The 71,441-nt window shown below is 39.1% G+C and overlaps 5 protein-coding genes and 3 pseudogenes across 8 annotated transcripts; 3 read left to right on the top strand and 5 right to left on the bottom strand.

Annotated features, from left to right (window-relative positions):
• Nucleotides 1-4,390, top strand: part of LOC121764425 — a 5,514-nt pseudogene extending 1,124 nt beyond the window's left edge.
• A 5,238-nt stretch (nt 4,391-9,628) lies between these two features.
• LOC121763653 (zinc finger protein CONSTANS-LIKE 16-like) lies at nt 9,629-11,097 on the top strand. The gene is made up of 2 exons (XM_042159719.1): nt 9,629-10,429; nt 10,532-11,097. Exons 1-2 carry the CDS (start codon nt 9,686-9,688, stop codon nt 10,763-10,765), a joined length of 978 nt encoding a protein of 325 aa, XP_042015653.1. The 5' UTR covers nt 9,629-9,685; the 3' UTR covers nt 10,766-11,097.
• A 3,714-nt stretch (nt 11,098-14,811) lies between these two features.
• LOC121763598 (NADH dehydrogenase [ubiquinone] 1 beta subcomplex subunit 10-B-like) lies at nt 14,812-16,530 on the bottom strand. Its single transcript, XM_042159651.1, has 3 exons — nt 16,173-16,530; nt 16,009-16,078; nt 14,812-15,068 (listed from the first exon to the last, which is right to left on the bottom strand). The coding sequence occupies exons 1-2, from the start codon at nt 16,459-16,461 to the stop codon at nt 16,050-16,052; spliced, it is 318 nt and encodes a 105-aa protein (XP_042015585.1). The 5' UTR covers nt 16,462-16,530; the 3' UTR covers nt 14,812-15,068; nt 16,009-16,049.
• Nucleotides 16,531-17,786: 1,256 nt separating this feature from the next.
• Nucleotides 17,787-19,472, top strand: LOC121763599 (annotated as a pseudogene).
• A 5,044-nt stretch (nt 19,473-24,516) lies between these two features.
• On the bottom strand, nt 24,517-27,460 carry LOC121765750. The gene is made up of 6 exons (XM_042161964.1): nt 27,233-27,460; nt 26,754-27,136; nt 26,267-26,593; nt 25,804-26,178; nt 25,375-25,592; nt 24,517-25,255 (listed from the first exon to the last, which is right to left on the bottom strand). The coding sequence occupies exons 1-6, from the start codon at nt 27,403-27,405 to the stop codon at nt 25,010-25,012; spliced, it is 1,722 nt and encodes a 573-aa protein (XP_042017898.1). The 5' UTR covers nt 27,406-27,460; the 3' UTR covers nt 24,517-25,009.
• A 5,006-nt stretch (nt 27,461-32,466) lies between these two features.
• LOC121766176 lies at nt 32,467-36,708 on the bottom strand (annotated as a pseudogene).
• Nucleotides 36,709-42,755: 6,047 nt separating this feature from the next.
• LOC121765621 (rhamnogalacturonan I rhamnosyltransferase 1-like) lies at nt 42,756-45,631 on the bottom strand. Of its 2 annotated transcripts, none has more exons than XM_042161823.1 (8): nt 45,002-45,631; nt 44,707-44,774; nt 44,520-44,608; nt 44,268-44,433; nt 43,883-44,172; nt 43,594-43,798; nt 43,342-43,499; nt 42,756-43,112 (listed from the first exon to the last, which is right to left on the bottom strand). In XM_042161823.1, exons 1-8 carry the CDS (start codon nt 45,249-45,251, stop codon nt 42,857-42,859), a joined length of 1,482 nt encoding a protein of 493 aa, XP_042017757.1. In that variant the 5' UTR covers nt 45,252-45,631; the 3' UTR covers nt 42,756-42,856. The 2 variants fall into 2 exon arrangements, with proteins under 2 accessions (XP_042017757.1, XP_042017758.1); XM_042161824.1 differs by having other exon boundaries at nt 44,707-44,831; nt 45,002-45,142.
• A 6,015-nt stretch (nt 45,632-51,646) lies between these two features.
• On the bottom strand, nt 51,647-56,238 carry LOC121764610. 3 transcript variants are annotated; one of them, XM_042160628.1, is made up of 6 exons: nt 55,849-56,238; nt 54,811-54,911; nt 54,063-54,160; nt 52,863-53,074; nt 52,232-52,283; nt 51,647-52,149 (listed from the first exon to the last, which is right to left on the bottom strand). In XM_042160628.1, exons 1-5 carry the CDS (start codon nt 56,180-56,182, stop codon nt 52,246-52,248), a joined length of 783 nt encoding a protein of 260 aa, XP_042016562.1. In that variant the 5' UTR covers nt 56,183-56,238; the 3' UTR covers nt 51,647-52,149; nt 52,232-52,245. The 3 variants fall into 3 exon arrangements, with proteins under 3 accessions (XP_042016562.1, XP_042016563.1, XP_042016561.1); XM_042160629.1 differs by having other exon boundaries at nt 51,647-51,958; XM_042160627.1 differs by having other exon boundaries at nt 51,647-51,921; nt 55,849-56,237.
• Between the last annotated feature and the right edge of the window lie 15,203 nt (nt 56,239-71,441).

The following is a 71,441-nucleotide window of genomic DNA, read 5'->3' as shown; positions in this document are numbered from 1 at the left end:
TTCATTTGGGACTTAACAAGAGAAAAGGTGAGAAGAGAATTGTGTTACGTATTAGAAGAAGGTGAGGTGTAGGAGAGAGAAAGAGTTAGAAATTGGGGAAAGAGGAGTATGAAATTGTAGAGAAGGGACGGCATTTTATGGATGGGAGTCTAAAATTGATTCTTTTATTAATTTTTTTTACTAATTGTTTACTGTCTCTTTTGGGAGTATATAATTTGGTGATGTGTATAAAATAGGATGTTGAGGTGTACGGGTATTTGGGAATGGAGTAAAGCATTCTTTAAATTGTTTTAGTTTGAGTCTTAGTCTTTTCTCTTTTTCTTTTATGGGATTTAGTTTTGGGCCTTGTCAAATAAAAAGGGGATATATATTAATTTGGGCTAATCCTTTTAGGCCCTACTAAATAAATGGGAGAAATAAGGAGGGCTTAGATAATAATTAACTTGGATCAAATTAATTAAAACCTTGGGCCGATAATTTAATTGTGGGGAATTATTTATTTAAGTCTCGGAATAATTCAAAGTACGAAATAAATATAATTGCGAAGGGAAATAGTTGTGATAATTTAGTTATGCGCTTGTACAATTTTTGGGAATTTATTCCGACATCATGGTGGAAATACGAGGAGCCAACGGAGGAACTTTGGGCGGCCACCGAATAATCAAAAACCGAGAAACGAGATAGACAATTTTAATTAGGGTGCATGCATCTTATTTATTTACTTGATTCATTGTGTTGATTTATGTGCTATTAAAATGCTAAAGGTGATTCCTTGCAAGCGAGACGTGATATCAAGGGAAGGGAAATAATTTCGAATTAAGGACTTAAGCGAACGGGGTGGGCTTTCTTTTTAAATATGGGCAATGCCCTAAGTATATTTTTATGTGAAAATGATATGAATATTTGTCATGCCGTGTTTTGTTTTATTCTATGGAACCTATCTGATGTGGCTTTTGCCATCAATGGATAATCGAATTCGGGTCTGTCTAGGGAGTGAGTCCCTATTCAGGCTAGTGTACACCTATGGAGATCGTGAGCCGTCTTTTGGGTCGGCCGGTCTAGTGACTTGGAATGTGGCCACATTCCTTGTCATCAATGGATCAGATATGGTAGACATCTATGGGAAAATGACTCAGTCGAATTTTACAATGGAAATGATTTTAGTGTCTCAGGCATTTTCAAAGTTAAACCCGAGGTCACTCAATGGTGGCATGATAAATACTTTTTATAAAATGATTTCGGCATGAGTCCACTGAGTGCATCAAGTACTCAGCCCTGCTTTTCTTTTAAAAATTGCAGGTTGAGCGTGACGGGTGCGGTGGGTGTTGAGCAAGACCGTTGAAGAAATTAAGTGTTTAGAATGTGTCATGTCTTCACACGTGGCATATTCCTTCTCTCAAATGCTTCCGCTAAGTAGTTGTCTTTCTTTTGAGTTCTTGTATCGTTGAGATAATATTCATTTTTTAGTTGTTGAATGTTGATTGTTGAGATACTCTGATTTTATTCGAGCTATTCCCATTTGTTTCGAGCTATGGTCGAGTTGCGTTGTTTTCCCCTTTCTTTCCCGCTTCTTTAATCCTCCCCTAGTCGCGATCAACCGTGTTTTCTATCCTTAGAAAATGCGGGCGTGACACCATGGGTTGCGGTATAGGGGCGGGCTGCGGGATGCGCGATCCCGACGCGACCGACGATAGGCGGGAGGAACTTCCAGCCACTCTAGCGCTTCGAATAGAGGCCTATTGTCCCGGAGGGTGTGGGCGCCTAGAGTGTGTAGCGGAGGGCTCTTCGGTTTGCTCGTCGTTGAGGTCGAATGATTGTGAGCCGCTGCTTTAGTCCCCGACTATGTTATGTCTAGTACGCTTTGCCCCAGGAGCTCCTACCCGCTCTTGCGCACAGATGGCCCGGAATTTCGGACAGTGCTCGAGAACAAGATACTCCTCCCACATGGTGAACTTCGGCCAACCTTCCGTGTTGAATTGGGCCATAGACAGCGCCTTCACGTCGGCTTCGCTTTGGCCACTCTCAGCACTGAGTAGGTTGTTCTCGTATATGGAGTTGAACCGCTTGGTGGCACGCAGAATCCTCGACCACTTTTTGCGGAGCTGTTCCCCGTCACGCGGTTTGGCGCCTCGAGGTTTGAACTCGTTGTATGCCAACAGGACGCGCCTCCAAAAGCTCCCCTCGGTCTGATCGGTGCCCACTATGGGGTCCGATGTGATGGCATCCCACGTCCGCGCCACAGCAATGGACTCCGCTTTGGTGTAGTGCGTGGCCCGTCCACCGCCGGCTGCCTTGCTGCCGCCGCCGCTGCGCTCACCGCCACCGCCGCTGCCGACGCTCTGCCCGAGCCGCGACTGCCACTACCGTAGCCGCTGCCACCGCGGCTGCCGCCTCTTCCGCCGCCACTGCTTCCACCCGCCCCACCGGACCCGCCGACTCTCGTCGGAACAGGCGTATCCACGCGTGCTGTCGGCGTTTCCGGTATGCCCGGACTGAGCAGACCCATAATCGTCTCCAGTGCGTCTCGATCTGCATCGGTGAAAGGAGATTGGCTGGATTGGAAAGGGGTCTCCGGCCGTGGATGGTTAACCGCGTCGAGGTTGGGTCTGTAATCTCCAAACGCCGACCGACACAAATTCCTCTGAAAAGGTTGGGGCGCGGGACTCGACCTCCGCGGCTGAGATGGAGGGGGAGTTGGACTCGATCCCCGCGGAGGGGGAGTTTGACTCCAACCCGACGACTGGGAAGGATAGCCGCCATATCCTGACGGCTGGGAAGGATAGCCGCCATATCCCGATTCGTTAGTACCGGGTGATTCATCGTCTCCACCGTGCATTTTTAGAGAGTGAAAGTGTAGAGAGTGAATGAATGAAGATTGTTTGAAAAGGGTGTAAAATGAGTGGTATTTATAGTAGAATTTTCAAAAATAATAAAAACAAATAATTAATGCGGGCGGCCGGCGCTCCTATAGGTGCGGCGATCGGGGACCGGCGCATCCTCGCACATAACTCGCTGGAGTGCCGTCCGCCCCAACAAAAATCGTCCGCCCTGGGGTGGACGCTCCCTCCACTATAGGCCGGCGGAGCGGTATTGGAATGGGCCGGCCGGCGCGCCGCCCCTATAGTGGACGGATTTGGATCCCCTGCGGTGTACAGCACTGCTGTGCACCTCACAAAACATTTTTTTAATAATAAAAAAAATATTTTTTTAATGTTTTGTGAGGTGCACAGTAGTGCTGTGCACCGCAGGGGATCCAAATCCATAGTGGACACCCTTAAGAGGAAGATAATAACAAGCCGTGTGAAGGCTTCGACCAAGAAAAGTTCAATATTTTTTTAAAAAAAAGATGAAAAATGAAGATTTTTGTTTTTCACTCCTATAAAAAGGATTACTTCTCATTCTAAGTTTTCATCACAGATAAAAGAAGATAAAATTAAAAACAAGTAATTGAGTAACGTATACTCATCACCTAAAATGAAGATAGCTTTTGGTTTATGCACCATATTTCTTGTCTTTTCGTGGGCTTCGGTTGCGTACGCATTGGACCCAAGCCAACTTCAGGATTTCTGCGTTGTTGTTCCCGATGCTAAAAATGCTGGTAACTATCTTCAATAAAACCTATGTCTTCAATAAAACTTACGTCTCATTATAGTTCAGTCATATTCCTTTTATATATGAATCATACTAATATATATAAATAAATATGACAAGAATCAACACATTTATTCTCTTATTTTTTTTACTTTATTTTCTTTCACTGACTAAATATTCGTTACTTAATCTCTGTGCCTAGTTCTTGTGAATGGGAGGTTTTGCAAGAACCCGAACATGGTGGTTGCGGATGATTTCCTTTTCCAGGGTCTAAACAAGGGCGGAAACACATCCAATCAGCTCGGATCAGCCGTGACTCCAGTCAACGTCAACCAGCTCGAAGGCCTCAACACTCTCGGCGTTTCCATGGCTCGCCTCGACTTTGCCCCTTATGGGATCAACCCACCCCACACCCACCCCCGTGCCACCGAAGCCTTCCTCTTGGTGGAAGGCACTCTCTACGTCGGGTTCGTCACTTCCAACCCGGCCGATCCCACCCAGAAGAACAAGCTCTTTACCAAATATTTGTACCCCGGAGATGTCTGTCATCCCACAAGGTCTCATCCACTTCCAATTGAACGTCGGAAAGACCAACGCCGTTGCATTTGCTAGCTTCGGCAGCCAGAACCCGGGTACTATAACCATTGCCAACGCGGTGTTCGGGTTGGACCCCAAGATCAACCCGGATGTGTTGGCTAAGGCTTTCCGGGTTGAGAAGAACATCATCGATTACCTTCAGGCTCAGTTTGGTCCAACAATAACTAAGATATATAGACACATTATTATCTTGTCTTTGTAATCCAATCAATTTTAGATTCTTTACTTATTACAGTTTACAACTATTGTAATTTTGTAATTCCGAATTACATTCATGTGATGGTGCGATAATAACCTTGTGAAGCTAGTGTTTTCTCTAATGAAAGTTTGATGTATTCTCTTTTTTTCCCCCAAAGTATTATGCCACATCTACTTTATCTACAAACGACCCTTTATCTTATAGCAGAACCACCAAATTATTACAAATAGAAAATTTCAGTAGCAGATATATTTCAGGAACTTGTAACCGTTGTAAGATGGAAATTTTTGGCACATATATTAAAAGATTGTGTTGGAAATTAGGAGAGAAATAAAATAGGTAAAGTAATGTGAGAGTGAGTAGGTGATGGAATAAAGTAAGAGTGATTTGGATGTTTTGTTTCTTTGTCAAAAAAGAAAATAACTTAACTTAGTTGGGACATCCCAAAAAGGAATACGACTCAACTTAGTCAGGACGAAGAGAATAACTAACAATACATAATACAAGTTAGAGTTGTCAACTAGACCGGGCTACAATACATAATAGTACAAGTTAGAGTTGTCAACTAGGTCGGGCCAGCCCGACCCTGCTTTGTCTAGGCCCGACCCACTAGTGAAACGAAGCGGGCCTAGGCTGGGCTCATTGGTTGAAATGAGCTCCAATTGGGCTATTTTGTAAACTCAGGCCCAACCCAGGCTCGAGACCAGCCCAGACCCAAGCCCATCAAAGGCCCACCTTATATAATTAGTATTTTTTTAATGTACTTAGACAATTAACCAATAATAATACTCCAAGTATACTTCTCTATTTATGCATGTAACATGTTAATCTTTTCTATATCGTTGCAATTTGTTGGATGTGTCTGAATGGACATAATCAGTAATATTCTGATATCTACATAAGTTTCCAACCAAATTATAAATGCAACATTCAATCTTGACTGCATCCAATTTCTTTTAGGCACGAGATTTAAAAGATTGATGTGTTAAAAGTTACTCCCTTTGTCCCGCAATAGGACTCCTATTTAGTTATGACACGAGTTTTAAGAAATGTAAAAAAAATGAGTTGAATAAGTTAGTGTAATATGGTCCCACTTATTTATATATTTTAGTTTTATAATAAAATGTGAGTGAAATAAGTTGGTGGAATTTGAAGCCTACTTACTATTTATGGTAAAAGTGAAATATAACTCTTATTGTGAGACATATCGGAATGACAAAACATGACTCTTGTTGTGAGATGGATGTAGTAAATCGGAGAGGGTAAAATAAGAGAATGAATAAAGTAAGAGAGATGAAGAAATAGTAAAATAAAAGAAGAAATAAAGTTTTTATAAAAAAATAAAATGACTTACTGTCACGCGACGATCTACAAAGGAATAGAACTCAATTAAGAAAGGAGAGAATATTAACAATTGACTTGTAGCTTGGATAGTCAGTACGTGTCGACTGACAATTGTACGTAATAAGAATATGCAACAAAATGTCAATTTTAAGGATCACAATATATTCGAAACTCACTTTTCCAAAATCGTACTATTAAAATTTATTGATTGCAAATATGATAATACGTCAAGACATTTAACCAAATTACCACTATTTATTCCGAAAACGCCCTCAAGTGTTTTATACTGTACCAATGTTTCAACACAGATTTTCTAGATATTTTGATGATTAAGTTGTATGAATCAAAATAATTAAGTTGTATGCACCAAAACTACATTAAAGAGGACCGATTAACAAATAACTCCAGTATATTATTACTATTATTTGTTGTAGTTGTTGATATTATTATTATTATTATTATTTGATTTATTGTACGGGTACTTTTATTTTAGAGTTGTTTACCCAACTATTTTTTATAAGGAGAAATATATTTAAATTTATACGTACTGTGGTTGCATATAGTTTTACTTACTTATACTTGTCTAGGATGGGCCGACCTAATTCCGGGCATGAAGCGAGCTCCAATTACACCGTTTTAATTATTTCTATTCCAATTTCAATTAATTTATTGATTTTTTTTTAAAGATAGTTACAATAAAATAAATGTAAATATACATATTTATTTAGTACAGTAGATAATATTAATATATTGTTTCGTGCAATTTTAAAATCATCCCCGGCACATCATGACCCTACCCAACCCACTTATCAAGTGGGCTTGAACCGAGTAAAAGAAATCCAGCCCAACCAACGTGCTTCAGTCTTGAATAGGGGTAAGGATACCTGATAGAGAGGTAAGAATACATATACCAAATATTGGGTTTATCCGTACCCAACCCCCGTCGAGTACTGGATACAAGATATTCAATCTAATGGGATTAGATGGTGAACTTTTAGAGCACCCGCAACGCTGTGTCGTTGCAGCCGCCGTGTCGTCGCCAAACCGTGCCCATGCCGTGCCGGGTGTCGTTGCCGCTGCCCGCGGCACGACACGTTCCGCTGCCCGCGGCACGACACGTTCCGCTGCCCGCGGCACGACACGTTCCGCCACGCGCCGAGGCGACGTGGCGGCCTCCCATTCGACGCGTGACGCCCACTCGCTGCTCGCGAGTGGGTTTCGTCACGTGACGCAATAATTCATTTTTTTTAAAAAAAATTCAAATTTAATTAAAAATTTTTTTTGCAACGGTATTGTTACTGTTTTTTAGCCGTTTTGTAATTTTTTTTATAATTTATTTACTCTATAAATACTCATATTTCATATTCATTTCACTCACAAACACACATCTATTCCTCTCAAATTCTCTCTATTTCCACCCTAATTTTCATCTCAAAGCAACTCTGTTTTTCTTCTCTCAAATTTAATCAAATTAATGGATCCTTTTGAACAAATGCGTCAAATATTGGAACAATCACTTGAAGAAGATCGACGACGGGAGGCAGAAGAAGCCGCGCCGCCCCAACGACGCTCCCGTACGTACATCCATCGTAACCGGGAGGAAGCCGCCGCAAGGTTAGTACGCGACTACTTCTGCGATAACCGGGAGGAAGCCGCAATTGTGTAATTTTATTTTTTTAGGATTTTAATTGTGTGCTTTTTATTTTTTTTAAGTTTAAGTTGTAACTTTGTTTTAATGTTGTGTGTTTTTTAATAAAGTGTGTTTGTTTTTTATTAAAGTGTGTTTTTTTAATTGAATTGAGTTGGAAATAAAAATAAAAAATGAAATTGAATGAATAGTAATTTAAGGAACGGTTAAGGAACGGAGGGTTGCAGGTTCCGTTCCTTAGTTAAGGAATGGAGTAAAAAAGTACAGTGGGGCTCGCAAATAGTAGTTTAAGGAACGGGTTAGGAACGGTATAGGAACAACGTTGTGGATGGCCTTAGATAAGTTGGGTATCGGGTAACCCGATAGAGCATTGGGTATTACCCGAATACACGATTTATTGTTTAGAGTTATATTTTAATTACGTTTGGCCTTTCAGGATTGGTGGGGCTGGCTAAGTTACTTACTTAATTAGAATAATTAGGTTTAACTTTCTCTAATCTCTATAAATACGCCAATCATCTGACTCTCCGGCAAAGTGACTCAACTCTCATTCCCACCCTTCACATACTCTCTCTCATCCCATCTTAGTAAGCTACTAGCCTCCCTCGGCAATACAGTCAGTATTATTTTTAAGTTCATAAAGAGGCATCGCATACAAAACAAAGAAAATATTGTATAATATTATATTCTTAATGAATAAGATAATTTTAGCTTTTGAGTATCCAATTTTTCAGGTTCGAATAACCGTGGCGGGTATTTGAGTACCCGAAAAACATATTGGGTCCGGTATTGGGTGTGTACTTTCGACATTTTCAGGTTTGGGTGCCCTGTTTTATCGTGTCGGGTAACTATGAGAACCCGAATTCCCACCCGTGAGCCTAGGCCAATGGGACCTGCTTAGCCCACTTGATAACACTAGATTTAGACACTCAACACGCTGCTGCTTGTCGACTTCTTCATGACATCGGGACTTAGCTTCTAAATAGCCCACTTGATAGTTTAATTTGTATAAATCACATATGTGACAGCTACATATAAGCAAGGAAAAAATTGAAATAATTTTATTCCATTCAGACGAAACATTAAAAGTGATATTTTAAGGGTCGTGCGATGGGACTTCATGGCCGAGTCACCACGCCAGAGAATGACTGTTTTGGCAACACTAGTTCAAATTTTCATCAATCACATCCACAAGTGAATCAAGTGGATGAAATCACACTTTAAAACCATACTAGGACAAAACCCCATATGAATGTTGGCCTTGAGAGAGAGTGTGTTGAGTATGACAAAACCTCAGTGATGACCATGAGACATAGAGGGAGAGAGACAAAGGACCACACATAGAAGCTTTAAGTAACAAATAATTGAACCACAAGTAGAAACCACCAAAATTTGTGAAATTCTGTGATTGAGAAAAGTGACAAAAACACATCTCAATCTGTACCCCTAACAAATGAAATATTGGGTTTTAATTCATTAAAGTTGGACTTTAATTAAGTAGTACAATTACTAGGAGAAATTGGAGAATTAATTAAGAAGAAATAACTCTTTTGTTAAGACGTAATAATCGTATGCTCAATTAGAAATTTATTAGCTCTCTTTAATTGAACTGTGTACAAAGAAATTGTTCATGCGTCGGATTGACAATATATATGAATATCGAACATAGTGAATTCGCAATTGCAGAAGTCGATCAATTGTGAAAATAAACTACACACACTGCAACAAATTTATCTTATTAGGATACAAAATTAGATACGCAATTACTTGTGTTGAAATTTTTTTAAAATATACAAAATTGAGAGCGTAAATATAATCGTCCTTTAAGTTAGGACACAATTGCCACTATACCATAATTTTTGCTTTCCAGTGGCACTTTAGTTTGTGCCTCTTAATTTTCATTGTAACATTAAGATTAATAACGTTTTTAAAGTGTAGAAGATGTATGCAAAACACAAATTAACAATTTTACTTAACTAAAAAATGTCCAATTAAGTAAGAATAATTGAACCATAAGTATAAACCACCAAACATAGTGAGATTATGTGATTGAGAAAAGTTGAAAAGTGACAAAACACATCTCAATCTGGACCCCATAGAAATCCCTAATTATTCCACTCATCCAATCACAATAATTCTATAAAGATCAACACTTAGTCCCATCCAATCACAGTGCAGATCCGAATTGTCAATGGGCCCGCCCTAATTCCACCTCATTCTCCATACTAAAACCCCAATCACTCCATAAATCCAATTCCAATTTGTAGCCCTAATTCACCCAAATTTCCCCCCAAAAAGGAAAAAAAATGAACCTCAATAGAAGCAAGGCCTCGAATGTGCTCGGCGCCAAGACGGCGAGGGCGTGCGACAGCTGCTTGCTGAAGCGAGCGCGGTGGTTCTGCGCCGCCGACGACGCCTTCCTCTGCCAGTCTTGCGACGGCGCGGTGCACTCCGCCAACCAGCTTGCCAGCCGCCACGAGCGCGTTCACCTCGAGACGTCCTCGTGCGCCGCGCCATCCTGGCACCAAGGCTTCACAAAAAAAGCCAGGACGCCGCGACATGGGAAGTCCCGTGCCGCGGAGCCGCCTGTCATCCACCAGCTGCCGGTGGTTCCGGAGATGAGCTCCGATGATCCGTTCCCGGAGGAGACGGAGGATCAGCTCTTCTGTAGGGTTCCGGTGTTCGACGAGGAGATACTGGTGAAGGGGGAGGAATTAGGGTTTTTCGACGACGATCACGAGTTGAATTTGGAGGAGCTGCTCAGCACGTGCGACGACGAGTTCGCGGCGGATGTGGAGAGCTTGCTGGGGAACGGAAACACCGTTGATGAGAAAAGCGTTAAAATGGAAGACCGCGGTTTCGAACCGGAGGTGAATTGGGAGTTGGATTTCACGGGCGGAGAGGAGGAGATGAGGGAAGTTAGAGCCATGGAAAATGAATCAAGGAAGCTGTTGAAGCTAGATTACGAAGCAATCATCGCTGCTTGGGCTAGTCAGGGCTCGCCGTGGACAGATGGAATCAGACCTCACTTCAACCTAGACATAATCATGGTACTTTTAAAAATTGTTGAATCATTTACTTTTCTAATAGATAAATATTATTTTTTTTACTTTATTCTCTCTTCATTTATATTTTATTTTATTTATGGGCAGAGTGATGAATGGGGAGGGGGGAAGGGGGGGAGAATATGGAGTGACGCGGGGAGGGAGGCGAGGGTGTCGAGGTACAGAGAGAAGAGGAGGACGAGGTTGTTCTCGAAGAAGATAAGGTACGAGGTTAGGAAGCTCAACGCAGAGAAGAGACCAAGAATGAAAGGTCGATTTGTGAAGAGGACTAGTTTTTTACCAGCTAATTCTATCCTTAATTACCATCTCATCACTAAATGACAATTAAATCAACCTATATATGATATATCAATCATTCAACAAGATGGCAACAAAATTGCACCTGCAATTTGCTTGCAATCATCTTCGTGGTGGTGGTGGTTTATACAAATAAACTACCTTGATTAGCCTCTTTTTTTGGAAGTTAATCACTATAATTTAGTATATAAATATCCTCCATTTTCTCTATTAAGTTTATTTGAATCGTTTAGTTTTTACTTTTTTAGCATATTTACAATGTATATAGGTTATGTTTTGTAAGTTGTAATATCTTATTTAATTAGATGGGCTTTTTAAATGTAATAAATGTATCTGTTTTTTCTTGAGGGATAAAATGGTAATGTTCTTTCATTAAGAATCGCAAAATTTAATGGAATAAAAACACTACTCCGATTAATTCCATCTATAGCTCATGAGTTTACTATTCCCACGGATACAATGTGATTTTATATGATTATGTGCAATAATGATGCTACTCGCACTTTTCATTTTATGTTTTAAATTTAGAATTGAGTCATTAGTGTAATTAAACTAGAATTTTAAGTGTAATAAAAGAACATTTAACAAAGGAACACATTATCTTAATAAATTACCCTAATACTTACTTAAAATAGAAATAATACAAATAGTTTGTGACGAGTCGAAACAGAAAAATGCGAATAGCATGGGACGGAAGTAGTATTTTTTTTAAAATATTAAAAATATCAAAATAAATATATACTTAATATTTTATTAAATAAATTATTTATTTATGGACATTTTTGAATAGTAGTTAAATTGAATCAGTTTGTTACATAAAAAACAAAAAAAAAAGAAATTAAAATTTTTATTTGACATTATTTAATAAGTATATTAAAAATAAAATATACTCCTATATAATATTTCAAATAATTTGTATTAAAAAAATTAAATTATTAACAATGTTCACATAATCACGATATAACAGAAAATTATAACTCGCTAAAATTTAAGAGGAAAAATCTCGAAATTGTTTCTTTATAATTTTCAAGCAAAAAATTTTGATACTATTTTTTATATATATAAATTTATTCCAAAGTTTGATATCTATTTTTAGTAGTATTAAATTTATAGTTTAGACAAGTAAAACAAAAATTTTATAGTATTTCATTAATAATATGAGTCGAGGCTTTTTATTTACAAAAATATGATGTGCGGAAAACATCACTCATAGACAAATATATTTTATAATATGAGTCGAGGCTTTTTATTTACAAAAATATAATGTGCGAAAAACATCACTCATAAGACAAATATATTTTATTCCATTTTGATATCATTCCATGAACATATCAAGTATATAAAATGATATTGAATCCTATAACCATTCCATTTTTATGTAATCCCATTCACTCACACCAATCAACTCCCAATATCTTATTCCCTGGCTTAAAAAAATTGATGCACTATTGATATTTAAATATAAACCAATATTTACATAAAGATCCTAATATATCTGAGGGAAACTAGCTCAGGTACCACATCAATATGGAGTGACATTTGAGCTGACCATAATTTCTCAAATAAAATCACATTACTTGTACCAATCTCCAATGCTACACTTAAATTCAAAATGATACTAGGCAATTAGCTCCAATGATATTCCAAAATTAATCTCATTTTGAATTTTGAGTAAAAATATACTCCTCCCACTCTAAGTAGAACATTTCTAATTCGACATGAAATATTATGTAGCATTGTTTTGTAAGTAAAGTAAAGAGAGAGAGAGAGTGATGTTTCTATATTTAAAAATGTGTCATTTAGATTGGGACATCCCAAAAATGAAAATATACCACTTAGAGTGGGACTAAGAGAGTATCTATCTTTAGGTTTACACAAAAACACATTCTCAAATTTTAAGTAAAAAGGTAATATAGAAAATATTCTTTTATGTTTGAGTTAGTGTAAACCTAAAAATAGGTATTTTTTACTCAAAAATAAAAAATGAGATTGATTTTGAAATACCATTGGAGCTAATTGTTTATATTCCATTTTAGGTTTTAGTGTACCACTGAAAATGGTCTAAAACACTATTGATGTCATATTTCCCCTAAAATGGGCATGAGTTTAGTATAAATGGTTGAAACTGCTTTAACGTCTCATTTGTTTGTTACTCTATATACAAACTTGGTTCATTTGTTTGTTACTCTATATACAAACATGGTTCCCAAATCATTAAAAAATTAATACGTGGGTGGAAAATAATTGTTTGGACCACCATGTTGATTGTTACACTCGAAAAGCAATATAGTAATTGACAAAAGAGTCACAATAGTAGTGATATAGAGCCCAACGTTTGAGGCAAATGGTCATCTAGCAGTGCTAATGCATAAAACAAATGTAAGAAGAATGTGATTTGATTAAGATGTAGGAGTATACAATATTTACATATCTAGTGAGACTTAGCCTTATTCATATCTAGATTCAATAACATATTTTTTCAGTTTAGTAGCTATCTAGAATAATGGAACACAGAAAGTAACATCTACAGTAGAATAGTTAGTAAATAATGCAATGAATTAAAAATGGTTTCTCAGCAGCAAAATTACAATGCTGTCAACACACACACACGCATCAAAACACAGTATTTTGGATAAATATGGTTGTCGAGAAAGGGAAAACAACAATAAATTAAGGGATATGCATAAAGAAAGTAACATCCAAATTGAGGATGAGAGGGAGCCTAAAGTCTACAAGAGTTTAGTTATAGAAAGATTCCTCCTTCAAAACCCAAACTTAATTATCGAATAATCCACCTGTCGACATCGACAAACATTTAACCAAGGTCTCTGTATTAAAAGGCAAGCCCTCTCCCATCCCCAAAACATGCATTCTCTTCCAAAAATACACATCCCAACATAAATAAGACACAGATACTGAGATACATATCCCAAAGGGACACTGTCAGGACCTATTGATCATCTCCAATTGAATATTTATTATTCACACAGGAGATCTTTCAGTTTCAGGACCTTACTTGTTTGTGGTCGCGTTACAAGTCTGAAGAGCTTCCTTCAGTCCAAGAACGACGGCTGAGAATCGAATCGAGCTGCCATATCATGCATTTGGCTAAACTTAGAAGTGTTCTGAGTTTAACCAGTGCATGAGGTGGGAGCGACTCCTTCAGTTTCCTTGGCCCACTGATTGGACTGAAGGGAGCTCCCAGAAGCTACAGCTTCTACAAACAAACAAGAACAAACACTGGGCTCGAGCACACATATACACCTGCAAACTTGAATAAGTATTATTCAGATTGCTCACTTTGTTTTAACCTGACTTTCTTTTTCTGTATTTTCATGTATTCCAGGGAACTCCAGTGATCGATTAAATGCTGAAGAGGGGATGATATAGCAGAGCACCGGATGAAGGTCAGAAGGAAAACATGGAGCTATATACTCCCATAGTCCCTCAAAAATATGAACTATTTCCTTTTTTAGTTCGCCCCTTAAAATTATGAACTTTCTAAATTAGTCCAACTATACACTACTAATAATGTGGACCCCACTATCCACTACCTTTTCTCTTCCTCTCTCTTACTTTACCAAATGTGCATTATAACACATGCCACACAAAAGTTCATATTTTTAAGGGACGGAGGGAGTATTAATTAATTTAATTACACACAAATAGTTGTGAATATGTTGGGATCATGTACTCGACTATCTGCTATTCTGTTAATGAAATTATTGTTGGGGATTTTGTACAAAATAGGTTCCTATGCCTGGCACAAACCCAGCAAGTAGAGTCACAAATGTTTCATATCTACAATCCACAGAGCTTAATATTAGAACAACTATAGTTAATAAATGATATCCAACCAGTATAAATTAGCCCATTAATTAAGCAAATATCATTCTTTATGACAATAAATTTTGACATGTCCTAGTCTGCAGAACTAGCTAAATGTATTAAAAGCAGTAAACTCTGTAAAGCTGAAGCTGAAAGATTATTTGTGTCTCAAGTCTTGAAACACAATCACATGTAGTAAATGAAAGTATGAAACACAATCACCATCTATTAAGACAATAGAGTAACCAAAACCAAAGAAAATAACTTATGACATTATTTTGCTATTGATCGTTGGTAAAATCTCTCATCACTTCCACGATACAGAAAGTTGTACGAGAAAAGAAGTTAGCCACCTGGCCTCAATGTTACGATTTAACAAAAGACATACAATTGACTGTAAAAGTCTAGCTGGAGAAAAAGGTCAATAGCCCAATGAACACACCTGATCGACATGCAAACATATCTCACATATACCATCTTGCTGGAAAAACATGATTACCTGCAGGGACGAAAATCAGAATAAGTGAACCAAATAACTTCATACTGATAAAGTAGATTACATTAAATAATCAGGATCGGTTCCATCTACATGTAGCTCTTTCTTGGTGACATCCTGTTTGTTCATGCTACTCCACATGTAATCCTTCAGCATCGGTGAGTGGATACATTATTTGTTTAGTCTTCTATTTCTTCTACAAAACCTTACAAATTTTAAAATTATTTAAAACAAAAACATTCTAATGGTCAAATAGAGCTTCTCTTCCAAATACACTAGGGTTTTATCTAATTTTGCTCACACCCACACTTTTCAAAAAACCTTACAAATTTTAAAATTATTTAAAACAAAAACATTCTAATGGTCAAATAGAGCTTCTCTTCCAAATACACTAGGGTTTTATCTAATTTTGCTCACACCCACACTTTTCAAAACCAAACGCTGCTTAGCGTTTATTAGCAGCCACAAGTTATTCAAAACATCAGCTGGAAAAAATCCGGCAAACTAATCTTTTAGGCAAAACATTTAAGGTTTGCTTCCTCCTGTTGTTCCTTTCTTAAAACTCAAATAATTTTATATATACAGTTCAGAACCTCAAACCAAAGACTGAAACAACAATTTCAAAGAGAAAACAAAACATTAATTATTTAACTAGAAGTGAATCTCAAGCTAATGTTAAGGGTTGGTCTCGACCATTCAATGCACCACCATGAAGATTAAACTAAGTCATCTTCAGGAGCAGTTCTGTGAAGTATCTACGTTTAAAATGTAGTACTATTTTTTATTAGTTGCATAGCATATAAATTTTTCAATGGCATAACAAGCAAGAACCCTAATCTCAGTCCAGAGCTTAATCCAGCTAGTTTCAAAGAACTAAAATTTAATCTCAATCACGCAAACTAAAGGGGATGATGAAGTACTAGCAATTAGCATAAAATCTCACATTATTCAAATCGGAGACTCTCGAGTCCACCCACCGTCAATTCAATCGGCAGTCGCCTCCACCTTCGGACCTAAGGCAACCAAAAATTCAAACAAAAATAAACTCACCAAACACACCAGCAAAAACGAAATCACATCACAAACTAAGCGGAAAAACCAGCAAACCGTGGAAGACGTGGGGGCGGTGGTCCTTGCCCCAGCCGATGCCGCGGGTGGATTCGAGATACTGGTGGACGAGGTGGCGGCATTTCTGGAGATGATTGATGCCTTCAACTCGGTAGCACCATTTGACCTTCTCTCTCAAGATCTTAGCCTTCTCGATGTCGATCCACTTCTCCCTGACGAGATACTCCCTCATCTCCAGCATCGCCACCGGGTCCTTGTAGGGGTTCTCCGGGTCGAAGTCGTCCGGCGGCCCATCGTGCACCAGCGTCGCCCCCTTCTTCCGCCCCATTTTTTCTGACCTAGGGTTGATTAATTGGGGTCGATTTCTATGGAGGTGAAGACTGAAAATTGAATCAACTGTTTGGAATTAGATACAGTGAGAGCACAACACAAATAATGGGCTTTCCGATGTGAACAAATCCAAAGCCCATTTTCTATAATGGGTGATAACGAAATGGGCCTTTCGACTGAAACCCATTTTTAATAAGATTATAGTTGCAAGAATATAATACCACCAAAATGTCGAGAATTCAAATAATGGTATTTGTGGCTCAAACAGTGCGGGCCCAAATTATTTCTCGGGCTGACTTCAAAATCAACCAGAAACATGAACAAAGGTTTAAGCCCAAAAATACACCATTTTCTGCCCATATATAGCAACTTGAACAGGCCTCTCTGATAGCAAATTTGATTAGTGTAGAACATTATATACATAAGAGAAGAGTACAATTTGACATTTCAATTACAATTTGGACACACATCAGTATAATTTGGTGGCATGATAATCAATTTGTGATTTATGCAAATTAATTAGAAACTAATACTCACAACTACCTTATCCCTATAGTGAAATTTTGGGTGGCGGTGGTCTACTCCAATGTAGTATATTCGGATAAGAGCATTGATAAAGTGAGTCAAACTTCATTTTATTGATTAAAAAGGAAGCACATTCTATCTGATTTCTTGCCAACTAATTTATGAAAACACATTCTATTCACATTGTTTACTCTACACTACAAAAAAACGACGTTATTGAGCAAACGAAAACGATGTATCGGAAAGATTTTAGGGCGAATAGTTCCCTCCAACATTAGCAAGGGGCATTTCGAGCACAATACGTGTGTGCCCAGAAGTAAAAGGAATTTTGCAAGCAGGACATGCTCGGAACTATACAATTGGTCGTCCTTCTAATCCTAACTATTCTTTTGTTCACAAACATGCTATCTCAAACAATTGTTGCATTTGCATACAATTATTGAGCCATTAACTTTCATTACTAAGAGTATTATCCAAATGCAACTACTAACTTAGTTACTTACCAATATTGTTGTTACTACTACCTACTACTGCCACTACTTACTTTTACTATTATTATTACTATTAGTACTATAAATTAAATTTGTATTTCTACCTCAGAAAAAATAAAATTAATTTAGTGCTATGTAAGTTGAAGTGTCACCCCCACGATATCCGACGGTCGATATCCATCCAAATCTTCCCAAGATGGAATAGAGACCTCATATTCAAATCTGAAGAGCACAGCCAGGAAGAAGGCCTATAAAAGGTGGGGAGAAAACTCTGTGAGAAGCAAGAAAAAAACTCTTCTAGAGAGAAATGGCATCCTCAATGATCTCCACTGCCGTTGTGGCCGTCTGCTCCGCCCCTGAGCATGGTGGCTCCTTTCACCGGACTCAAGTCCGTTTCCGCCTCCCCACCGCCCGCAAGACCGCTGACATCACCACCATTTCCAACAACGGCGGCAGAGTCTCATGCATGAAGGTTCCATTTCATCTCCGAAATGTCTGCTTTTATAGGACAAAGAAAGTATAATTAATTATTATATGTATAAATGTGTGTAAATAATATAGGTGTGGCCCACTGAGGGAGGGACTGAAGAAGTTCGAGACATTGTCGTACTTGCCACCACTAACAAGGGAGCAACTCTTGAAGCAAGTCGATTTCCTTATCCGCACTGGTCTCATTCCTTGCCTCGAATTCGAGTTGGAGGAAAAGGTACTTTTAATTTAATTCATTTTTTTATATTAGTAAAAATTTCTAGTTCCATCATGACTGTATTATAAAAGACAATATTGTAGAATGTTGGAATCTTGATTTAAGATGTCCGGTCAACAAAGTTTGACAAATAATAAATGTGACGAGACATTTAATTTTGGAGAATTAAATGATATAGCGTCGATCTACGTTCCGCGTAGATGACCGTAGTATATTCACTTTCTTAAATTCGATTCCCGGTGAGTAAGAAATAGTGGATTAAAGTTGGTCACATTGTAGCTTTTGATAAAGCTAGGAGTTGAAAGTGTAGGGAGCAATTAACTAGTGCTAATTATCTCACATAGGAGACGAGACACCTCTTTAAATGAGTATTTATTAAGTGACTTATTACACTTAGTAATTATCGTGGACTAAGATGGGTGAAAGAGCCCACACGCGCGCCGAGCCGAGCCCGCACCCGTGCCCTTGGACTTGGACTTGGATTTGGTAATTATCGTGGACTAAGATGGGTGAAAGAGCTCACACGCGCGCCGAGCCGAGCCCGCACTCGTGCCCTTGGACTTGGACTTGGATTTGGACTTGGACTTGGACTTGGACCTTGATCCAGACTTAATGTTTTGGACCACCTAAGTTTTGGGCAGCAGCCTGATCAAACCGAGAGCACTGTCGGGGCGTATCTCGTCTTGCGGAAAGAGGCCTCCTTGACTCGGCTAAGTTTATTTCCAGTTTATAGTTTCGATATCTTTGTAATTTTCAGTTTTAATTCTTCCTTCTTGAGTTGTATTACGCCCGGTATTGTCTATCTCTTGTAGTAACCATTTCCCCAACATAGAATGGGTTCCCCCACCGTGAGAACAACAGGTCCCCAGGATATTATGACGGAAGGTACTGGACAATGTGGAAGCTGCCCATGTTCAGGTGCACTGACCCAGTCCAGGTCCTCAAGGAGCTCGACGAGGCCGCCACCCTCGACCCCAAGGCATTCATCAGAATCATCGGATTCGACAACAAACGTCAGGTGCAGATCGTCAGTTTCATCGCCCACAGGCCCCGGGCTACTGAGCATTCTATGGTCCATTTCGAAGACATGGATTTTATTTCATGAGGACGACTTGGAATGGTTGTTTGTATATTTTCATTTATTTTTTGTATCCAATTTGTGAATTTCCTTATTTCGTTTCTGTTCCGGATTTCCTATGGAATAGGATTTGATTGTATGAGGATAAATTTGCATCAACAATCATTGTGTTACTCAATATATTTATGTTTTCTTTTCCTTTGTTTAAATCCATATATGTTAAATGTATAGTCTATCCATATTTAGTGAAAGAACATAATAAGAGCATCTCCAATAGGTTAGGACGTCAAATAGCCCTCAAATAGCCTTCACACTGCCACATCATCAGCACTACAATTCTCCTGCCACATCAGCTTGCCACATCAACTGGACATCAAATAGCTCTCACATAGCCTTCACACTACCTATCCACATCACTAATAACAATTATATAATTTAATTTACACTCGTATCAACATACGGAATTTAATTTACGAGACAAATACGGAAAATTCGAATAATAATATTAAAATTTAAAAAGTACATTAATTTTTTTAAAAAAAGTACAATAATTAAAAAAATTACATTTAAAAAATTACATAAATTTGCATAAAAACTAACGCCTTGCAATCCTCCGCGCCCACAACTCTTCAACTAAATCCTTTTGCAGTCGAATATGAGCCTCCGTCTGACGCATGTCGGCATGTGCTTGGAGGAGGGCTTCTTCATCGTGCGGTACCCCACCTCGTACGTTGGCGGTGGTGACGCCGTGGCTTGGACCTGCTTCATTATCGTCGGTGGCCCAATCAGTCAGTTGTACACCTTCATCTTCGACGATCATGTTGTGCATGATAATACAGGCGTACATTATATCAGCAATGCAGTCGACATGCCACAAACGCGTTGGTCCCTTAACTGCAGCCCATCGAGCTTGAAGCACACCAAATGCGCGCTCCACGTCCTTTCGCGCCGACTCCTGCCGCGTCGCAAAGTAGGCCTTCTTCGGATCTGATGCGCACCGGATCGTCTTCACAAAGACGGGCCACCTAGGGTATATCCCATCCGCCAAGTAGTAGCCCATATCATGCTGGTTGCCGTTGGCGACAAAACTGATGGCCGGACCGACGCCCTGGCACTGCTCGTTGAAAAGGGGCGACGAGTTGAGGACGTTTAGGTCGTTGTTCGAACCGGCTATCCCAAAATACGCATGCCAAATCCACAACCGGTAATCAGCCACGGCCTCGAGGATCATCGTGGGATTTTTTCCCTTGTAGCCGGTCGTGTAAAACCCCTTCCAGGCAGCGGGACAGTTCTTCCATTCCCAATACATACAATCTATGCTGCCTAGCATTCCCGGGAACCCGTGCATCCGCAGCAGATTCCGGCAATCTTCGGGGGTAGGCTTTCGGAGATACTGATCACCGAATACTTCGATCACGCCCTGGCAGAAAATACTTCATACATTCGATGGCAGTCGTCTCACCGATGTGGAGGTATTCGTCTCACATGTCTGCCGCGGTGCCGTAGGCCAACTGCCTGATTGCCGCAGTGCACTTTTGAATAGGGGTGTGGCCGGGTCTGCCAGCCGCATCGTGCCTGAAGCGGAAATACAGATATCGCTGCTCCAATGCGTTAACAATACGCATAAATAAGTCCTGCCTCATCCTAAAACGACGCCTGAAATGGTTGGCGTCAAAACGCGGCTCCTCTGCGAAGTAATCTGTGAACAGGCGCTGATGTGCAGCTTCATGATCACGATGCACCACTTGTCGACGGTGGACAACTGGTCGTGGGCGAGGTGCCGCCGGCTGCATATAACTCTGCATCCATCGATCAACCTCACGGCTCGTATAGGCATCTAGCTCTTCGTTCATCATACGCTCGTACTCATCCGCATCCCCACCACTACCACCAGCATTACTCATTTCTTAAATTGATCTTGAACAGAAAGTAAGGTAGAGAGAATACTCGTTAAAACAAGTGGTGCGAATGAAAATGAGGTTCAACGCGCGTATATATAGTGTTTTCGAAAAAAAAAAATTAAATCCTACGCCGGTTTGGCGCCAATCCGGGACGCACAATGGCGCCCGTGAGGATCGGCGTCGGAACCGGCGTCAGCGCGGGAATCGGCATGGCGACGCCGATTTCGCCGACACCGGTTCCAATGGTTCGGCATCAAACCGGCGTCGGCGAAAAATCGGCGTCACGGTGGTGACGCCGGTTATTGGAGATGCTCTAACATACTCCTATACCTTATCCCAGCATTAAATTAGTGGTGGTACTCTCTTTTAATTCCTTGGATAAGAAATTGATAAAAAAATAATATATACTGAGATTATAGTGGATCATTTTCTTTGGGTGGTGAAGGAACATAACACAATAAGATTCTAGAAATTAAAGTTGGGAGTATCTTCTACCTATTTAGTTTTGTTACTATATCATTTGTTTTTTCGTTAATCATAAGAATATATAGATGGTTGGGTTATTATTTGTGTTTCTTCAATATCATATTTTCAATGGAATATAAATCAAGTGAAATTAGTTACAATTATATTAATGATAAAAAAAATTTACTGGGGTATCCTAGAATTTCAATCCATCAAATTATGCAGTGGCTTTGTTTTAGTATTAATTTATCTAGACTAATATTCCTCAAAAGTGAACTTTCTCTTATAAATATATGATGATGATGATATTTCAAAATGAAAATATTTTTTTAATAAATATAGACTTGATTTGGTCAGATAGAGACAAATTCTGCCTCTGTTTGTAGTGGTAACAAATGAGATTTTGGAAGATTTGAGAACAGAGTAACAACTTGTTGTCTTTAATAATCATAGAAGAATTGAGAGCACATTTCTATGGATAAAAACAAAGCAACATAACTTATTGTCTTTATAATCATTCTCAAACATACAACTGTTAATCACGAGGGCCAAAATGACCCAAGTGATAATAATATTTTTTTAAGGCAACTACTCATTATGAAATTATTAGAAGATCAACTTTCACTATTTCACTCCTATCCAGTGGCGTATCCAAGATTTATGATTTGGGGTACGAATTTCATAATAAATAATTATGACATAAATAAAATAACATTAAATATATAAATAATTTAAAATACCAATAATTTTTATTTGAGGTACGAATTGTAATAATAAAAATAATAGAAATATAAAAAAAATAAAGCAATTAAAAAAAGTAAAAATATTTTTATTTGAATAATGAGTTTTACTACAAATTATATTACATAAATGATAAAAGAAATAGGGTATAATATTACAGATCAAAACAATTAAAAAAATAGTTGCATACTATGAAAAATAAAAATAATTAAAACATACTTACTATATTATCTAATATCTAGAAAAGAAAATAGGAGTGCAAATAATTACATAACAAAAAAAATGTGAGAGCAAAAATAATAAATAGCAACGCAATTAATTAGTGGTATAACTTTAGGGAAGTACAAACATAACTAAAAAACACATAACAAAAGGAAAATTAAGAATGAGAAGAATTAAGTTTGCTGCTTTGAGGAATCGAACATGAGGCATTAGAGCATCCGCAACGCGTGCCGTTGCGGTGCCTTATTTCGTTCCGGAGGAACGGAACCGCGGCGGCACGCGTTGCAGCCGCCCGTGTCGTCGCCATTCCGTGCCGGTGCCGTGCCGGGTGCCGTTCCCGCGAGACGCGGCACGACACGTTCCGCCACGCGCCGAGGCGACGTGGCGGCCTCCCATTCGACGCGTGACGCCCACTCGCTGCCCCGCGAGTGGGCGTCGTCACGGTGACGCAATAATTCGATTTTTTTTAAAAAAATCGAATTTAATAAAAAAAATATTTTTATTTATAAAAATTGTTTTTTATATTTAAAAACAATTTTTACAAATAAATGAATACTAGAAATTCGTATTAGCCCATATATATTTGATGGGCTTGCGAATTTATGAAACTCATTCTTGGTTGTCTCTCTTTTATAGAGACATCCTTGAATGTTTTTTGTTCCACTTTCGATGTGGGACAAACTCATCTTGGTTGTCTCTATTTTATAGAGACATCCTTGAATATTTTATGTTCCACTTTCGATGTGGGACAAACTCATTCTTGATTATCTCTATTTTATAGAGACATCCATGAATGTTTTATGTTCCACTTTTGATGTGGGAAAAACTCATTCTTGATTGTCTCTCTTTTATAGAGACATCCTTGAATGTTTCATGTTCCACTTTCGATGTGGGACAAACTCATCCTTGGTTATCTCTATTTTATAGAGACATCCTTGAATGTTTTTTGTTTCACTTTCGATGTGGGACAAACTCATCTTGGTTGTCTCTATTTTATAGAGACATCCTTGAATATTTTATGTTCCACTTTCGATGTGGGACAAACTCATTCTTGATTATCTCTATTTTATAGAGACATCCTTGAATGTTTTATGTTCCACTTTCGATGTGGGAAAAACTCTTTCTTGGTTGTCTCTCTTTTATAGAGACATCCTTGAATGTTTCATGTTCCACTTTCGATATGGGACAAACTCATTCTTGGTTATCTCTATTTTATAAAGACAACCTTGAATGTTTTATGTTCCACTTTCGATGTGGGACAAACTCATTCTTGGTTGTCTCTATTTTATAGAGACATCCTTGAATGTTTTATGTTCCACTTTCGATGTGGGACAAACTTATTCTTGGTTGTCTCTATAAAATTGTATTTTAAATTATGTCAATTTTTATTTTTTTAGGATTTTAATTATGTCTTTTTCTATTTTTTTGAATTTTAAGTTGTAATGTTATTTTAATTTTATTAAAGTGTGTTTGTTTTAATTGAATTGAGTTGGAAATAAAAATAAAAAATGAAATTGAATGAATAGTAATTTAAGGAACGGTTAAGGAACGGAGGGTTGCAGGTTCTGTTCCTTAGTTAAGGAATGGAGTAAAAAAGTACAGTGAGGCCCGCAAATAGTAGTTTAAGGAACGGTTTAGGAACGGTATAGGAACAGCGTTGTGGATGGCCTTAGATAGTAATGACCAATGAGTTGTCACTGGACCAAACATAACTTACTTAAATTTGCACTAAAATTAGTATTAATACAATGAGTTTTGGGGGTACAGTTGTACCCCTTGTTCCCACCTAGATACGCCACTGCTCCTATCGGATGAATTAGTATAATATATAAGACTTGAAGATCATATATATGTGCTCCTAAAATATTAATTATCTACTTTTCATGTAATACCATGCCTATATTCAAAATGCATGTGCACTTCATACAAAAATATTTCGAAACTCATTATTATTCCGACAAAAGTATATTACCATAAAGTACAATCTACACGTCATACATATGACTTATCATTTCCTAAAAAACAAATAAACTAGCTAAGATCCTTGTTGCTTTAATCTGCAGAAATGCCCCCACCATTTCATTTTGCTCTGCAATCAGCATCAATTTTGCAGCCTTGCTTTTATCCCTCAATTAAATAGATAACTCCTCCCATAAAAAGGTAAAGCCACTAAAGCTAACATTGTCTCAATCCCATCTTCATTCTTTCCTTCCTCATCAAACCCTTTATCCACCCCACCACCACATGCATTCACTCCTATTATAGAATAAAGAATCTTGGTGGTGAATCATACATATGAAAAGTGATGGGGTGTATATATCTAGTGGGAGGGATATGTGTTAGGTTAAGTATATGCATGGGAAAGTGATGCATTCAGATTCAGCATCTAGTCATGAAATCTTGCTTTATTAATTAATTCAATGAGCTGGGAAGAAAAGTGGGGAGGAATCTCTCTGCAGTTTCCCATCTGAGACTCTAACTTTAGTCATCTTGTTTTCACACCAATGCAACTGGTCACCATTCAACACCCCCATCCTCAGCACCCTCGACACGATTTTGAGATCGATTTGAGCCATCAATATCGCTATCTCCTCCTCCGCCTTTAACTTCCTCTTCCTCAGGCACTTCCCCGACCTCCTCAGCTCCTGCAGCTTCGCCTTTTTCTGGCCAAATGAAATAGAAAAATGTCAAAGTTATGATATAATACCAAATGACTAAGTTGACCAGATATTGACCAAACTTCATAGGTTTTGCAACAATTTGTCCTATCATATTTTTTTACCTTTTTGTTCACTTTCTTGAGCAAGAGGAGGAGGGTTGCATCCGCGGATCCCTTTCTGTTTCGCTTGAACAAATCCGCCAGGATTTGGTAATGATTCTTCTTGTCTTGTTTGAGGAAATCCATGAATGTTCTTATCGATTCCTTCATCATCTGAAGAAACGAACCCGATGGGATTCTCGATCCCGACCCCTCTTCTTTCTTCTCGGGATCCTCAGAATCTATCAACAAAACCAACAATCATGAATGAATTTACTCATTGTTAATCAATACTAACTTCATCCATGAAAAACAATCTTATATTTTCATTTTCAATCGATTTTTCTCTTTAACAATATTTTTACTACCAAAATTATTTTTTATAGACGAGGTAGCAAAATTGTAAAAAAAAAAAAAAAAAAAAAAACTAAAATCACTATATAAGAGTAGTACCTCGATATTCAGGAACTTGCAGGAGTTTTGGCGCCAGACTCCTCATCCGGGCGTAGATGTCAGGGCGGCGTCCGTGCTCGTAGGGCTCATTCTCGACGTAGCGCTGGAGCAGCACCTGGAACTGCTGGAACTGCTGCGCCACGTAGGCGGGGCATCCGGGGTCAAACTCGCGCCGCGACGCCCGGAGCCGCTGGAAGTAGCTGTAGTTCCAGTTGAGAGCCTCCCACGTCAGGCATATCTGCGCCACGTAAGCAGATTCCAACTCGCGATACGGATTCTGTCGATATTCCGTCGATCTCTGGCTCCTTGTCCGTATCTTGTGCGCGATCCTCTCCGATATCGATCTCGGGCACGCCTGGATCGACCTCAACGACTCTGCAAACAAAAATTTAACAAAATTATAAAAGTTGCGGTTTAATTCGCTACTTTTTAAAATAATGATTTAAATGACAATTTTCTTTACCTGTTTCCGAGAGTTTTTGGGCGGAGATTCTGTCGAGGAAGAGCATTTCCTCGTCGTATTTATGGAAAACGGCGTAGGATTCCCACTTGGGGCAGCTCCGCCTCGACGAGGAGGAGAAGGGGTCTTCGGTGGCGGAGTCGCGGCAGTGGATCGAGCTCCTCCACTCGGAAGAGTCTTTCGACGTCGATCCGATGGTGAAACTGTCGCCGAACATCTCCCTCTCATCGTCTTCTCTCACTAACTTCTTCCCTATCTCGGCTGCCGCCGGCTGGAACACCAGATATTTCTCCTCTTCCCTCAAATCACTCGCCGCCACCGCCGCCGGAACTGCACGGTCATAACCTAGTTTAATTACCTTTCGTATAATTTGTCGAAAAAATCATAAAATTTAATCAAATTATGGTACATGTCACAATTTAAAAAGTCAGTAGGAAAAATTATGAAATTTGGATTTATTCACAATTAAGGCATATATAAAAAAATGGACCTTGATGAATATGATTAATGTCATTATTACTAGGCATGAAGCTTGTATCTCTGAATCCTGAAGTGGGACCGGTTTCGTTTGTTTCGGAATCGTACGATGAAGAATCCGTATCTCTTGCAATGATCTCCTCTTCCTCTTCCTCTTCCTCTTCCTCTTCCTCTTCATCATCGTCGTCATCATCGTCGGGATATGTAGAAGCTTCGGAAGCTGCTGTCGCGTACCCACTTTCGTCACTATCGCCATCGCCAACGGAAACCTCTTCATCGAAAGTTGCGTGTTGATTCACGAACGCGACCGGCTTAACAGCGTAGTAGTCATTTTCTTCTTCTTCTTCTTCAACTTCCTCGTCGGATAAGGCGGCGAATTCGTAACCGTCTTGATTCCTACAGGACAAAATAACGTATATATTCATGCATGAAATTAATTGTATCTAATTTGTTTGTATTTAGTAACTAGGAAATGCTTAAGTTGCTAATTACCTTTGGAAGAAGGGATTGCCGCCGAAGAAGATGAACAATTTAGCAAGAAAAATGGAGGTGAAGTGGAAGAAGATGAAGATGAGGAAGAAGGAGGAAGAGAGATTGTAGAAAAGGGTGACAAATGTTTGTGTTTGAATTGGGATTGAAAATGGAGATTGAATGATCAAAAGCATTTTCTTAATTGCTAAGAAATGGGCTCTCCACTTATCTTTGTATAAAGCAATTCAAAGTTAGGGTATGCAAAAATGAGACCCTTTATTTGCTTTAATTTGGTGGTGGCGACAATCTCCTTTTTTTTAAACTTACCTAAAGATCAATGCCACGTGATAAGACGGAAATGCCCTTGTTGTGTTCTTATCACTCCATTTTCAGAACTTATTCTCAGCTCTTGCTTAAGCAAAGCTAAAATCTTCTTTGGTTTTCTGAACGACAGTATGAAGTTTATTTGTTTATGTTAAAGTTTAAAAATATGGTGTAAGTTTTAAAAAAAGAAACTCGTTTGAAATCAATGAAGATTTGGTAGTTAAGGGAAACATTTGTTTTTCGCTGAGATTTTATTTTGTGTTGTTTTGTGAGTTAGTGAAGAGAGAATAAAGTAAATGGGAAAGTGATGATGTTATTTCTATTTTAAGAAACATGTAAATTTTAATGAGCTAATAAAAAAAGTTTCATTTTTAATGAGGTTGTATGTTATACTTCAAAATTGTGGGAAAGGAAGAGAAGTGAAAATAACTGCATGCGAAGTTGATTAAAAACTAGGTACTACTATATCTTTAATTGAAAATATATACTACTACTAAATTAAGGAAATATTGAGACGTTACAAACTTTAGTTTTTGAGTTATGAAATTTTAGAAACCACTTCCCCTGTCCCATATATAAAAACGCTAAATTTAAGAAGATACTGTAATAATTAGAGAAGACGTGGTGGATTAGTTTTTCTTTCAGGAGGATTAGACCATCCACAACGGGACTCGCGGCGTCTCGCGTCTCGTCTCAGCGAGACGAGACCCCGGCGAGACGCGTTGCAGCCTCCATCTCGTCCCGTCTCGTCGCGCGTCTCGTCGCGCGACTCGACTCGCCGAGCCAGGAGACGAGCTGGCTCGCCACGCGCCTCGGCGACGTGGCGCAGCCCGGCGTCGTGCGTGACGCCCACTCGCCGGCCCGCGAGTGGGCGTCGTCACGTGCTGACGCAATAAATATTTTTTTAAAAAAAAAAATTGAATTTAAATAAAAAAAAAATTTTTGTAACGGTATTATTACCGTTTTTTTGTTTTTTTTTTTATATTTTTTTTGTTTTTTATTAAATTTTTTACTCTATAAATACTCCTAAACCCATCCTCATTTACACACAACTACACATCTATTCTTCATATCATCTAAATTTTCTCTCAAATTTTCGCTGAAATTTTCATAACCCAACTCAAGATGTCCGGCGACGGCGAGGGCAACTATGGCGGCTCCGGCTCCGGCGGGTGGGATCTCAACTCATTCGGCGATTGGGAGAACATGATCAACACATTGGGCGGTGGAGGTTCGTCAACGCCGGGGACCCAGGGTTCGGCGACGCCGGGGGGGTACCAACCACCCAATTTTGACCTTGATGCATATGTTCGTCCCAACGTCCCGCGGTTTTCGCAGGGATTATCCCAGATCCGGGAGGATTTTCCAGTTGATCCCACGCCGGGAGTAGGCCGAGGCGGTGGAGGTGGGCGAGGCGGTGGAGGTGGCCGAGGCAGTGTACAACCCCAGACGGGCGAGGACGAGGAGGAAGAAGAGGAAGAGGAAGAGGATCTTGGCCGACATCCGTACAACAACCTCGAAACGATGGCGGTGTACAACGCCTGGATCACGGTCTCGTACGATCCCATCGTCGGGAATCAACAAACCCGGAAGTGTTTCTGGGAAAAGGTTGTCGAGGTCTACCACCAAATAAAGCCGAACCGCTCCCGCAAGCGCACAGTTAAAATGATCCGCTGTCACTTTGACCGAGTCGACCGACAGGTCAAAAAATTCTGCGGCATCTACTCGGCGGAAGAGGCGCGCTACCAAAGCGGCGCCACGGCCACCGACATTTTGACGTCCGCTTTGCGCGCCTACTACCAGGACGAGGGACATCAATTCAGATTTGTTGATGTTTGGCGCGCCGTCAAGGACGAGGAACGATGGGCCGGCGGTTTCCGCTCCAGCTCGGGCTCAAACTCGAAGCGCACGAAGCATACGGCGAGTGGCCAATACTCGTCTAGTGCTGGTGCGTCTGGTGGTGACACTGCTGAAGGCATCAGCCAACATGATGCTGAATCCCAGGAGTTTGCGGGTACGGTCGGCGATGCAGGAGGATCCGCGAGTAGGCGCCGTCGGCCGCAAGGGACGAAGGCGGCGAAAGCGGCTAGAGCAAGGAAGGGCCGAGGCGAATCAAGCCAGCCGGCCTCAGGATCGGGCTCGCGAGGAGGCTCGGACACACTTATGGTGGCGTACATGACCGCCACAATGGCGGACACTTCCCGCTTCTCGCACTCCCAATACGCGGCCTGGTGGAACGGAATTGTGCATATGGCAGCACAACTTGGCCTTCCGACTCCCCCTCAACCTCGACCGCCTCCGGAGGATGATTAGCCCTTCCGATTAATTTTTTTTTATTTTGTGTGTTTTTTTATTTTGTGTGTTTTTTTATTTTGTGTGTTTTTTTTATTTTGTGTGTTTTTTTATTTTGTGTGTTTTTTAATTTTGTTTTAATTTTAATAAAGTGTGTTTGTTTAAATTGAATTGGGTTTTAAAAAAAATTATAAATTAAATTGAATGAATAGTAATTAAGAGACGGTATAGAGACGGTTAAGAGACGGAGCGTTGCAGCCTCCGTCTCTTAGTTAAGAGATGGAGGAAAAAAGGACAGTGGGGCCCTCAAATAGTGCTCAAATAGTAGTTAAGAGACGGTTTAAGAGACGGTATAGAGACAGCGTTGTGGATGGCCTTATTATTCACACACTATATTTGATTGACACCTCTCTCGGTGTCCGCAAATAGAATTCTATTTTTCCGTTTTAGTCTATTTGCTAATTGAAGTCCCGATTCATTTAATATAAATAGTAATATAATCTTACATTCATTAACTCATTTCACTTTTATTATATTTATATTAATATAATTAATACTTATATTTTAATTTTTATTATTTTTCTTAATACGAGATAGTAATTACTAGATTCCTCTTCCTCCCAAAAAAATAAGTATAGAATCCGAAAAGTGGATAGGATAGGGTAGGGTAGCAAATTATGTCGTTTTTCATGTTATAATCATCTAACATATCTAGGGTGACGTAACGTAACATTGCAAAAATGTCGAAATTGTTGCTTTCGAAATTGTTCGTAATCATAAATTAAAAAAGGCTTTTTTCCACATATTATTTTAGTTTTTACATTTATAAGGTTGACGGTTATAAAATTTTAGTAGTTATTTTGCTATTCCATTTTAATTGCCTTTATGTCAGGCCAAAAATTTATGATGGTTATTTGTAATTTTACTTAATTGATTGTAGTACTCCCCTCTGTCCCTGAAGAGTATGCACTATTTCTTTTATCGTCCGTTCGTCTCTAAATAGTATGAACATTTCAATTTTGGAAACTCTCTTCTCTCTAATGAGGTGAGACTCATTCTCCACTAACAAATACTTATAAAAATTTCTTTATTTATCTCTCTCTTACTTTACCAATAATATATTAAAACTCGTAACGAACCCAAAGTTCATACTCTTTAGGGACGGGAGAGTATATATTTTCATGTTTAAATATACTTAATTGTGTGTTAATTTGTTCAAGAAATGATAATTAAGTAAAGTTAACCGTTGATCATATTTATTTAGTGAGAGCATAGAGAAACATCCCATGCACCCCAAGGTAAACTCGGCAAATAAAAATAGGGAGAACCTAATCAATGTGCTTTTGGAATACATAAAAAGGACATAAAATCTTGTATTATAGCTAATAATATATTAATAGTTTTAATGACAAAATTCCTTGATTTTAAGAAAAGCAACCTATGTGCTGATGTGCAGAAACTAAATTACTCATATATTATGCATATATAGTGAAAACAAAAATGAAAAGGAGAGACCAAAACCTAGCAACACGCATCCCTTTAATTTATTGTACTAATATATGACTCTTTACAAAAGAATGGCTCTTAAAATAACAGCTAAAATTAGCAGACGTTTTGGGAAATTATTTCAGTAATTAATACTATATATACTAGTAATAGACAAAGTGATTAAGAATTAGAAAATATAAAATCATTAATCTGATTCGAGATACATTACTACTCAATTAAACTTGGGGTATCGAGGAGGGAGATGAATCCCTTATTCTGATTAATTAATATTATAAATAAGTGTCAATTCTATTTTATAGTAGATTTTCTAACGTAACAAATCAAACTCGTATTCGATGACATGTTAGTAATTTTAACAATAATTCGATTGGGATCCTTGGCCCAACTACAGTAACAAACAGACATAAAATACCTTGGATACTGCATGAGATTATGTCTTTTGAAACTAATAAAAGTGAATTTAATCCGACCAGCTTTAGTAGTGGGTCAATGGTTATTGTTAATACTGGGAATCTAGTTTACTAAGGCATATGCATTCTTACCTTTCTAAGTCCTTTCCAACTTTTCATTTATATATAATATTATTCTGCTTCAAGTTGAATGTAGATTGGCAAAATATTATCCTAAAATATTTTAAATACCTAACAATTCAATCCCAGGTGTCGGCTGCTTTTAGAAATAGGTTTTCCAGAAGAAAAAAAATATCGGTTCAAACTTTTCTAGGATATGATCAATTCATAAAGTAACATTCTCGAAAGATGAAAGTATGTTGCTCCAATTCTACTTAATTTCAATAATGTCACTTTTTATTTGAGACTGCATTCTAATTTTTATACTACGTAAAAACAATCATTTATATTTATAATTAATGCTCCCTCCTGTCCCCATTAAATACGCATATTTGACAGGTGCGAGTTTTAAAAAATTGTTTGACTTTGTTATTAAAAGTGGATAGAAAAAGTTAGTGGATGTAAGTCATAACAAAATGTGAGTGAAAATGAGTTAATGGAATCATATGATTCACTTCAAAAATAGTTAAAGTGAAAGTAGACATTTAGAGACCATCCAAATAAGAAAATAAGATAAGAAAATACGAGACAGAGGACCAGAGAGAGTAATAAGAGTCGCAATAAGAGTCGAATTTCAAGTATTATTTATAATAATCATATATCCCTATAATATCAAATCAAATCCTAACTAATTAAGTAAATAAAATCTAATCAAATCCTAACTAAAACTAACCAAGTATGCATATCCGGCGATATGCATCTGTATCAAAGACACTTGCACAACGTCGCAATAAGAGTCGAATTTCTCCGTACTCATGGTGAAGGAGAGCTCACATAAGTTTTCTGCACATATCTATCAAAACTTAATATGCATCTCAAAATTGAGATGCATCATCCAAATCTTCAACCTTACCTATCTTAGTAGATGTAATCTACTCAAGTTAGATACAGTGCTGATAGAGAAATACAGTAAACAGCAATATGAGAGTAAATTTTTATTGATTGGAAGTTATGACTCACTACACTGAAGGCAATGAAAACAATTGCTGCCCTTGAAGCTTCAGATTTATGGCGAAGCTGGTTGCTGTTGGGTGATGCAATGTACATTGCCTCTGCCAAGCACAATCTCACGAGCATCTTCGAGTCTGACAATCTGGATTCAGACATCAACCAAATATTATAAGTACTACTCCATAAGTCAATGATGAAGGTTGAATATTTAGCTAGGGTGGAGAAAAGCATTGAATTTGTCACTAGCAAATATGGACATGGAGTTGTGCGTATGCAATCAAGGAAGGGTTGTCACGATCAGCAGTTATGGAAAAGATGAACATAGTCGACTGGTGGGCAGTAGCAAGAGATTCATGAAAGTTTGACTGGGAGTCCCTACCTCATAATCTGGAAAGGCTAAAGACAAGACGCGAACAGCTTCATCATCCCACGTCTTATCACCAAATTGAGGGGTGATAATTGCTCTGTTGGCAATATAGAAGTTTACATATGAGGCTGCAAGTCTCGTGCCAGGAAGTCTTGCTTTAGCATCGCCCTGTTGTGTCAATTAGATGACAGAAGAAAAGCATGAAAAAATGTGAGTTTCTAGTTCTGTTTAAGCATAAGACTGTCAAAGGAATTACATTAAAAAATATTCAACCTGCTGTAGTCCATTAGCTTACTCATCTGTCAAATAGAGTGGTCCTGGCACATGAAGTTTGATGATATCGAATTTTCTACCTTTGGCGTCGACTTCACTGGTTAGGACAGAAAGAGCTTCCACCGATCGTTCGTATTGGGGGTCTGACATATCATCAGTCCATGCTAATAAAACTACACCAGGCCTCGCAAAACAGCATATGATATCGATGTGCCCATTAGTGTCATCATCACCTGCAAGATACATAATAATGTTTGAAAACAAATTGTCAAGCTGTGGCATTTTCATGGGGTTAGGATAAGCCTGAGTCAATGAATCTAAATGGTTAAGCTCAACTTTGTACAGTCAATGTCATCTCTGTTTGCTTTATTCCATTTATTTCTATATAACAGGGACTGGGATAATAATAAAAAAACAAAGGATTGAATGTCTCCTCTCTATCGAGGCACATGAGCATAACCAATCCACAATTGAGAAATGTCAATTAATTTCACTATGAAAACAAACTTTGATGTATTCAATTACTAGCTTCATAGGTTACAAAATCAACTAGTTAACAGTATGGAACAAGTATATATGTAAATCTAGACCAAACATGTTAATATAGTTACGTGGCCATGACGAGATGTGTTCATATTGAGCTATTTAGTCTTTGGCCCTGAAAATCAAGTAACCAGAAATGCAAGCTGTGACCAAGAGGATACGAAGCAAACCACGAGGCAGCCAGATGACCTTCTTCACTCCAAGGTATGATTTAAGCTCATCCTCAATTTGTCCCTTGGATAAACCAGGGTTTCTATTTTTATTCAGTAGGCACTCCTCTGTTGTAAGGCAAGTCCCTGAAGGAAGAAAGAAATGATTAGTCAGTGTTACTCTAAAAACAAATGTAAAGGATAATAAGTCTAACGTAAGCACTGGAAGTTCTATGAAAGCAGATGATTGTTAATGCATGGCGAAATAGTTATCATAAACTATGGAAATAAGAAAGGCTTAATTATATGTCACATTGATACATAATCAAGAGGCACATATATACATCAATTCTTCCCCTGCTAATATCCGCCTCAGGACAAATATTGAGAAGAATTGCAAAAAGTTCTGAAGTACTAATATGTTGATACTATTAGCTAACAGGCATGTCAATACTTGTATAGAATTTTCATTGTGCTGCATAACATACACAGAGAAATTCAGGGAATCTGAATTCGAGGATCATGCCAAGATTCTGAGATTACATAATCATGCCATGGTGGAATATGATCATCCACATACAGCAAAGATAATGATAATAATTCAATTTTCAGGGCAGATAAATCGGGACTATAGTAAACAAATTCCATAAAGTATGTCAGTACAAGAAAGAAGTAAAAAGACCTTCTCCATCAACATGAATGCTTCCACCTTCAAGAATCATAGAATGAGAAAACCTTGGAACATTTTCAATTTCCAGACAGAACCTACAGTGAAAAATGTAAACAACGAAATTGCGAAGTGATTATTGTAGGTCCAACAAAATAAAGTTGTCCACATCTAATTGCAATTTAAAACTTAATCAGCCTTATGAGCTATAAGTAAGTCAAGGCTCCAATCATCATAACAACCTTCATCCATGCCTAGAAAAGTGGAACATGTTTATTAAAACCTTGGGGAGATGTAGCTAAGAAAAATTCATGATATTATTTGCACACTGTGAAGATATATCATATTTCCACATTGTGGTGATGATATGAGAACCAAAACCCCCCAAAATGTTGAAATACACTCTGCATAGAAATTCTCACATCCATACTGACTTACCACCATAGCCATCGAAGTTCCAGTCATTTCCTGCAACCTTGCTTCCTAACTTCTCTTTATCTGAGAAACTATTTCTGATAACAAACTGCCAAGAAATGATAGCCAGGGGCCCAGAGTCTGTAAATACAATTTCAGTAGCAACTACCAAATGGTGGTGATATGATTTAAACAAGTAAAAGGCTCACTGTTGGGCCGGTGTCACGAAGCCAAGAGCCATTCATGCTCATCTCAACCACCCTGCCTGATATGTTCCGTCAAGTGACTACGCGCATTCTTCCACTGTCCAGTAAGGAAACCTTTTGTTTTTTCAAAGGAATACCGCAAATAATCAGAAGAAGAAAAAGATTGTCGAACCTGCACAGAACTGGCACATACAGTAACTGGTTCGAATCTAGAAATTGCAGTTGCCACTTTAGTAAAGACGCGTTGAGCATGCACGGCATAATCACGCAAATTGTCTGGCCGTTCCTGTGAATCAAGTGGAGGAGCTAGGATGTGAATTAAGCTACTTATGCTCACTCAGTCTACAACTTCCATTGCTATGTTGGAGTATTGGAACAAAGTTTAGTTTTGTTAAAGAATTTAAACATATTCTGTAACTACTACTAATTCTTAGTGGAGTACTAGCAGTTTTACTCAATTAATAATCTATTTTCTTCAAAAAAATCACAAAAAGGAAAAACAGAGTAACAGATAGTAGTATAATGCAAAAAACAGAAATTGAACGGAAGAGACTCTCAGGCCAGCCGATCCAGCAGCGCGAGCGAGGGGCCCACTCGGCGGGCATGTAGTAACCGTGATCGACCGGCCTCCCTTTCAGCTCCATCCTAGCCACCCGCTCTTCCAAATCACTCTTCATACTATCTACTATGCAGACACTGTTAATTAGACCGGTATAAATCAATAAATTCAAAGGATTGATTTGGAGCACTGAAAGCAATTCTGCTTCGGCGAGTCACGGTATTGATTACACATTTAACGATCGAAATCAACTGAATTTGTGGTGAAACAAACCATATCCCACATCGGAGAATGGACAAGAGTTGCAAGTATTTATAAATGGGCTACCCCAACTCCATTAGTATGAGGTTTTTTGGGGAGTACCTCAAGACCGTGAGGGCTCTGCCCAAAGTGGATAATATCATACTAATGTGGAGTTCCGGTGTGCACCACCGGGAACCCAACAGTGGTACCCTGGTTCAGGGGCTGGGCTTGTGTGGCTCGGGGTTCGGTGGGTTGCACTTGCAAGTTCTGTGGTGTGTGAGCTCGACCAAGACCTGGGGTGACCTGTAACATGGACCACAGACATGTGGTCTTGGTCTGATGGTCTTGGTTTGAGGGGGGATTGTGGTGAAGCAAACCATATCCCTCAATGGTTTGAGGGAAGGTGGAGTAGTGGTTATGGTAAAGTTGTCACTTACGCCGATGAGTGGAATACTGTCTCATGAATCTGCATGTAATTTAAATAGTAGGACCACTACAATTATTTGTAGTACTTACTATATAAATAATTGCGTTCAAATTTTCGCCATGTGCGATGTATTCAATCAAATCAATGTATTAAAGGACTAATAATCATATAATTAATTAAAAATTATACTACTATATGTTACTATAAATCACTCATATATTCGGGACTTTATTAAAAAATTATCTACCTTGTCAGAATTCTAAGCTTGCACAACGAGGTGGGGATAGATTGGATAATGGTATGACACAATGTTGATACTTTGGAGACGAATCAAGATACATTGTCGTAGGCCAAGATTTTGGACAAATAGATAGCCGAATAAGAAATAAGAATAACTATGAGCTATAGTCATGAACAATAATTGGAACTGAACAAGTCACTTTTTATCTCTTGCTTATTCTCTAAGTCTGCTTTTTATATATGTATGTCATTAACCTCAAGTAGTAGTATATCCCAAAAGATCTTAAAATTAGACAAGTCGATATATAATAATGTCTAGGGACATTTGCTAGTAATATTTTTAAAGGAGATCGCAATCAGCCTCTACATGATTTTGTCTTTTAGTCGCGAGGGAATGCGGGGAGGAGGAATGGCTGCTGGTGAAGGTTAAAGGTAGAGGTCTAATCACAATGGGTAATTCTTGATCATCCGGCACCCGACGGTAGGGGCTTTCGTGATGTATTGTGGATGGAATTCGATTCTGGATGGGGTTTTGCAGAGAAGTTTTACAATGAGAAGCTGGTGATGGAGGTTTTGAGGATTGGAGTTTCTGTTGGGAAAAAAAGTGGCGGGGGCAGGGAGGCGGTGGCGAAGGCGTTGCGGTTGGTTATGGCGAGGAATCGGCTGCTGAGATGAAGAGGAGAACGGCTGAATATAGAGAATTTTCCTTATGAAAATGCCATTCGCCAACTTTTCCTTCAATACTTCTGCTCTTATGGCATAAAATATATAGTAGGATGATAGCTAGTGAAAAAAAACTAACGATAATGAAACACAATGTATTAACTTGAAACTATATTCAAACATTTTGTATGATTTATATTAATTTAAAATATTTTGTACTTAATTGAAACATAAGCGAAATTTTTTGTATGTAAGGTGTAATAATTATTTTTTAAATATTAATTACTAGAAAGGTTATCTTGTGTGTTGTGAACTAGGTCGGTTTCAGTGAATTAGCTTGATTAGAAAAGAGAGATTTAGGCGTTGTTATAATCAATTATACTACTCAATCAATGGAGGATCCAAGAACTAAATACCGTGGAGTCAAACCCGATAATAATTATTTAAATTAATTATTTATACTATTTTATTTATATAATTAATGCTAGTATCAATATTCTGAAAACATCATACTCTATTTTCTTCGTCCCGCCATAAAAGCAAGACATTTCTTTTTTAGACATAGAATTTTTTAAAAATGATGTTTAGAGAGCTAAGTGGATAAAAAATACAGTATGAGAGGAGATAAGATGGAGGAGCAAATAATACTAAGAGGGGCTTACACTTCCGTTGGAAATGCCAACGCCGGTGTATTATGCACCTGTTGTTGCTCCGGCCGGCTAGTACATCATCAGCTGCCTCAACACAGCCTTTTATCACCAGCTCTAGTACCGAAATTGGCCGATAAACTATGTATGGTGCGGTGTCCTTCCCAACTTAGATCAACATTTCATTTTGGCACTCACTCATTTCTATATACTATGATATTCAAATTCATTTTCATTCGCCACAATCATATTCACAGCAACTAGCCTAATTAATTTCATACAATACAATATGGTGGTGTTCGGTTTCCAAGATAAAATAATACTAAGATATAATGTATGATTGGACTGAGAGATTATTTTAATTGAAGAGAAAAAAGTGGTTGAATTTATGAACAACGAGAAAAAAAACAACTTTATTATTTCCAACACTAGAAATTGGAAGTTGAGATAGGGATAAACGGGTGAGAAAGAGGATAAAGATGATGAGATGTCCATGTGCAGAGGCAGAGGCAGAGCAAATGTGGCCATGGTTATGGCTGATTATTTGGTTTTTCATGGTTTATAGGCATTTGTGTGTGATAATAAACTAATTATAGTTCTTAAATAGTTCAAGCATAATTTATAAAAAGTGGCTTTGTCATTCGTAGTAATTAAGTGATCTAATCTAATTAATAATACTACTTTGTTTGAAAGGGATTAGGATTAATTGACTAAATGACTCTTTTAAATTTTTAATCAAAGATGGACAGAAAGTGGATGGGATTATCCGCTATAATCGTTTGTGAGGATTCACATGTTCAATTTTTTTAATATGACTATTAAACTGTTCAATTTTTTTATCATCACTATAAAGATTCATGAGTACTGTTTCGCAAGGAGAGACTAATCTTCAGATTTTGGACTACTCACTTGAGAATTATGCTTCCATTTCATCTATTTCTCTTAAGAATTAATGATTCCATTTCATTTATTTCCTTTTGTATTATTTGTTCCTATCAATATCATCCAATTATCCAAGCTTTGTCATTTCTTTTTTATGGAGTATTTTTTTCCTACCTAGATTATATTCGTTTTTTGTATACTGGATTTTGTTAGTTGAAATTAGGGCCAGGATAAAAATGTAAACTAAAGAAAGAGGGCTTTCATCTCACTTTTGGGCCCATAAATTTGTTATAAAATTTAAAAAATTGGACACATATAATTTATACACAGAATCTTGGGCCCAACTAAAATTTCACATTTTGTTTGAGTTCAACAGATAAGACTATATCATAAAGTTTATAATGTTGAGGACTAATTTAACAAAATTTATAATATTGAGGACTAATATAACAAAATTTATAATATTGAGGACTAATATAACAAAATTTATAATATTGAAGACTAATTTAATTGATCAATTGAGTCAAAATTGGGTTGGACGTTAAAATTTACCTATTCAAACACTTTTTCGGCTAAAATGGATCAATTTGGTATATTTAAGGATTATAAGATATCAAACATAATGTTTTTGACCAAAATAGAAAATAGCGACATGATTAAATAAGAAATTAGGCCAGCAAATTCGGTACCCGCGGGTACCCGAACCTCAAATCTCAAAAATATCATACCCGATACCCGACCCGTATGTGAATTCGGGTACCCTAATACCCGATGCGGGTACCCGAACCCAACTAATCGGGTACCCATAAACCCGAAATTATTATATTTCAAATTTATTCTTTTAGATAAATTATATTGTGATGAGAATATAAATTATTAAAAATAACACAATACTACTATTTATTGACTATTATTAAAAGTCTAAACTTCAATTCTAAATTTCTAATGTTTTATCTTTTTCTATATAAAATAGACATTAGACAAATAGACACCACTTAATTTTAAAATAAATAAATTTTTGGCATAAATTGAAACATAAAAGAGATTAAAATAATTTTTTAAGACATTAAATGAACATGTAAATAAAATGAAAAAAGCATAACTATATATTTTCAAAAGATAACAAATAAGAACATAAATAATGCAACATGAACATAACACAAATGTAAAGAAGTATTAAAGTCGAGATAATAGAACAATAAAATGTCAAAGCAACCTATACTAAATAAAAATATTTATCACAAATACATAATTAATCGGGTACTAGTCGGGTACCCTAAATCCGAAAAATTCTAATATTAACTACCCAAACCCGTACCCGAACCCATAATTTCGGGTATTGGGTCGGGGTCGGGGTCGGGTATACCCGAAACCCGCGGATTAAATTTACAGGCCTATCAGAAATTGGCTTTAGTTAATAAATTAAAATAAAAATTATTCAGTGTAGCTCCGAAAATGAGTTATAGTTTGTGTGTTTATTAGTCAATTATCCAAATAATTGTACTAATTTGTAAATAAATGAACGCCGACAAGTCACCAGCCGCCCAGGGTCGAACAAGTTCCGAGCAAACGTAGGGTTTAGAGTCATGTGAAAATGATAATTGACTTATTAATTACTTTAATGTAATTCACACAACCTTAATTATTTAATTAGCTTACTTGAAAACTAAAGTGGGATTATCGAAATAAGGCAAGTGAGAAATGTACGATAAAGTCGTCAAAAACGGTCTTGTGTTCTGCACATTACTGCCAAAAAAGTTACAAATGTTTTGTTGCATCCATTTGCTTTCTTCTTATCATAAGATATGATCGATCAATTTTATTTTACACATTAATTGCTTCAGTGCCTTCACAACCATATGTAGTGTTTATGTGTGACAAAAGAAAGTACTATATTTTGCTTGAAAAAAAAATCAAAATGAGTTCGTTAATTGGTTTGACTACTTTTTATGAACAGTGGCGGATCTGGGGGCGGGAGGGTGCCTCCGTGTAACTAATTTTCCCTTATCTAGATGTAAAATTGTCATGTCCGCCCCCTCCGTTTCCGAATCCTGGATCCACTACTGTTTGCACGAAAAATATTTGTATTTATCTGTCTGAATTGTTTACTAAAATTAGTCTTTATCTATGATTAAATAAGAACCATTTCAAGATTTCAGACTGTGAAGATATACAATGAGTATTAGACTATTACCATGATGAATGAATTTTGGTCCTGATTCCTGAATTTGAATCACAAAGATGATAGTATAATGTTTTTATTTTTGAATTCATAAAATTACTTAGTGAAATCATACTTGTTCTACAACTAATTCGTACGCTAGAACTATTTCCAGTCACTTTCAATATTACATGTATGACTTTAATATTTGGCCATAAAAAATTTTAATCTCCAACAGTTTGTCCCAAAAGGTCTTCTTTTCAACAAATTAATTAAAGAGGAACATAAATGTGATAAAGAAAATTTATGTCGTTTTAAAGTGGTTTGATTTTGGAAAAAAAATATCATTTTCACTAAAAAGTAGTAGCATATCGAATTCATTTTTATTTTCTGTACAACACAACTTTAAAGTTATGCATAGAATCAAAATTATCCCAAACATTGAATAATTAACATAATTAGTTCTCAATAAAGTAGTGATTTTATTATTGATGATGAATACATATGAAATTCCTGCTTGGATTTGGGAATATTAAAAAAGAAAGATAACTACATTTAAAAATAGTTACTTTTCCTCGTTGCATGCATGGCGGCAGACACATTCACTCCACTTTTCTTAACTCGTAACTTTGAACATCAAATTCGAGTTCTCCAATGTATGAACTCCCCCATATTTATTAAATAACATTATTTAAATACATTAAAAATTCGAGCTTTGACCTTATTGATTATGATTTGAGACTATAAATATTTATAGCCCAACACAACACCCTCCTCTTATTTTGCATGTGTTGTTCATCATCCATCAAAGTTGAGGGAAAAAATTGCAGAAAATTAACAATGAAGTTTAACCTTCACATTGTAATCTTGCTTTACATAATATTTCTGGCTGTGCAGCAATATTCTTTTTCAGTTGCTACTCGAGGTAATTTCATTTTAATTTACTATCTCAATTGATTATATTTATATGTATCTTTCCCTAATTATACTAATTCTTGCTCTGTTATGTGTTTTCAGTGAAGAAAGTAGGCCATGTATTTACACCAATCAGTTTACCAGGGGTAACTTTTAATTTATTTTTGTTAATACTATGTACTCCAAAATCAGAATTTGGGGTGATATTAATTCAAGTTAATAAGAAAAAAATGATGTGCAGGAAATTGCTGCAGTTGTAAGATTTGCAAGAAAACTGACAGATATGGCCAAGAGCAAGAAAACAGTTTCCGAAGGCGAAGAAGACAACGATAAGATAATGGCGTTCAGCTCCGATTATCATCCTCCGAAATCTCATCCTCCCAAGAACCACTGATCTTGATAGAGAGGGAAAGAGAGCAATTTTCCCCTCTTGCTCTAGCTTAATCAAAATTAAAGCATATAAATATGGATTATGTATATAGGAGTATACAGTATTTTATTGTATTTGTGTTGTATGTATCAGAACTTTAGTAACAATACTGCTGAAAAAAACATTAATCTATATTTGAATGTATGTTACAAAGGCAGCTGATTGAATTGAATTCTGTACAAGAATGGTATTTATTGATCTGTATAAAAAACACTCACACACTATTTACCACTTCCTCATCATCTAATGATGTGTGTAAACACTCCCAAGGGTTGGCATAGAAGTAATCCTCCTCTTTAGGACGGTCGGGTATCACCAATCTCTTTCTCGGCTTTCCCATCCGATCAGCGTGAGCTGCCTTCACCGCGCTAGAGAATTCGTCCCAATTTAGTGATCCTGAGCTGTAACGGTCTATTAGGTCGACCAGTAGCCTCCTCTCCACGAGGATCGTTTTCTTGTATCCAAGATATCTGCAAACAAAGTTAACAAACACTCTCAAATCTTCGTAAAAAACTTGTGTAAGATTGCGGATCCAACAAATATCCAGATACGAGCACATGTCCAATAATGTGTTTCGATCTATAGAAGTACGGTGCATCCATGCCAATTAGTGTATACTATTAATCAAAATGAAGATTTAATTAGGACGGATGCACCGGAGTTTGTCTCTTGTTAATTCGGGAAAATTATAGATTGTACCTGCGATGGCCTTCGACAACTTTAGCCATGTTGCCATCATATGTGGGAACGAAGATATCACTCTCCAACGAGACAAGATAATCCAATGCAGCCATTTGAGAGGAGTGATTTTGGAAGAACATAAGGTCCGAAGGCTCCAAAAGCGTCTCCTTCCTAACCTGTCGCGATATAGCCAGACAAACCGATGAATAACAATGACAAGATACCCCTGAAAGACTTAAAAAAACACATAGCTTTCCACAAGAGACTCACGAGATTTGGATAAGAAGATATTAGTGTTGACAATCTTCGTTTACCGCCATATATTTCCCCAGCAGCAATGTAAATCTGGATGGTGGGATCAACGTCCAATGCCCTCAACACGAGTGCAGTTTCCTCGGGTGTCAACGGACACAACCCCTCTTTCCTCTTGAAATCGGAGTCTATGACTTTCTCTTTCCACCAAGGATAAGCGTATCTATGAATAACAGATATAAATCAACGAGTTTAGTAGTAGCCAACACAATGTCTGCAGGTTGTAGAGAAAGCAAAAGGAGATCACCTCATGCTCGTTAGCTCTTCTACCTCCTCAGAGTTGCACCCTTGAGTACAACCAGAGAAGGCGAGCATATCCATCTCGTACCTGAGATGAAGCACTAAGAAAGGGCCGTTTCGCCTCACTATTTTGATTACTTTTCTACCTAGTTCCTCTATTTGAGGTGTAAATCTTAAGGAACTAAAGTTTACTCGGCAGCGTAGCCTCTGAATCTCCAAGGGCTGACCGTTGTTTGCTAAACGAGCATCTGTCCTATTCAAATGGACAACTTTATATCTCTGAATGAGAGGGAGAACCTGCATGCTCGAATTGGGGTAGAGATGTCACTCAATACTTGCTATCGAATTACAGAATCGATCAAACAAATCAACAAATGAACAAATCTGATGACCTGATCGTGGTAGTATGAGATATCAGACCAACTAATCGGGGGCATTGTATGAATAATTCCGAGCTCTACTCTGCTCTTGACACGTGGAGGTAGCTCCTTGAGTATCCGAACTTCATCTCTCAGTGAAGTAATGAAGTGATCGACATCAAATATGTCTTGAAATTCACTGCAAACGTGCACAAACCATGATTATTTAGACTTTAGGTAGGTGAAGTATGCCCTAAAATTCCAACATTCGTCGCTAGAGCAGACCTCGGATCATTCCAAAAGGAAGTCTTATCAAGTTCAGGAACTATCAACGTAACATTCAAAGACCTAGCAATAGCAACCATGTCACATATCTGCATCCAACAAACAAGGCTATTAAAACAACTGATTTCCTTAACCGGATCAAACAGGTTCACGCAATGCAATTTTCATCAACAGAAAAGCAACTCACTGCAGCCCTCATTTGATTAAGCCCTCCATTGCACGAAACCATTAAGTAACCGTTGTTTTTATAGTCCCCTGAATCGAAAACAGAGCTCAGCACAATCATCCATAGATTAGGTGATCAATTCTAAACTGCAAGTTACAATGCATCACATAAATGCCAAATCAAGAGTTGAAGAAGATCGTCAAAGTGGATCGATCAAAGCATAACACAATAGCTACAAATCAACCATTCCATCAATAATCAATATAATCTATCAGCACGCATCTTAAATGAAGATAAGAGAGTAGCAAAGGCTCACTCTTCGGGGGAAGAGGGAGACGGGGCGAGGAATGAAGGCCGAATGCAGGCTCGGGTTTGTGCAAGAAGCAAGGCCAGCCTTTCAAGATGCGAGGCCCCCAAGTTTCACTCAATGCAGTCAACTGAACTACACAAGTCCACAGCAAAATAGTGGTGGTTGCTCTGATCATCCATAGCCTCATTCTCGACCGTGACACCAACCCATTATTCCTCAGCCTCTCCCCTCCAAACGCAGCCGTTTTGTGCCTCATCACTACCCGCCTTGTATCACTCTCCTCACAGCCCTATATTCTGCGCATCGCAACCACCCCATAAAAATCCCTCGCCCCAGAAATAAGGAGGAAATCACGAAATCGGATTGATATGGATTTGATAAAACACTGAATCTAATTGACTAGGTTCTTGAAATTGAATTTGAGATTCCTCTCCAAAACAGAAATTCAAGAAAATTCGTTATAGCACGAGCACATTCTAATTCAATGGCATTACAGAAGAAAAGATTACGCCTTTGTAGATCCCATATCAGCAATTTTGGAGCAAGCAGTGGTTTAGGGAAGAGAAAGAGAAGGCATTAGTGTGTGAGAGATCCTTTGTGATTCGAGGGCTGCGCAGAGTTATTTCTTTTTTTCAAAATAAAAGTCTAACGTATTTCTCCACCTTTACTTTATTCTTTTATTTTATTTTATCTTCATCTCTCTACCTTTTTATTTTTCAATTACTTTATTCTCTCTTAATCTCTCTCCTTTTTTTTTCATTTTCCACTTTTCTCTTTTTACTTAACTCATCTAACATAATTTTCTTAATTTTCATGCTAAAAGAAATGTCCCATTACTTTTTTTCATTTTTCACTTTTCACTTTTTACTTAACTAATCTAACATAATTTTCTTAATTTTCATGCTTTTCTTAATTTTCATGCTAAAAGAAATGTTCCATTACTTTTTTTATTTTCCACTTTTCTCTTTTTACTTAACTAATCTAACATAATTTTCTTAATTTTCATTCTAAAAGAAATGTCCCATTACTTTTTTTCATTTTCCACTTTTTTTTTCTTTTTACTTAACTCATCTAACATAATTTTCTTAATTTTCGTGCTAAAAGAAACGTCTCATTACTATGGAACGGAGAGAGTAAGAATCTAGAAAGATAGAAGAGGGAGAGAGAGGAGGTGAGGTAGTGCGTGTAGTGTGTGTGAATGGAGCAGATGTCGGTGAGGAATTCTCGGATTCTCCAAGAATATTTTTTTCCGAGAAATACGCACTGGAATTTGTACGGAGATGTGAGTGATGATGGCAGCACCGCAAAAGGCAAGGTCCCATTCCTTTTCCAAGGTTTTTTTTAAAGGGAGATGATGGTAAAAAAAATAAAGGGAAATTGGTCCTAAAACTATCAACTTCGCCTAAAATTTAATATTTCCCACAAACTTTAAAATTAATATATAATATCACAAACTTTGCACTTTATTTGATATTTCTCACAGCATGTTTATTACTATAGTTGATTAACTTACAAGGTTTTTTTATCGTACTTGACACAATTAAATCAACGTGATTTTCAACGTGACTTTTTATCCTGCATGTTATGAACTTAAAAAGTTGTTTAAAATATCATAAAATGTATCACGGTTGCGTACGTAAAATAAATTTTTAAAGAAAATATCTTATTTGAGTGAGTTTGGGAAATAACAAACAAAATGCAAAGTTTGTGATATTATATACCAATTTCAAAATTCACACGGGAAATACTGAATTTTAGGCAAAGTTCGTGGTTTTAGAGACCAATATCCCAAAAATAAACTACTGCTACTACTCCATTTTCATGTACTGTATACTGGAGTAATACTATTTACAGTTCCTAAAGTTCACACGGGAAATATTTAATTTCTTTTGTAGTCCCTAAAGTTTGCTATAGTATAATATTATTTACAGTTCATATTCTTTTGAAATACAATATCATCATAGATTTCTGAACTTTGATGTAATATTATTTGCAACTCAAATGTGCAAGACTTTTTCATATATTGGTCTTTTTTTTATATCAAAATGTCCTTCAACATTTAAAAATTGTTTCATCTGTCTTACTCTAAGTGATAGTACTTTTTTTTTATGTCCCGCTCTGAATGGAGTACCAAATTTTTTAAAATAGAAAACGTCAATCTCTTTAATGTTTTTTCTTTTTCCTTATTCTCTCAACTTAAATCATAAAATAACACTCTATTAAATCTCGTACAGAATAAAAAATGATCCATTTAAAATGAGATTGAAGGAGTATTTTGTCAAATTTATTTACTTATTATATCATCTTTCCTCTCTTCTTTTTATAAGTTGAAGGGCATTTTGGTACAACATAATTCAAAATATGCAAAAAAGTTCTTAGACAGCAAATAATAATACAGCAAAATTTAGGGATTAAAAATATAATTCTCTCAATTTTCACCCTAGGAATATGATAAAAGAAACTAGTGTGAATTTTTTTCTACCTTTTCTTGTCTTTTTTTCTATGGTAACTTTTAATTAAAGAAAGACACATACTTTTCGATGAATCGAATTAAATTTTGAAAAGTTTTTGTAAGTATTCAATTATTCATAAAGACAAAAATATTGTCCTCCTATAACTATAATAGGCAATATAGTGGCTAGTAGAACAATTACAATTGCGATTTTTTTAACCTCATTAACGAAAGGTGCCGACATATATCCTACCAAAATGAGAGTTTGTGTATATTATAATTATTTTATTTGTTTTCCACACAGGTGATAGCCCCACAATAATTTGAACTACACACTTAATTACCTTATAATCAATTCTACATATAGAGCTGTTGTTTCTTTCAATGAATAGGACCACTAATAGCTAATAGTGACAAAAATGCAACATACATTACCAATAACAATAATGAAAGAGTTGGTCCTATAGTAGCTAAATGTAGTAATCGTATGTTTTAAATATCTTATTTTACTATGTTAGGCAAAATAATTAAATGTTGTATACTTTCTTTGTTTTTTTTGTTGTTTGTCGATAATAGTAACTCTTTTTTTCTTATATGAAGCGAGTATCAAAGATTATTCATAAACTCTAGTTGTTAGATCATTTTATAGATAGAAACTTATAAAATAGATAACGATTTAGATTCAAATATAAAAAATATACATCACGTGTAAATTAAAATAACATATATTAATAAAATTATGAATAGGTGATTGAATATGTTTAAATTGAAATCTCAGCTCGTATTTTGTACTCCATATAAGTATATTATTGATTGGTAGAAACTAGAAATAGATGATCTTATACATGTAAGTGTGTGTTTGGTAGGTAAAATTTGCTCATGATTAAATTTATTATAGGCTAAACCAGCGTTTTATAGCCATATTTTGGTGTTATCTCGGCCTGTTACTAATTTTGTCCATTTTCTGTCACTCTTTAGCTTATTGACGAAACCCACAGATGCAATTTTTTTTTTTTTGCAATGCTATAGTACATAGGGAGAAAAGAGGATTAATATTTGCCTATAACAATGAATCAATGATGGTAGGGTGATGATATAAATATTTGCCATTTTTGTCTACATTCAATACTAACCTTTAATTTTTTTTATAAGTTTTCCGTAACGAGTAACTTTTTTCTCTCAATTCCTCTCGCATTTAATTAAATTTACATTAGAACTCTTATTAGTCACTAGTCACCATCAAACTATTGATAGTGGATGGATGTAATATTATATTTTTTCTTTTTTGATAAAAATGATACTCCATATAGTATCTTCCTTTGATCTAAAATCAATACTCCACTAGGAGTACTAATTTAATTTTAAATTGTACTAGTATCAAAAATTTATATTGATTTAAATACGCTGTCCGTATTCTTGAATATTTAATCCCGTAAAATAAATGGGTGGGCCCTCCCACGTGTGATGATTGTATTTGAAATTTTATGGAGGGCGACGTGGGCGAGATGGACCCCACTGTTCCGACATGTCAAATATCGGCTCTCATTTGTTGCACTCCATTGATGCCGACGGCAACACATAATTTTTGGAACTATTTTCCAAATTTAAATTTATTTTAGTGGACCTCAGTAATTGATGTTAAATAAATGCAACTTGCTACTGTCTTCCGTTCTATAAAACTAAAAACTTTGAGAACTCTACGAATTTTAATACTCCCACCATCCCATATTATGCGCACTTTCTATTTTCGTCCGTTCCACCAAAATATGTGCATTTTATTTTTAGAAAGTTATATTAATTCAATAATGCAGGTGTCACTATCCACTAACACTACTTTAACTATCATTCTCCTCCCTCTCTTACTTTACCATATCATTCTCCTCTTCTCTCTAACTTTACCAATTTTATCGTAATTCTCATGCCATATCCATTGCCCATATTTTTATGGGACAAAGGGAATATGAAATTGATAAAGTAAGAGAAATGTAGAAAGAAAAATTGGTTAAAGTATTGTTATTTGAACCGACTTTATAAAAGAGAAAAGACTTGCTTAAAATAAAACGTGGTTACTTTTATGGGACGGAGTATAATAAAAAAAGATTATTTTTATAGAAAAGAGATAGTATTTCTTATATATAGTGCTCAAGTACTATTCCATCTTCTATACTAAATATTATCCTCATAAGAGCATCTCCAATAGCGGCGAGCGCATCGGCTAGCCGATTCTTGGTGCTCGTTGGTCCGCTCACCGAACCATTGTAGCCGGCGAGCGCCAAATCAGCAAGAAAAACGGCGAGCGCACGCCGATTCCCGAGCGCTCGCCGATCTCCTGGCCGGCATTGCAGGCTCCAATCGGCGAGCGATCGGCGAGAGGGATTTTTTTTATCATTTAATTTTCGAAACACTATATATACGCGATTTGCACGTCATTTTCATTTGCGCCACTTGTTTTAACGAGTTTTCTCTCTATCTTAATTTTTGTAAAAGATCAACAATGCGAAATGAGTAACGGGGGTGGTAGTAGTGGTGGTAGTGGTGGGGATGCTGAGGAGTTCGAACAACGTTTGAACGAACAGTTGGAGGCCTATACGTCCCGAGAGATCGACCGGCTGATACAACTGGCCTTGCAGCCGGCGGTACCTCGACCCGTTGTCCACCGCCGAGTAGTGATTGATCGGGATCACGTAGCTGCACATCAGCGGCTATTTGACGACTACTTCGCACCGGAGCCGCGGTTTAACGCCAACATTTTCAGTCGGCGTTTTAGGATGAGCAGGGCCCTGTTTATGCGTATTGTTGACGCTTGGGAGCGTCGATATCTGTGTTTCTGCTTCAGACACGATGCGGCTGGCAGACCCGGCCACACACCTATTCAAAAGTGCACTGCGACAATCAGGCAGTTGGCCTACAGAGGCGCGACAGACATGTGGGACGAGTACCTCCACATCGGCGAGTCGACTGCCCTTGAATGTATGAAGTATTTCTGTCAGGGCGTGGTTGAAATATTCGGTGATCAGTACCTTTGAAGCCTTACCCCCGAAGACTGCCAGGAGCTGATGCAGATGCACGGGGCGAAGCATGGGCTCCCGGGTATGTTAGGCAGCATAGATTGTATGCATTGGGAGTGGAAGAACTGGCCCGCTGCCTGGAAAGGGTTCTACATGACCGGCTACAAGGGAAAGAATCCCACGATGATCCTCGAGGCCGTAGCTGGTTACCGGCTGTGGATTTGGCATGCATATTTTGGGGTAGCCAGGTCGAACAACGACCTCAACGTCCTCAACTCGTCGCCCCTTTTCAACGAGCAGTGCTAGGGCGTCGGTCCGGCCATCAGTTTTGTTGCCAACGGGAACCAGCATAATATGGGCTACTACTTGGCGGATGGGATATATCCTAGGTGGCTCATCTTTGTGAAGACCATCAGATGCGCATCAGATGAGAGAAATGCCTACTTTGCGGAACGGCAGGAGTCGGCGAGCAAGAACGTGGAGCGCGCATTTGGTGTGCTCCAGTCTCGATGGGCGGCAATTAGGGGTCCACCGCGTTTGTGGCATGTCGACTGCATTGCTGATATAATGTACGCCTGTATTATCATGCACAACATGATTGTCGAAGATGAAGGTGTACAACTAACTAGTTGGGCCAACGACGATAATGAAGCCGGTCCAAGCCACGGCGTGGCCCCCCAGCGTACGAAGTGGGGTACCTCACGATGAAGCCGGCCGCCTCCAAGCACATGCCGACATGCGCCAAGTGGAAGCTCATATTCGACTCCAAAAGGATTTAATTGAAGAGTTGTGGGCGCGGAGGACTGCACGACGTTAGTTTTTTTTTGTAATTTTTTTACTGTACCTTTTTTTAAATTTAAATGGAATTACTGCATTTTTCCATATTTGTGTCGTAAGTTGAATTCCGTATTTTGGGTGATTGTTATTTTTATAATTTTGTTTATTATAGTTAGGCTATGACTGGGCAGTTACTTGTCCGGATGATGTGGCAGGAGGAGTTTGTGACTGGGCTATGGCTGAGCTGGGCTATTGCTATTGGAGATGCTCTAAGTCATATCATAACTTTAATCCAATTAAAAGGAGAAAAATGTATGATAGAAAATAGAAAAAGTGGTGAAAATATTCCATTGATAGATAGATAGATATTCCGAACACAAAATTTTAAGAATATATGCCAAGAATGACGAAAGATAACACAAAGAATTGAAAGTTCTATATCCAACATAATCCCATAATCCACCACACATCCTTTCACTAAATTCGAATAGGGAAAAAAATCCCAGAATGTAAATGTAACTAAGGGAAAATAGAATTTACGATTGCTAATTGAACTGTTCTGTAGCTAATTGCAGCATCCTGATTCCTATTTTTTCATAACATGAACACTGCTTTCTTCTGAACCTCAAAACTACAATCATCATTGTCGTTGTCATCTACTTGGCTTTTAGCTGTCCTTTCCCATTTTCCTGTGAGATTGGGTCGCTCATCATCAACAGAATGACTCTAAAATCAAGGTCAGCAACATGACAACCATTCAATAAATCATACTGAGTTACTCTGATGATCATCTTCGGTATGAGTTAATTTAGTTATTCCCAACAATTTCAGACCTGGAGAGAATCATCTTATAGAAGAGCATGTGTAATTTACAGAATTTGCAGCGGTAGCTGTTCCTTATCAACATGAAGGCTCGTCTAGGTAAAGTAACATTTTATGTTCAGTAGAACATAAAATGTAATATGGAATCAAACAACAGTAATGCTATAATTCACTTACCAAACTGTATCCCGTCAAAAATCATCATCAAAGTCATTGTTGTCTCCATCATCTGATAGACACATGCAAGTAATTAGCAAACCACCATTGAGCAGTGTAAAAGCATGAGTTCAGATCAATTTACATCAGAGATTTGTTAGAAAAGCAGAATATCATTTCCGAACTCAAAACCGAATCGGGTATCAATTACACTATTTAGACATATGACGTCACTTATTAAGAATAATAGAACCAAATAAACGTAAATTTGTACTTGTGAAATTATTCAAAAAGCATCCTAAGCAGACTAGACACTTGCGTTTTCATTTATTTTACATGCACTAATGGGAATGAGTATAGAAACAAATGGAGCATGGAACTAGACTTTCAATATTGTTGCAAAAGTTACATGTCAACCATAAATGGGAACGTTTCTCGGGTGGCTTTTCATGTGATGCACACAAGGAAACATTTTAGCCAAATTAAGATAAACAAAGTTTGAAGAGAATGTACTAATTCAAAAGGGAAGTTTAAAAAATTGGAGGGAGTAAAATGAAGAGTTAAAGGATAGTGAAAAGCACCCGATTGTCCTGTCTGAAGAAGTAATGAAAACGTGCATATAAAACAATTTCAAAGCAATTTATTAATGTACCTGGACCGTCATCACCATCCTCAAGATCTCCAAGAAGAAATGCATCTAAATCTTGCTCAGGAGCTTTTTTCTCCAGATTATTGCTTTTAGGTTTTGTAGTCTCATCTGCTGTTTTAGATGATGTTTCACCTGATGAAACTTCCTTCACTTCAGCATCTTTCACCTTTTCAGCAGTTTTAATCTTTACATCATCATTGTAACGTTGTTCATATCTGCCATAAATTTGTATCCCATAAGTACTCAAATCAAAAACCATTAAACAGGCCACACAAGAGATAGAGAACATAGTTTTGTGCTTCGGCAGACATAAGATTGTTTTTGTTTAAGCATTTTGGCGCAGAGAGATATTTGAATTTTTAACTTTTAGGAGACAATATGGTTGTGCACTGTCAAACTTATTACTAGTAATCACGAGTGTCTATAGAATAGTTATAACACATCTCAGTTCTGTATCAAAACTTGCTTGCATCCATTGGGTATGTACCACTTTCTCAATGTGCCAAACTTGTTTGTTCATGAATTATTAGTTCAGCTCAACCATTGGGAAACTGCAATAAAAGATCATACACCCCTAAAGAAAGAATATCTCACTTCATCACTCAAATATGAACTCTACCTACAGTTTAATGGTTAGTGATATACTTGGTTTTAACAAAATTCCTAATCACTTTAAGCTCTAAACAGATCATGTTTAAGTAAAAAAAAATGGAATATCCACCCATATTTAATTCGGTAGGTTAAACATTCACCTAAAAATAGAGTTTTTTTAAAGGAAAAGATATATATATCATCCACATTAGTTGAGTTAAGCAAGCTTCAAATAATCTTTATTTCAAACATAAACAATACTGCCAAAAAGCAGAGTACCCCATTTCCTAATTCCTAAGACAAAAAATAAAATCAACTCATACTACAGTATGCTTATCACTTATCAGGAAAAGAAGACGCTGAAAGGAGAACGGTTTCAAACACTATAAGTTTTATACAGAATGAAATGGGTTAAGTGTGATAAAGAAATCAGAATATAACCAATTTCTCAAAATTCAAGAAAAACTAATGACGGTATAAAAATATCGATTCAACAAAAATAGTTTGAAGATAACACAAGAGATCAACACAAAGATCTTAATATAAAACAACTACTACTACATAAGAGATTCACAAAATCCAAACGAACATTTCTAAGAGATAAATACTCACGGAGCAACATGGCTGTTAACTAGAATGAAGTAGATTCTCCAGAATTTCCTTTCTTTCATCTCTCGTGGGCACAGCTGATACCTTAACTTTGAAACTTCCTGAAAATGATAAAAGAATACTAAGTTCTTATTTACTGTTGAGGACTTATAAAATATTGCAAACACTCCTAAAGTGCAATGCGAAGCCGTTAATATTGGATTATAAGCTCTATCTCCTCTCACTCTAGGGTTGTCTGCATGGATATACATGGGAGATCTTTTCAATCCTATTATACCACCTCAAAATTGGTAAAATAAATGTGATAGAAAGACAGCTTATCCAATATGCATAAAGATATAGCATGACTTTATAAGTAAATGTACAAACTAAGTAGCTTATAGATGTTTTCATGCCATGATCCATGTTGTGTTCAGCATTATAAGTAGGATTTAGCTGACACCAGCACAGTGGCACTGTCATGGCTTCTGGAAAGGTAAAAAAACTAACAAACCACCTAAGGGTGATCCAATAAATAAATGGTACGACATTTAGGCTCTGGATGAAACTTAAAAGGGAAATATGGTGGGGTGAGTGATCTTCTGAGAAGCAGCAACCTACTCTGATATCTTAAAATGTTAACCCCAATTTGCATTAATCTGGTATCACCATCTAAATCTTGACTTAAAATAAAGAATACGTTACCGTTAAAAAATATTATCACATCCCTGATACCACCACTGTATAAAATTATTCACATGTACATTCTAACCTTCACAGTTAATAGAACAAGCTTCGCATGCTTTTCTTGCCACTCCGTGAGATCCTGTTGGATATTTGACACCGTAGGAACATCAGACACCTGTGAGTCATCTGTGCACCAGAAATGCTGGTTAACATAATTTGTAGCATCGAAACATGAAATACATGATACTACAAAAATTGGAAGATAGGTTTATGTTTGGGAACCAACCAGCTGAAAAGTAACTATGTCCTGATAATAACAGTATCACATATATTTCAAAAGGTTCTTAGTAATAACTTTGCACAAGGAACTGGAACAGCATATTCAAGCTAAGGCATATATATAGTGTGATTCTGCCTAATCCTAATGCTGGAGAGTAAGGCATCTTTTTATTTTTCTATCTTTAGTTCCGATTCTGCTCACGTGGTTCCAAATTTTAGCAGTCCTACTGTGGTGGCATCTGTTGACAATACATAGTCATGGCCTATGAAAAACATAATATGAGGACGACACTTGTTTTTTGATTGTTCTAATTTCTAGGTCAGGAAATGAGAAGAAAATGTCCTGATTGTTTACAGTGATGAACATGCATGAGTAGTGATTTAATGCCTATATTCTGGTGGTTAATTAAGATAGATATGCTCACTTTCACCTTGTCTTACATTTCCAGACAGAAATAGATTTGTGGCCCCTGACCAACAACTGAGTAAAATTCTCATACAAACGAGCTAGATTCCTCATAAATCTCTTCAGAGTGCTATAGTGTTTCTGACATTTGAATCTTAAGCATCCATCACAAAGAGAAGTCATGACCCTATCTAAAAAGGCCCAACTTACTCCATAGAACCTATAAACAATTAATCGCATCTCTAATACCTACACAACTTACTAGTTGTTCCACTGCCTCAATTCACAAATCCACACAGAATTCATCAAAAAACAGCTGACTAAAGAGGCAGGCAGATCGGGCGGCAGCATAAAAAATTACAGAGTGATATAAATAATTCATCAGAAAACAAAACAGTTTTAATCGAAAACAAGTAGTAGTACATTAGAGTCCAACACCTTCAAGCGGGAAATCCTGGAAGGTGTTGATGGTAATTTCCTTGACAAACTCCCTCAGCTCATCAGTGACCCCATACTTTTCGAGATCGGCGGCGTCAATGCCTGGCTTGGAGGAGGCGGAGTCGACGAGATTGGTGATGGCGGCGGCGGCGGGGGGGATCTGAGCGGTGATCTGATCAGCGCGCTTGAGAGCCTCGGCGGCGAGTTCCTTGGAGCGCTTGGAGGCCTCGGAGACGACGTCGGAGAGGTTGGCAGCGGCGATTGTCTGCCTGAGCTCCTGAGATTTCTTGGCCGCTTCCTCCGCAAAGGAGCGAGCTCGGTTCCAGATATCCATGGACGATCGAGATTACTGAAAACGAGAGTGGACTCACCAATGTTTTACTTTTATTTATTTTTTGCTTTTATTCACTCTTTATTAAGAGCATCTCCAATAGCGGCGAGCGCACCGGCTAGCCGATTCTTGGCGCTCGCCGAACCATTGCAGCCGGCGAGTGCCAAATCGGCGAGAAAAACGGTGAGCGCAAGCCGATTCCCGAGCGCTCGGCGATGCGCTCGCCGATCTCCTGGCCGCCATTGCAGGCTCCAGATCGTCGAGCGGGATTTTTTTTATTTAATTTTCGAAACACTATATATACGCGATCTGCACGTCATTTTCATTTGCACCACTTGTTTTAACGAGTTTTCTCTCTATCTTAATTTCTTTACAAGATCAACAACGCGAAATGGAGCACAACAACGAGCCTACTCCAGGGACGACCGGGTCTCAAACTCCGACGGTACCTGCGGGAGGTGGATTGGGTCCGATGCCCGGGGTGGCATCCGGGGGTGGTATGCCGGGATGGCAGGGGATGCCGGGGGGTCCAACGATGCAGGGCGGGCCGGCAGTTCCGGGCGGGCAGGGGGGACCTGAAGTTTTACAAGGAGTTCACCTACTGGAATTGCTACCTGGTGCTAATGAACTCCGAGAAGTTTAGGGCATGGGTCGATGCTGGATGGCCGAAGAAGCAGCGCCTGAACTATACCGGTGATTACGCCGGCGGCAGTAGCGGCGGTTCCCACGACCTCCCCGAAGATGCCCAGGAGACCCCGTCCCCTCCCGAGTTTACTCGCCGCACTCGCCCGGTTGGTCAAAGGCGGGCGCAGCGGGCTCGCCAGAGGTCTGAGGAGGTCCAGTCGCCATCCCCCACTGTTGGCAGCCCGACAACCGACCTCGTCTTCTTGGCGCGCCAACAAACGCGGGCTCAGATATACAAGGTCATATCTGACTGGAAGAATGCCACTGACCCCCAGGAGAAGAGTTTTTTTCACGCATTGCTCGTGAGTATGCGAGCCGATTTGACTGCCGCCGCGGCACATGTGGGGGGCTCAGACGCGGGCTCAGATGTCGCAGATTTGGGGGTCCCGGATAGCAGCGACAACGGCGACGACGACGGCGAGGCGTGAGGTGGAGGCGGGGGCTCGTGCGTGGAGTAGAAGTTTTTTTTAAATTAATGTATTTTTTTTGTTAATGCACTTTTTTAATTAATGTATTTTTTAAAATATTAATATTACTATTGAATTTTCCCGTATATGTGTCGTAAATTTAATTTCGTATTTTGTGTGATTGTTAATTATTTGTTTTTAATAATTTTGTTTATTGTGGCTGGACTATGGCTGGGCTATTGCTTGTCCTGATAATGTGGCAGGAAGAATTTTAGTGCTGATGATATGACAGGAGGAGTTTGTAGCTGGGCTATGACGGAGCTATTCTTATTGGAGATGCTCTAAGTCAATAAATAACTCTACATAAAATCTAATACTAATCAATATTTAATGTGAAGAAGAGAGTACAATAATCCATTTTATACGTCTCCAATTATATCCATTCACTTTGGATGGATTCGGATTTTATGATATACGTAGAAGTAATTAATTAAATACTCCATGAATTAACTCAATAAATAACTCTACATAAAATCTAATACTAATCAATATTTAATGTGAAGAAGAGAGTACAATAATCCATTTTATACGTCTCCAATTATATCCATTCACTTTGGATGGATTCGGATTTTATGATATACGTAGAAGTAATTAATTAAATACTCCATGATTTTTATGTTTTGCTTATTACTTTGAATAAAATATAAGTAAATAAATTAGTAGAATATATATAAAAAAAATAGTAGAATATAAAGTAGAGAATAATGATTTTCGAGATTTTGTGCGCCAAAATGTCACTTATTGAAATACCTCAATATATATACTTTGGTGCTTTCTGGAATACGAGGTCATCCATTCAACAAGCAAGCCATGTCGACGTCAGTATATTAGGGCATCCATAGTGGGACGGACGATAGGCCGCCCGATGCCTCGGGCGCGCCATTGTCCGTCACTGTGGGTGCGCGGACGACGGACGATGCGTCGTCCGCGCCCTAAGCTTAGCCCGCGGATGATGCAACGCGTTTTTTTTTCGAAATTTGTCTATTTAAACCTTGATTGTGTTAAGGACCTAAATCCCTAACGATCCGATAAAACGGACAATAACGAGATAAAGATAATCCGGCCCCCGTGAGTCGGCGGAGATAAAGATCTGGGCGGTTGTACGCGGGTTCCAACCCGTCGGGCAATGGCTACAGATGAGATATACGTTCCGGCTGTGCGCAAAGACCTTCCGTCGGGCAGCAGGTAGCGTAGGGAATTACGGATTCAAAGCATAACTCGAGGTTTGGCCAAAATAATATATTCATTGATTCATTGTTGGATGCTTAAATATGGTAACAAGCTCTCCTATTTATAATAGTAGAATACTACCCTAACTTATTGAATAAGAAAACTAAGATATGGAAAAGATTTGGTGAAACAAAAGATAACTAAATAATAGTGATTTTCTAAGATATGGGATCGTATCAACTCCCCCACGGTTGAAATCCGTCTTGTCCTCAAGGTGGAAACTACGAAGTAACGACGATAGCCGTAAGCAAAAGCTTTGGTGAGGCGTCTCCTCCTGGATCAAACACATACTGAATAGTTAAATGTATCCCTCGATCACTTCCATAAAAAATCAACCAAGGAGACCTAATGTGGCCGCCAAAATTCCGTGCCAAAATGAAAAACCTGTTCACACCTCCAACAATGCTCAAACATGGCGTGTCAATGCGCGGAGGGATCAACCTTGCATCGTTGTCGAGCGATGTTGATCGATGATTCATACTTGGAACATCACTGACATTCAAATCCACATAGACACAAGCAAGTGCATGCGAACCGGAGTGGGCGTTTAATTTAAGCTCATCCTCACACAACCTTCGCTTCTCCTCCATTTCCTCTTGATTGTCCTGTTTTTTCATATCAAATCCAGCCAGGATGTCATTAACAAGGCTCTGATTCTCCATGCTCTCTCTCTCGCTCGGCTTCTCCATCAACACACTAAAATCTTTCTCTTTCGGCTCTAAACTAGATCGAAGGGCGTCGGCTTTATTTTCTTTCTCTAGCAAAGTCTCTGTATCTTCTCTCATCTCCAATTCCTTATGTGTTGGAACACTAAGATCATCAATCTTCTCATCATATGCCCCGACGAGCACTTGCCGCGGCGTATTGCCGGTCTTGACGATCTCTTCTAGGGACTCGTCGATTGGAACATCAACATCAGGATTAGCGTCCCCATTGTGAACGGTGTTGTTGGGAACATCCTCAACTAGATTTTCGTCATCTATATTTTCCTCAAACGCTGCATTCAACTCAGCGAGGAGGGAGGAATTCTTCAATCTATAAATACGCAACTTCTCGTTGTAATCACTTACTGCAGCTAGGTGGGCTGGGTAAGGAGAGCAAACCTTGAGGCTGGGAATATTGGGCAGACCATGTTGCTTCCCCGAATCAATAAACCTGCTGGACTGTTGAGGCGAGTGCGTGGCAACGGCAAACAACGGAGCTGTGCGGTGACTCAGCGGTCGGTCATACTTCGTAGGCTGCAAGGTCTGCGGTCAGCGATAGTCGGGCGGATCTCAACGACTAGGCGGACCCAGTGGTGGCTGATCATAATCCGAATATCCTCGCGATGGTTCCCAACCAGAGGGCTGCCACGACTGTGGTGGGTCGTAACAAGTGGCTGGCCGACTAAACTGGTGATCATACCCGTCTATTTGTTGACGATGTTGTTGATATCTTGGTGGGTCCCAACATGAACCCTTGTGATTTCTCCCATCGCGACGATATCGATCTCTATGCGGGTTGTCACGCGTGCCAAAATTAGGGTTTCTGGGGCGAGGCCCCCTCTCCCAATTACGTCTCCGTCGTGCCCCATCACCATCAGAATCGTCGTCGTCATACCCTGTTCGCTGATCATACCTGCGGTAGAGGTTTGGTTCAAGATTATCGAACCGGCGATCCATTTCATCCCTCCAAGAATCCCATCTGTCGAGTCTATCTATCAAGCGATCCAATTTATAACCCACGGAATCATCGTGGTCCGCATCCTCCGTTGGGCGACCCTCACGGTCCCCCTCGTCGGTCTGCTGTCGGTTGAAACTGACGTTGTCTCGGCGGCCAATTGCGTTATCACGGCGTGACGAGCCATTCAGAAAGTAGTCGGGTCGGTTTGTGCCCCAACCTTGCCTACCGTTGTTGTTGTATCGTCTCATGAGTACTGGATGAAAGCACCAGTTGTTAAGGGTGTTTCCCTTAACAAGCACCGGCGGCGAGTTTCGCTCGGCGGTGGAGATAAATTTCCGGCGGCCAACAGGCTCGGCGGACGATTGCAGAGTTTCTGTGCGCGGGAGTCGCTCCCGTCGGGCAGATAACTCGGCGATTGATAGAATACTCCGGCGTCCAATTAGGATCGGCGGAGGGAATCCAAAATTAGGATTGGAAAACTCTCCAATTATATCCATTCACTTTGGATGGATTCGGATTTCATGATATACGTAGAAGTAATTAATTAAATACTCCATGAATTTTAAGTTTTGCTTATTAATTTGAATAAAATATAAGTAAATAAATTAGTAGAATATAAAGTAGAGAATAATGATTTTCGAGATTTTGTGCGCCAAAATGTCACTTATTGAAATACCTCAGTATATATACTTTGGTGCTTTCTGGAATACGAGGTCATCCATTCAACAAGCAAGCCATGTCGACGTCAGTATATTAGGGCATCCATAGTGGGACGGACGATAGGCCGCTCGATGCCTCGGGCGCGCCATCGTCCGTCACTGTGGGTGCGCGGACGACGGACGATGCGTCGTCCGTGCCCTAAGCTTAGTCCGCGGACGATGCAACGCGTTTTTTGTTTGAAATTTGTCTATTTAAACCTTGATTGTCATTCTATTTTTCATACGAACATTTCTCGCATCTCTCATCTCTCACATTTCTCCATCTCTCATCTCAACACGACCATGTGCAGCTCATGAACGACATGCTTAAAGAAGTGTGGGCCCATAACCGTCGTCGCTAAGTTTGCGTATTTTTTTTAATTCGTATTGTAATGTATTAATTTTATAAATGAAATGAATGTTTTTCCCAATTTTTTTAGTTATTTAAATATTCAAATAGAAGAAAATGCTTAGGGCGCCCCACTGCAGGTGGAAGGGCAAGAGGATAAAATGCTGACGTGGCGGTGCATAGGACGGGCTTTAGGGCGCCCCACTGTGGATGCTCTTATGCACATGTTCTTGCTCTAGCTCCGGCTAGGAGCTTAGTACCTTAGCATAGCCATTTATTGTCGGCTTTAAAATCGATATCGGCTTATAAATAGTACTTTTATTGCTTTTTTGGTAGCCTAGAATCTATATAAGACCAAGATATATGAGTTATTTGGCTGTTTGGTAGATAAATAGTGAGTTAGAATATCCATCTTAAAGTTAATCTTAATTAGTTCAAAAGAATGGATTATTTAATAGTCAAATAATTATTTAATAGTCAAATAGTGAGATAGAATATCCATCTTTAAGTTAATCTTAATTATCTTGTGCTAATTTAACATGTCTACCAAACATGCACTTAAATGATCTCCATTTATCAATATATATTGATTTTATAATAAAATGGGAGTGAAATAAAGTTAGTTGAATGTGGTGTCAATTACAAAAAATTGTAAAAAACTAAATAAACATTTAATGCTGGACGGACAAAAGTAGGTTTTATCTTTGTCGTATGTTACTCCCTCCGTTCAAGATTAAATATCTCATAGTTGATGGTTCCGATTTTAAGAAATTATTTGGCTTTATGAAGAAAGTGGATAATAAAGTTAATGTATTGTGAGTCCTACATTTATATAATAAAGTTTTATAATAAAATGTGAGTGAATTAAGTTAGTGATACAAAATTATTTTTAAAAAAAGAATAATGAAACATTTAAGAGCATCTCCAACGGTGCTTGATGGCGTCCATGCCGACGGCACAACACAACCTCGTCTGCCGATGCACTCTTGTCGTCGGTACGGCACTGCTCGATACATCGACCACGTCCGTGCCGCTGAGCAGGGCGACGTGGCAGCTCCCAATTGGCCAACGGCTTAGCCGTTGTCATTTTTCATTTTTTTTTCGATTTTTAATTTAAAAATCGTTTTAAAAAAAATATTTTCCCACTTCCCAATAAAATATATCCGTTTTCTCAACACTTTTAATTTTTTTCAATTTAAGCCGTTGGCATTTTTCATTTTTTTCGATTTTTAATTTAAAAATCATTTTTAAAAAATATATTTTCCCACTTCCCAATAAAATATATCCGTTTTCTCCACACTTTTATTTTTTTTTTCAATTTTTTTCCCCAAAATTCACATTTTCATCTATAAATACCCTCATTTCCACACAAATATTTTTACACCACACTATACAATTCTCATCTAATTTCTCAATCTTTTACTTTACTCTTGCAAAAAATGTCCGGCTCCGGGGATCACCCATCTGGCTCCCGTGGTTGGAACCACGATTGGTTCCCAAGCACGGAAACAGAATTCTCGCCTCCTCCTCTAACCAAGGTTCTCAAATTCCGGGTGGCTACCGTCCTTACTCGGTGGACGAGCAAGATGCTCCCGATGGGCAATACGGATGGCACCCGAACAAGGATCGAGAGGGAGCGGCGGCTCCCAAACCCCTCCTATTCCTCCTCCTCGTAGCACTCGTGTTCAGGGTCGTGGTGGCGATCCTCACATCCGCACCCTGTACACTTCGAGAGAGATGGATATAATGTTCAAAGCCTATATGGAAGTCTCCAAACCGGGGATAGGTTTTGGTTCCGCGTCTCTCGTCAGTACAATGCCTCCCGACCGGAGGGAACCATCGAGCGCAATGAGAGTATGGTGTGCAATGTCATCTTCAGAGCCAACGAAGAAATCCAAAAGTTCTAGGGAATTTACCTCCAGGAACAGGAGTAGGCAGGGAGCGGCAAGAGCGAGCTCGACATCATCAGTGCCTCCATGGCGACCTACCAAGCTTGTTATTACAAAGCATTCAAGTACCTCAGCGCTTGGCAAGAAGTGTGTATGCATCCGAAGTATAAGAGAGACTTATCATCCTCCTCCAACTCCTCCAACAAACGGTCAAGGTCATTTTCCGACGCCGGCTCGGATGATGTGGCTACCCAGCTTACCGCAGCTAACTTGGGTAGTCCCGACGCCGGCCCGAGTAGTTCCCAACGCCGGCCGCAAGGAAGAAAACAAGCGGCGGTCAACCGCCGTCGCGCCGTTGCCGCTCCCGCTCCTTTTGTGCCACCTCAACCGTCCACCAACCCGTTGTGGACCATTTTGGCTCAACTCAATATGGCCAATACGTCGCACATGTCTCCCGAGCAACTTGATGTACTTTATGCAATGATACGAGATCTCTGAAAAACATTGGGGATAGAATAGTCTCCCACGAAGGTATTTTAAGTATGTAATTTTTAATTTGTAGAATTTTAATTATGTAATTTTTTTATTTTTTAGGATTTTAAGTATGTAATTTTTAATTTGTAGGATTTTAATTATGTAATTTTTATTGTAGAAATGTTTTTAGTAATTGAAGTATTTAAATTAAATAATGGAATGGTGAGACCCTTGAGCATGTCATTGCAGAAGAGTATAGATGAGGGTGTTATGCTTTTAGGGAAGAGTAGGGAAAAAAAATTAATAAATGTGGAGCTAGACCCATAACCATGCTCTTTGGCAAGAGCATGGTTGGGGATGCTCTAATAATGGATGGAGAGACTTTCATTAAGGTGATTGGAATATGTTAGTACTATTATGTTACGTCATGCTATTATGTTAAAATGACCGCAGTTAGTGAAAATCTTGTCAATAATCTTGTCACTGCATTTCATTTATCAGTGTATAAGAGTGTCCACTGTAAGGCGGACGTCCCCAGTAGCCCAGTTCCCTTTTTTGTCCACAACCCCAGTTTTTTGTTTGTGCCCAAGAAAAAGGTTTCCGCCACTATAGGCGTACACTTCCAATAGCCCCAATTTTTTTCGTTTATTTTAATTCAATTATAATTAAAATTATCGGACTATACGTAATTAAAAAAACAGCTATAAGTGAAGAAATTAAAATTAAACACTACATTTTCGTCGTATTAAAGTATTGGAAAAATTATACAAGAAATATTAATCTATTGAACATCACAATGGTGTTCACACTGCACCGCCACCTCCCATATGTGCCCAAACTTCTTCAATCAAATCGGCATGTAGTGCGGTATGTGTCGTGCTCCTGCGCATATCAGTGAAATGTTGGATCAAATATTCATTGTTCCGGGGTACGTCCATCTGGATCGGCGCGGAGGCAACACCGTTACTTGTACTTGCGCCATCGTCTGGTGCCCAGCGCTCTGCAGCAAATCCTTCATCTTCTATTATCATATTATGCAATATGATACATGCTAACATAATATTCGCAACATCATCTTCGTGCCAAACTCGTATCGGGCACCGTATAATGGCCCATCGCACTTGGAGGACACCAAAAGCTCGCTCAACATCCTTTCTAGCAGCCTCTTGTTTTTGCGCAAAATATTATATCTTCGGTCCAAGCGGTTGGCGAACTGTCTTGACGAATACGGGCCACCAATGATATATCACATCTGCCAAATAGTATCCCCTACTGTACTGCATGCCGTTGGCTACGAAGCTGATTTCGGGACCCTCCCCCCGGCACTCATCATTGAAGAGAGGCGATGACTGAAGAACATTGATGTCGTTGTTCGAACCTACAACACCGAAATACGCATGCCAGATCCGCAAACGGTAGTCAGCAACGGCTTCCAGGATCATCGAGGGATGTCTGCCTTTGAAACCAGTAGTGAACTGGCCTTTCCACGCCACCGGGCGGTTTCTCCACTCCCAATGCATGCAATCGATGCTTCCTAACATTCCCGGGAAACCGTGAACCGCACCGTACATATCTAGCAGTCTCTGGCACTCATCACGGGTGGGCTTCCGTAGGAACTCCCCACCAAATATTTCCCAGATCCCCTTACAAAACTGGTTGAGCACCGTTAGGCTAGTCGTCTCACCTATCTGCCGGATTGCAGCGGTGCACTTCTGAAGAGTAGACAGCCCGATCCGGCCAGCGCAATCACTCCGGAGGGTGAAGCACAGGTACCGCTCCGCCAAATTCGTCGCTATATGGTTGAAGAGCCGTTGCAACATTCTAAACCGCCGGCGGAAAATCTCGGGTGGATAATGGGGGTTATTCACAAAGTAGTCCGCCATTAGACGCTGGTGCGCTCCGCTTTGGTCTCGTTAGATGGTCTGCCGACGAGTAATCGCACGAGGGATCGCGGCCTCCGCCACTTCCGCTGCGCGCGCCGCTTCCTCCTCGTCGGCCTCGTGCTGCACCTCTTGAATCAGAGAATTCTACGCGTCGTTCCACAAATTGTTCATGTCAATTCACAAATTTTAGTGAGAGAAAGTATGAGTGCTGAAGAGTTGGAATGATATGAAAAAAAATGAATGGAATGGGGTGTAATTATAGATAAATTTAAATTGAATTTTAAAAAAAAATACAAAATTTCGTCCGCCCCGGACCGCCGCGCCGCGCACCGCCCTCACTACAGGCCAGCGGCCTATCGCCCCGTGGGCACGGCACCGGCGCGTCCTCGCACATTTCTCGCCTGATGACCGTCTGCCCCGAAAATTTTGTCCGCCTCGGGGCGGGAGTTCTCCCCACTATGGTTAGGCGGGGCGGCGCCGGGAAGGGGGCGGCCGGCACGGCACCCCCATGATGGACACTAACTAAAAGAAAATTGTGAGATAAGTAGGTAGAGATATCTGGATATAGGAAGAAAATTGGTGGAAATACTTGGCAATTTTATCACAAAAAAATCTACTGTACTATTTTTTTCCAGATCCAAACACAAGCGTACGTGCAGCTCAGTGTGTATCAACTATCAACTGTTAATTCAATTTTTATTTTCGAATTTGAATTAAATAATCCATCCCTTTTCACTAATCATGATTCATTTTTTTATCCTTCTCATCACATTTTCTCACCAATTCATCATCTGTCTCTCAATTTCCTCCTCTTCTTCCTCTTCCTTTTCCTCCTCCTCTTACTATGTCAGCAAAACAACCAAAATAAATGACGTGATTGGTTCGCTACAGCATAAAATTCCGGAATAACTTATATTGTCTAGGCTTTTAGTCTTATATATATACTACTCCATATTTTTATAAAATTTTAATTATTTAATATTCAACCTTAAATAATGTGTAATCTTGGAATTTTTATATGTACTACATGTTTTTCCATTATAGTAATATACTATTTCGTATTTTTAACATATTTAAACTAATTAAAATACATAATGAATGTAATTAAGAAATAAAAATATTAATTGTAACTCATAAATAGAGTTTAAGAAATATGATTATAGGATTGTACTAAAATGACAACCTATACTACTAATGATGATACTTAGATTTAGAAGCAGATTCAACCTTAATCTGACACATGCCAGGCTTGCTTACCTATGTATAGCAAATTGTTTGATTATCTCTTATTTCGTATCGCAGATTGTTTGAAGTAATATGCCAAGTTGTTTGCCTATGTAACATATATTGCTTATCTAGGTTGTCATTTTAACTATAGTGTCATTATAGTGTTCTGATTTCGTGTCTCAGATTATTCGAAATTATATGCTAAGTTGTTTGCCTATATGTCACAAATTGTTTGTCCTGATTATCATTTTAACTATATTGTTATTTGATGGATGGGCGAATTTTTGATGGTAGTAAATGCAGGTAATGAATATAGATCACGACACAAAGAATTACGTGGTTCGATTTACTGAGGTAAATCTACGTCCACGGGAAGAAAGGAGGGCAAGATTGTATTGCTTGATCTGGTTTACAGCTTACAAATACAGACTTGCTATATGATCTTTGATGTCTAGAGAGCTCTCTCTCTCCTTCTGATCTAAGTTCTATTTATACATTGAACTAAGATCGTGGCTTGCATCACCACTAACTAGGTCGTGGCTTACATCACCACTAACTAGGTCGTGGCTTACATCACCACTAACTAGGTCGTGGCTTACATCACCACTAAGTAGGTCGTGGCTTACATCATCAGTAATTAGGTCGTGGATGTCGTGGAGGTCATGAGATCCTGCATGGGTCCACTATCTCTTTGTTTGGTCCGCTATCCTGCATGAGATCCTGCATGAGTTGACACCACTATCTCCCAGTTCGGTCGAATAATGAGACCGAACTGCTGAACTATTGCCGAGCAGCTTTTGCCAATCTGAGAGTAGAGCTTGATTGGTCGGCTTTTACCGAGCTGTAGGCTGGGGCCGAACTCTTTGGTAATGCCGAACTGATACTCTTCCTTGGGGACCGAACTGCTGAGCTATTGCCGAGCAGCTTTTGCCGATCTGAGAGTAGAGCTTGATTGGTCGGCTTTTACCGAGCTGTAGGCTGGGGCCGAACTCTTTGGTAATGCCGAACTGATACTCTTCCTTGGGCTTTGGGCTGATGGGCTGTCACTGCTATTGGGCTTGTTTAGTACGTACCCCATCACTACCCCCCCCCGAAAAGCGAAGTGAATCACTTCGGCGAAGCGAGTCACTTCGGCATTCTGGATAAAGGTACGGGGGAGGCTGACGTTAGGGGACGTACCTTGCGCGTGACTGCATTAAATGCGACAGTAAAATCCGACCGTTGAATCCTGAAAAGGTGGGATTCGAAACGGTGCGATGATTTTGAAATCTTCTCCGAATCTGATAAATACGTCCTTTCTTCATCAGTTGAACACTTTTGCTATTGCTTCTTCTGCATTCTCTCTCTTTTGCGTAAAAATTTCCTTCCGCTTTCAAGAATTTCTTCAGAATTTCTTCAGACTTTCAAAGAGTAAGAACTATGTCTTCTTCTTCTTCTTCTGAGTCAGGTAGCGGTAGGAAAGGGGATAAGGGGTCTTCTATCCGGAAAGAATCCGGGGAGAAGACCGTAGAGTATTTTCACAGCATCTTGAGTAAGGATACTGTGATATCCCTACACGAAAAATATTTTTTTCCTGGGGGGAAGGTTGCGATTCCCGACGACCTTCATAGGGCTGACTCGCCGCCGGAGGGTTACGCCACCGTTTATGAAGCCGGCTTGGAATGCGGGCTTCGTTTCCCTCTTCCCCCTGCCTTTGTAGAGCTGCTTGATTTTTTCCAACTCCCTTTAGGTCAGGTGACTCCGAATTCTTGGAGGCACTTATCGGCCTTTGCTGCCGAACTGCGTAGGCTAGATAAGGATCTGTCTCTGAGGGCAATCCTTAATTTTTTCCAGTTTAAAAGAAAAGGATCTTGGTTTTACTTGATCCCTTTACAGCCTTTTAGGGCCTTCTGCAAAACCAAGTGGCCAAAGTGGCAACATCGCTTCTTTTTTTATAATAGGACAGCGGCTCCGGGCTTTCCCTGGAGAGGGCCGAAGTCCGTGATTCCTCATCCTCGGTTAGAACCGTTGGACGAGCTCGAGGGCGAGCTCAATAAGATTCCTATGATTAGGAAGCAGTACCTGGAGTCTGAGCTCGTCAAGGGCGACTTCGTGTTCGACTCCTCGTCTTCGGACGAAGAGACCGAGGGTGAGGAATTCTTTTTTGTGCCTTACTGCTTTTGTGGCGAAAACTAACCTTGCTTTCTTGCTTTTTGGCAGTGAACTTGCTAAACAAGCTCGGTCGCAAATCCTCCGAATCTAAGGAACCGGAGATGCCGAAAACCACCAGCTCGGCGTCTGATGCCGAGAAGAATCCGAAGAGGCAAAAGACCTCTTCGGATCCAAAGAAGCCGGAGTCGACTTCGGCAAGGGGGAAGGGGAGGATTCAGAAACCCCCAAGAGCGCCAGAGAAAGACGTGGTCTTGGCGCCTCCTTCGGAACATATCTGTGAGCCCTTTTTATGGCCCACGGACTTCGCCGAGGTGAATTCTCTTCTTGATTTTCTGGCCTTGCTTTTTTCTTGTATTTTTTGTGGCCCCTCGGTTGACTTTTTCCTTTTTCCATTTTCAGAGGAACGATATGCTCTCCAAGCTCGTCGCCGTTGAACTCTCCAAAGCGTCCAACGATTATGCTGAGATGCAGAGGAAGTTGGCGGCTGCTCGTCACCAGGCCGAACAGGCTAAGGCAGACTTTGAGAAGGCCAGAGCTGCTAGGATCTCGGCCCAGGATGAAGCCCAGTTTGCCAAAAACCAGCTCGTCATCCAGCGAGAGCAGACGAAACGGAGGGATGCTGCCGCCGTGGTGGCCCAAGGGGAGGTTCTCCGTGCTTTCGCGGAGAAACTCTTTCTGAGCAATCAATTTTCGGCCTTTGTCGGTGATCTGCTGAAACTGATGACCGATAATGCCGAGCAGGGGCCCGAAGTCGTCCTGCCGCTGTACGGCCGAGAGATAGCAGCTCGTCTCCAGAGTCTGCCGCTCCTTGAGGAGCTTGCTTCGTCCTCAGTCCTGCTTTCTGCTGACCGAGTTCGTAGTTGCCGAGCTGACCGGGACGAGAATATGGAGGCTATCTTTGCCTCCTTAGGGCCAGTTTCACCCGCTCCAATTTTCCACGGAGAGGGTGAGACCGAGCAGCTTAATCAGCGGACCGGAGACAGGCAGGCCGAGCAAGAGGTGCTGCTGATCGGTGATGGGGGCACCGAGCAGGCTGGGGGGAGCAGGGAGGCCGAGGCTGAAGCTGAGGCAGATAAGGAGAAGGAAGCTGAACCTCACCGAGGAGCCGGAGACGAAGCTGGCGGAGTATGATTTCGTCTCCCTTCTCTTAGTTTAGTTTCTTCCTTCTTGTAAAATGGCCTTGAAGCCCTCGTGTAAAAAAATTTTTTTCTTATGAATGAAAAAATTCTTCTTTCTACCCTTGTGTCTTCGTATAGCTTTCCGTACTCTCTTTTACTCCTGGTGTGGTTTACTACCTGCTCGGTAAAATGAAATGCCGAACTGACATAGCAGCTTTGTATTCTTAACTCTTAAGGAACTGGAGGTACTTCACTGGAAGCGGCTGTACTCTTCCGCTTTAGACGAAGCTGAGAAAAAAGCCATAGCTGACCAGATGAAGAATGACGAACTCTTGGCTTGTTTAGTGAAGCTGGAGGCCGACAATAAGGACTTAGAGTCCGAAAAGAAAGATCTGGAGGCCGAGCTGAATACTGCCGTCGCTGAGAGGACTGCGTATGAGGATTTCATCTGCGGACGCGGGGGAATGAGCATATCTGAAGTTCAGAATCAAGTTGACGAACTGTGGGAGGAGCTTCATGTACTCCGGAGGAACAATGCGCTGGAGAGCTCGGCTTGTCAACAAGTTGTGAAATCATTGCGGCGCTGGGCTTCTCGGTACGACATCGTTCTTTCCCGGCGTCCTTCAATCGAGAGATTCCTTAGGCATTTCCCGCCAACAGATGCTCGCACTCCAGCTCAAACCTCTGATTCACTTGCTCAAAATCCTACTCCAAATCAGCAACGAACTCAGGAGCAACCGGAAACGTCAAGACGAGAACGGACTCAGGAGCAACCGGAAACGTCAAGACAAGGACGGACTGAAGTTCGTAGAGGAGCTGTGATTATGAGTGAGCAAGATCAACAAATGCTTCGTGAAGAGACTCTTCGCCGCCGAGGTGCCAGAACTTCCCGGACTCAAGGAAGAGGCGGTAGGTCGATCAGAGCATCTCGTCGACCTGCTTATTCTTCAGCTGCCCGGAACGCCCGAACTCGGCTTCACGAGGATTTTGTGAATAGATGGCTCAACTTTAGCAACCATGGACAGTAGAATAGTCCTTTGTAATGGCGTAACGCCTTCTCGTAGGGCAGCGGAGTTGTATGCCGAACAAGTTTTAATAAATGAAATCTTCATTTCGCTTCTATCACTGCGTATTTACAGCTCAGCGAAAAAATTTCATCGTGCTCGTCCTCGGTCTTATGAAGTAAACTTCTTTGACCGGACTCGTCCTCGGTCTTATGAAGTAAGCTTCTTTGACCGGACTCGTCTTTGGTCTTATGAAGTAAACTTCTTTGACCGGACTTGGTCCTCGGTCTTATGAAATAAACTTCTTTGACCGGACTTGTCTTTGGTCTTATGAAGTAAACTTCTTTGACCGGACTCGTCTTTGGTCTTATGAAGTAAATTTCTTTGACCGGACTTGGTCCTCGGTCTTATGAAATAAACTTCTTT

Source organism: Salvia splendens, chromosome 14, assembly GCF_004379255.2.
Source record: "Salvia splendens isolate huo1 chromosome 14, SspV2, whole genome shotgun sequence".
Lineage (NCBI taxonomy): Eukaryota > Viridiplantae > Streptophyta > Magnoliopsida > Lamiales > Lamiaceae > Salvia > Salvia splendens.
Note: the sequence above shows the minus strand (reverse complement) of the source record. Positions and strands in the feature narration are given on the sequence as shown.

What these genes read in the sequence shown, in the direction of transcription:
- LOC121763653 (XM_042159719.1), top strand. Translation starts at nt 9,686, where the DNA reads ATGAACCTCAATAGAAGCAAGGCCTCGAATGTGCTCGGCGCCAAGACG. An exon ending in TCAACCTAGACATAATCATG is followed by an intron (nt 10,430 to 10,531) that starts GTACTTTTAAAA and finishes ATTTATGGGCAG; the next exon opens with AGTGATGAATGGGGAGGGGG.
- LOC121763598 (XM_042159651.1), bottom strand. Translation starts at nt 16,461, where the DNA reads ATGGGGCGGAAGAAGGGGGCGACGCTGGTGCACGATGGGCCGCCGGAC. An exon ending in CCGCCCCCACGTCTTCCACG is followed by an intron (nt 16,079 to 16,172) that starts GTTTGCTGGTTT and finishes TGGTTGCCTTAG; the next exon opens with GTCCGAAGGTGGAGGCGACT.
- LOC121765750 (XM_042161964.1), bottom strand. Translation starts at nt 27,405, where the DNA reads ATGCTTTTGATCATTCAATCTCCATTTTCAATCCCAATTCAAACACAA. An exon ending in GCAAGTTCCTGAATATCGAG is followed by an intron (nt 25,593 to 25,803) that starts GTACTACTCTTA and finishes TTTTGTTGATAG; the next exon opens with ATTCTGAGGATCCCGAGAAG. An exon ending in TCAAGAAAGTGAACAAAAAG is followed by an intron (nt 25,256 to 25,374) that starts GTAAAAAAATAT and finishes TCATTTGGCCAG; the next exon opens with AAAAAGGCGAAGCTGCAGGA.
- LOC121765621 (XM_042161823.1), bottom strand. Translation starts at nt 45,251, where the DNA reads ATGAGGCACAAAACGGCTGCGTTTGGAGGGGAGAGGCTGAGGAATAAT. An exon ending in TCCTTTTGGAATGATCCGAG is followed by an intron (nt 44,434 to 44,519) that starts GTCTGCTCTAGC and finishes GCACGTTTGCAG; the next exon opens with TGAATTTCAAGACATATTTG. An exon ending in GTTGTCGAAGGCCATCGCAG is followed by an intron (nt 43,113 to 43,341) that starts GTACAATCTATA and finishes CTTTGTTTGCAG; the next exon opens with ATATCTTGGATACAAGAAAA.
- LOC121764610 (XM_042160628.1), bottom strand. Translation starts at nt 56,182, where the DNA reads ATGGATATCTGGAACCGAGCTCGCTCCTTTGCGGAGGAAGCGGCCAAG. An exon ending in CCAGGATTTCCCGCTTGAAG is followed by an intron (nt 54,912 to 55,848) that starts GTGTTGGACTCT and finishes TCTGGTGCACAG; the next exon opens with ATGACTCACAGGTGTCTGAT. An exon ending in GTTAACAGCCATGTTGCTCC is followed by an intron (nt 53,075 to 54,062) that starts GTGAGTATTTAT and finishes AATTTATGGCAG; the next exon opens with ATATGAACAACGTTACAATG.